Below are 70,220 nucleotides of genomic sequence, written 5' to 3'. Positions count from 1 at the left end.
CGGTCGTTGCTGTTTTCTCCGGGTCCGCCGCTCCGTCCGTGTTATTCTTCTATGCAGGTCCCTGTTCGGGCGCCAACTTGCGGAGCCGCGGACAAACGACACGCTGAGAAGGGTTCAATGTGGAAGATAGAGCATCAATCAACGTGTGTGTTTATTGGTCCAGGGTACATATATTTATACAGACAATGATAATTATTATGCCTACTAGTCACTAGCTGATTGGCTTAAGCTCTAAAGGTCGTATTCGCACGGTCCACCTACTTGCAGTTAGCTTACAGCACAAGCTTCTCATAACACTAAGTTTCTCATGCTACTATTTCTAATTCCTCTTGACTTGTTTTCGATACACGACAGTACCGTAACACAATGTTTCTCAGACCACCGTTACCATAACACTGGGTTTCTCAGACCAGTATTCCTAATTCCCCTTAACCTGTTTTCGACACACCACGGTACACAGGGCTGAAGCGTCCGTGACATTCCTCCTGTATCAGCAGCTGCGAGCAGCTGCAGGCAAACCCTAGTGGGGCCCAGCATCAGCGAGGCAGCATCAGCCCTTAGAACAGGCTCTGATCGTACAATTGCTCGGTGGGCTCAGGACCCTTGTCTCTGAGCCATTCTCCAACAAACGAGCACTTCAGGCTGAACCTCAGCAAGACATGAGCCACTGAAAACAGATTCTTCAGTGATGCCTCTTACCAGAGAGAGCTGCAGGAGTTTCAGCACATCTAGTGGAAAACGAACGCTCTGTGGGTGCAAGCATGCCGGTATCAGGAAGGAAAGGTGGGCTGTAATGGTTTAACGGTCTTTATTAAGTTAAAAAGGGGAAGCCTAGCAAGGCAGAGCAAAGCTTCGAGTCACCAGTGCCTGGGGAACTGCTTCAACAAGGAGGTGACGCCGAGCACACTCTCGGTGGTCTCAGTCCAGCCGGGATCAGGGCTACGCGCTGAATAATGACAAATTCTCTTCAGTTTGTGAAGGGGGAGCACTGCCAAGAGGCAATGCTGCCATCCTGTATGCAATCCCCCAACTTATTACCTCCTGTTTACATCTTTCACTTCTGTTTTCCCATCCTACTGACCTTCAGATCTAGCCTCTTTACTGACCACTCACTCATCCCACGCTCCACAGCTGCTGTTCCAACCTGCAGCTTCTCACGCTCACAACAGAGTGTTCCACACTCTTGCTGCATTTACCCACAACCATCCTTCTAGTCTGAGGGTCAGTTTACAATTTTGCTAACCACCAATATTTCATTCCAACATATCCCCCTTCTTTGTTTTAGAATTTCATTTTCAAGGTGATTACTGCCGTCCATCACAGTTTGGCCTTCCACACTGTGGACAGGAGGCTTCATGTTCATCACAGGATGGCAAGTTGGCTGATTTGGTTGAAATTGGGGCCAAATAAGTGAAAGAAGTCATTGAAATCTGTCACGGCTTGATGCAGAAGTCTCGGACACAACATACATGATCAATGTGATCAAGTTAATGCCACTTTATTAAAGGATACACAGCAATTTATACACTAGCACAAAGCGCACGCGTTACGTTCTGGTTGCTAATAGGTTAAAGCTGCTTGTTCACACGCCTTGCTCTGCCCTACCTACATTCTGTTTCTCCCTCTTGTTATCTTGTTTCTTACATTCCAACCTCCTTACCTCTTTGCAACATAGGCAGTTTCTCAAAACCCAACTTCCTTATCTTTTTTGACCTTGCATATGTCCTTCACAACAGCTGCAGTTGTGAGGCCCCTCGGTCTGCATCGCTCGTAATACGCCTATTTGCTTCCAGCCAAATTGCTTCCACAGAACTCTGTGCTTCCAGGGGACAATAAATGACCAAGAGAAACCTATTCCTGCAAGCACCATCTTGGGGCAGGCTGCTCTGTCACTGGAGAGGTGAGAAGAGCCGAGAAGTGCCAGGTTTGGGGTAGGAAGTGCCTGGGCGAGGGGAACCCCAAAGTTAGCTGAGCTGTGTGACCATGCAGGGTAAGGACTTAAACCAGGGGGGTTGTGGTGCACAGCCAGGGATCACGGATTGGAGCCGAGACATGCAGGCAATGCAGAGAGGAGGCTGGACTGGAACGGTGTTTGCAGCTCCGTTGCTTGGCCATCCAAGTGACAGGGTGATGATGGGACCACAAAGCAGCATCCAGAGGGTGACAGCAAAGACAACTACAAAGAAGGAATTCATGTTCATGGTCTTCATTGTGCAGGTATGATTTGGGGAAAGGCAAAGCTCACCTGGAGTTGGTTGCAAGGAAAGTCAAGAGCAAAATGAAGAGCTTCGGTTGCTCGTGAGAGACCAAGGCTGAACAAGGAAAATGCAGGGCTGCTGCTGAATGGGGAGGGCGAGTGAATAACAGCAGCCAGGGGTGGGGCTGAGGGACTCAGTTTGTCATTACTGAAAAGGTCTCCAGGCCTGCGTGCAAGATGGTCAGGGGTCAGAGCACCTGGCCTGTGAGCAGAGGCCAAGAGGCCATGAGGGAAGGCGGAGGACAATCTCATCACAGCTCACCTTTCCTCTGAGAATATTCCTATTCATGGAGAATAAAGAGCCAGGCTCACAGTGGTGCATGCTGGAAGCACAAAAACAATGGGCAGAAGGTGCAAGAGGAGAGGTTCAGCCTAGACATAAGGAAAAACTTCTTCCCCATCAGCTCCATCAAGTGTTGGAGCAGGTTACCCAGATAGGCTGTGCAGTCCCTGTCCTGGGAGGTTTTCAAAATCCAGATCGTTCAAGATCGAGCTGAAACACCTGGCTGTTTTTAATAAAATGGCAATGTTTTCCCACCATGGCAGAATGTGGAAACTTCCAGGAAGTGCATTAATCATAGGAGAGGAAATACTGATCTCCTTCTGCCCTTGCATTACCCCTCCTCTAGTACACTATGTGTTTAATCTCTGTCCCCTTTCAGGTGTTCCCACCTCTCTTGATTAAGTGACCATGGCTAAGGGCATCCTGTCAGCACACAAGGCCTCCCCTTGGCTCTCCAGATTTCCCCCTCACTCTCTGGTGATTCAGACACCTCTCAACTATTTAGTTGCTGCTTTGAGCTTCAGGGAATTAGACATTTGCCTTATCTCTGAGAATTCTAATCAGCTCTAGTCAGCTCCTTCATTATGTTTATATCTCTGCATTCCTAACCATCTGTCTAAAGCAGTTCATGTACAAACATGTCTTGTGAATGGTGGACCTCATTAGATACAACTTGGACTTGACATACAGTTAGGCAGAGTGTTTTAAAGCTTATTGAATCACATCAGGTGTAACTTCTGTTTACGGCAAGGAGGGGAATTCTTTCTGTGCCTGTGTGCAGCCAGTTTTCTGAGGAAAGCAGGTGGGAATTGGGGCCAAGGAGCTGTAACAGCCAGCTGTAGACGTCAGTGGAGAAGTCTGACGTAAGGAAAAGTGATGCAAGGCTCAGGGGGCTGATCAGAGAAATGAGGGGGCTGGGGAGGTGAGGAGCAAGGTTGTCCATAGAGAGCCTGGCCTCAAGGGACTGCTTTTCCTACCTGCCCATATCTGCCTAGTGACCGTCTGCATCACTATCACTTGGAGAACACTGCTATCACTTCTTCTGTAAACAAACATACAAAAATTTACAATATTACAAAAAAATACAATATTACCTTTTATCTGAAAGGCTCATCTGAACTCTTCCTCTTTAACTACTGTCCTGAAACCTCTCCAATTAGCTGCAGAAGTCTTGAAGACTTGAAGAAAATTGTGGACAGAGATAAGGCACCTGAGGGCTCTCTGCCTTTTAATGAGCCCCGTGGTGGTTTTAGTGCCGAGTGTGTGGATGTGCAAGGCTGAGAGGAGCTTGCTCAAACTGCTCAAAGAGTCAGAGTCAGCAGCAAACATTGAAGTTTCTTGGAGTATTACTGATCCCCCCTGATGGCCATTACCAACAGAGGCTCCCCATGGACTCGTTAGAGCAGGAAATTGCAGGCAGTGATGCCAGTCAAAGGCAACGTGCTGGTGGCTCTGATGCAGTGTAAAGCCTTGGTGTGTTTTATCAAGCCAAATGCCAAGCCCTGACCCCAGCCCCTCAGAAAAGAGATCCTGTCCATGGCATGAGTCTCAGGCCTCTTCCTGGGATGTGTTTCAGGGGGTGAGGCCAAGTGAGGGACAACAGTACGGCACCTCCTGTGCGAGGAGACAACGTGGCCTTGGTGCCATGAGGACAAGGTATCTCCTCGTAGGCCGTGGCGGCAGAGACATCAGCCACAGCCAGGGGCACAAAGACCTCTGTTCTGTCAGGGCCTTTCAGCCTTGCCAGTACCCTTGGCCACCTCCATGAGGGTCTGTCCTCCACTGTCCCAGGCCTGCGCCTCTTTCCCTGCGGGATGTAGACACCCAACACACTTCCTCACCGTGTTCTCACCCCCCTGGCATGTCCTTACCCTCACTGACAACTCCCCATCCCCACTGGCTGTTCCTTCAAACAGAAAATCATGGGCTAACCCAGAGTGACCTGTCGTGCCAAAGCACTACCCTTCAGGTGACTTCTCTTCCTCCTCATATCCATCTGGACATCCAAAACTGCGTTTTCCTGTAGTTTTCTTTTCTTGTGCTCCTTCCCACTACCAAAAAATCATGCAATCATCTCTGAAAGTACCCGTCAAGCTTTCTCACGATACTGCTACACTTCCCTGAGCCTCCATTTCACCAGGCCAATGAAGCCCCCCCTCCTCAGCCTTTCCACACATGGCCCCTAACCCCATCTTGGCAGACCTCCTATGGGCCCGCTCCACCCCCTCCCCACTCCTCCAGAGCAGGGAGCCCCACATGAGGACACACCATTCCAGATGTGGCCCCAGCAGTGCTGAGTCGGGGGGGTGGGGTGATAACTCCCACTGTCTGGGTGCCCACGCTCCTCCCAGTGCAGCCCAGTATGCACATGGCCATATTCACGGTTAGCACCACTGCCCCGTAGTGGCGTCCTTCGTAACGCCCAGGCCCTTCTCCTTAAGGTCGCTCCTCATCCCCTTCAGGTCCAAGCCTGCATTGATCTACAGGGTTGTTTTACCCCCTAATGCAGATGATCAGAAGATCAGAAGGAGAAGATCCCTTCTCCTTGGAAAACTTCTCGAGGTTTCTGTTGGCCAAATCCCTGAGTTTCTCAAGGTCCGCCTGGACTGATGCTCCACTGTGTCAGCTCTTGGTCTGTGCGTGCACGGGACTCACCTGACTGGTGGTGTCACTAGCAGCGTCACAGCACGGGGAATTGAAGTAAGGATATGAGAGATAATAAGGAGGAGATTCTATTTAAAGTAAATTGCATGCCAAGATAGGTATTACAGTGGTGACCATTCCAGAAATGCCAAATCAGGGTACAAAACAAGCACGGACATGCTGGAGAGAGTCCAACAAAGGGTCGTGAAGATGATGAAGGGACTGGAGCATGTCTCCTATGAGAAGGGGTTGCGAGACCTGTGACTGTCCAGCCTGGAGAGACATGTCCATTTCTGGAAAGGGGGGATGGAAAGCCCTGCTGGGCATATCTGTCCCCCTTGAATCCAGGTCCTTGTGCAAGGCTCAGGTGGTGGAGCTCGTCTGGTGCCCACATTTGTCTGAGGGATGGCTGGTCAGTGCCATTCCCAAGCAGGGAGTGAGAGATTTGGTGCCGGGACAAGTCCTGCCCAAGGCAGTTGCAGCTCACAGCTGTGGTGTCTCAAGTCACTGACCCATGGATGGGGTCTGTGAGAAATAAAAGCCCACAGATGTCAATCACCACAAGTAATGTGGCTGACATGATGCCAAGATGCCAACATGGAAATTTCCAGTCCATATAGTATGTTCAGGAGAAGAAATCCTGATCTTCCTCTGCATTGACCCTCACTAATCTTTCACATCGATCCACATGCCCTGCTTAAACTGACCCCTTCTCAACTTTCTGCAGCCTGCCAGATACTCCCCTTAGCCAAATCCTTGATTATGTTCCTACCTGTCCTTTCCCATGTATATCACTTGGGATTTTCCACTAAGGTTACTGACTGTGGGAAGTGGCTGGTGATAGGAATGGCACGGTGCGTGGGAACTGGGGAGGGGGTGGGACACGACGGACAACAGAGCTTACACACACAGTATCGTACAGAAAGGATCCTACTTTTCCCACATATTCAGACTTCATCAGGAGTCACTCTGGATCAAGAGGAATTGGGGGAGGCTGACTCTTGTTCTGGAAGCAGAAACAGACGGAAAACTGGTAAAAGCAGGTATCTTGTTCTATTGTTACTTCTTACAGAAATCTTCTGTTTGGCTACACTCCTGGAGTCTCCCAAATCAGCCACACAAGACCTGAAGAATTCAGGAGAATTATGCAGGGAGCCTTGGATTGTTAGGGCATTTTGCATGATAATGAGCTCTCTGGTGCCAAGTTCCTGAACTGCAGATACTGAGAGAATGAACCAGCTTATATTGGGCTAAAAAGACAATTATTTTTTTTTTGGGGGGGGGGTGGGGGTGTGGAGGACAGGGGGGATAGGGCAGGGGGGGACAGGAACAAAGGTGGCTTCTGTGAAAAGATGTCAGAAGCTGCCCCCATATCCATCAGAGCCAGTTCCAGCCGGCTCCAAGATGGACCCACAGCTGGCCAAACCTGAGCCCATCAATGACAGTGGTAGCACCTCTGTGATAACATCATTAAGCAAGGGGGGGGAAATGTTGTGCAATAGCAACTGGGGGATAAGAGTGAGAATATGTGAGAGGAACAACTCTGCAGCACCAAGGTCAGTGAAGAAGGAGGCGAAGGAGCTGCTCCAGGTGCCGGAGCAGAGATTCCCCTGCAGCCCATAGCGAAGACCATGGCGAGGCAGGTTGTTCCCCCACAGCCCCAAGAGGTCCACAGTGGAGCAGATACCCACCTGCAGCCCTTGGAAGACCCTATGCCAGACAAGATGAGTGTCCCCCAAACGAGACCTGTGGCAACGTGAAGAGCCCGCACCAGAGCAGGCTCCTGGCAGGACCTGTGGACCCATGGAGAGAGAGGAGCCCATGCTGGAACAGTTTTGCTGACAGGACTTGTGACCCCATGGGGACCCATGCTGGAGCAGCCTGTTCCAGAAGGTCTACAGACCATGGGAAGGAGCCCCGCTGGAGAATTTCATTCAGGACTGTCTGCCATGGGTGGGATTGCACACTGAAGCAGAGGAAGAGTGTGAGGAGGAAGGAGCAGCAAAGACAACGTGTGATGAACTGACCACAATGCCCATTCCCCATCCCCCTGTGCTGCTAAGAGAAACAATTCCCAGGATCTCAGTTTTACGTACGAGGTACGCAATGCATGCACCCAAGGGGCATTTTACACAGCAGTTCTGTATGTTCCCAGCACAGCCCCTGTGAACTTTCTGGAAAGCTGACAGTGTGCATCCCGGCCGCAAAGGCTCAGGCTGAGGAGCCAGAGAGGAACGTGGCCAGAGGAGGATGAACGAGAGCTCCTAAAGTCTGTCCAGAGGAACAGCACGGCCAAGGGACTGACAGGAGCCTTTCCACATCACCGTCACCTTCCTGAGTTTTCAGGCTGCCCCCTCCTCCCCCGGCGTGCATGTCCAGGCCCCTTACTGCACCGGAGATGAAAGCAGGGCTCCCAGGGACAGCCTTGCTTTTTGATACAGCCGACTCATTCTCAAACCAAGGGCAGGGGAGAAGCGGACCACAAAGATTCTTACGTGATGTACAGCCACTGGGGAAAGGAACCAAAAGCTTGTCTTCAGCATTTCCATGCTGCATAAGATAGCATTTTAGAAGGCGCTCAGAAACAATGTCTTTTAAAATTTTGGCTTGTAAGGCATCCACTACCATTATGAGTCTTTAACATGAACACTCTTACTGTAGAAGTTGCACAATTAATAGGGAAAGAGTTTACTTGCTCTTAGATTTTTTAATTTCCTCCTGATGCTTTAGTTTTTCGAAGAACAACTGAAAAAAATCCGAACTTTCTACATGTCTAGGAGCAACACAAACAGCACCTATGTCAGCACCTGCAGAGAGATTCCATTTCTTCTGTTATTGTTGGAAGTCACTTTCAAACATCAGAACTATGAGCAGACAATGAAAGTTCTACCTTGAGTGTGTACTCCAAGCCTGTAAGAACCAAAGGTAAATATTTTGACACCAACATTTGCTGCTGCTGAAGGGGGAAGATTCTGTGGGTAGAAGAGAAAGCGTTTACTTTAGAACAGAAGATACACATTGACCTGTGTGCAAGTTTAGGTAGCATGCAGGTTTCTTAGAAAGACTACAACAGCCTCCATAAACAGTGTCTTCTCACGCCCATACTGAGTTGTTAGTCTAACAGGTTGCTGCCGTTTTTCTGAAATGAGTGCCTGCAACTCAAAAAAAAAAAAAAAAAAACAAACCAAAACCAAACCAAATAGATGAGTAATGTAGCAGTCCTTTCATTAATTTACACAAATTAAGGACTATTATTAGTCTTCCCCACAGCAGATGCACATAAAGGAACACAATCTCTGCAAAAGGCAAGTCTGGTGTCATACTTTCAAACCAGACTGGGTGCTGCAGGCTGTTTGGGGAGAGATTAGTGCCCATTTCCCACCTAGCTCACCCCACAATACGATGTTTCAGCTGTGTTAGCTGCCAAAAGTCAACCCACAGAGCCACTTCACACATTTATTCAGTGCCCCAAAGACTTCAAGATTGTGAACGGTAGTATCTTTTATACCTTATTTCAATGGCAGTTGCTACAGCTCTACTCAATACTTAAGGAGAAAGTTAAAAGTTGAACTTTAGCATAAATCCTAGTAGTATGGCCTTTAAGAGAAATAAAAAGGCTTCAGCTGTTTTGGTAATAACATATAAAAAATCCTTACCTTGATGTCACCAAATTCTGAAATCCATTCTTGGAACAAGTTACTCAGTTTACCAAGAACCACCAGCTTGTAAAGGAAATTCATGTTGATACAGGGCCTAGATAGGAACAGGGGATGTAAGGGTTAATGTGGGAATAGCAAGAAGGGGATGAGGAGGGAAATAGTCGAGATAAGAGTTTGCCTAGCTTGTACGAGGTGTTTGTGTTGCTCGACCACTATCTCCTGTTCAAGTAAAAAGCCTCCTCCACCCCTGAGTAAGTGAAGATGTTTCTGTTGATGGACCACTATCTCCTGTTTAAGTAAAAAGCCTCCTCCACCCCTGAGTAAGCGAAGATTACCCCACAACGGCACAAACCTGCTCTGCGGGTCCAGGGGGGTGACAGAGACTGCGCAGACTCAACTGGGAGGAGATCATGGAAATGCTAATTTTAATACGAAGCGGGGATAGGTGTTGCATATGTATAGGCGTATTGCGAAATATTATGAATATGTAATCATTTGCTCTATAAATCTAAGGCAATGGTGCCACATGGGAGCACATATTTGGAGGAGTGATCCCCTATGTGCCCAGCGCTGAATAAACATACCTACTTTACAATCTACCAGATTGTGGAGTCTATTTCCGCACGTCAGTTTTGGCGAGCCAGGCAGGAGACTCTCTGCTCGACTACGGGATCGACTGCGGGGCGGACTCTCCCAGGCGCGCCCCGAGCACTTTCCTCGGAGGAGCCTCCGCTACCAGCCGCTCACCGTGGGGGGCAGACAAGGACTTCCTGAAGCCGCGGACCAAACGGTATGTTTAAGGATAGGAGCCTGTAAGTCGTACGCGTGGCTGGGGCAGCTGGTAAATCGCGCAGAGACGTCTGGCGTGCAGCTAAGCCGGGTAGGTGCACCGAAAAGGCGCGAATTCGTGCGGGTTAGGGGAGTCTAGAGGGCAATATTTTGCCGCAGACCGATACAGCGGTCGCTGGCTCCAAATTGAAAGGCCTTTGTTTTGTTGTGGTTTCTTCTGTTTTGTTGTGTTCTGTTTGTCGTGCGGGTGAGGGGAGTCTGGGGGCAATTACATCTTGCCACAGACCGATAGAGCGGTCGCTGGGGGGGGGGGGACCTGTTGGCCGATAGGGCGGCCACAGGCAAGAGTGATGGAAAAGGCGTTTTGTTTTGTTTTGTTTTGTTTTGTAGTGTTTTATTTTGTTGTGTTCTGTTTTAACTTCAGATGAAAGTGCTGTAAGTATGTGGACGTCCGTGAGAATGGGAGATTGTGAGTGACTGCTGTGTGGTGATCATAAGATTGTGAGTGACTGCTGTGTGGTGATCATAAGATTGTGAGTGCTTGCTGTGTGGTGATCATAAGATTGTGAGTGACTGCTGTGTGGTGATCGTGTTAAGCGAGTGTTTTACAGAAACAAGATGGGTAATACTCAGAAAGGGGTGTTAAAAAAGAGCCCTCTCGGCTGTATACTCGCCCATTGGCGGGATATTGCAGGGAGCGGAGGCACGGAAAGCAAAAGGACTCTTGTAAAATATTGCAATCAGTGGTGGCCGCTGTATAAGCTGGAGGATGGTGCTAAATGGCCGCTTAATGGAACACTGGACTATAACACTTTGTTACAACTTATGTTGTTTTTAAGGAGAGAAGGAAAATGGGATGAGGTATCATACGCGGATATGTTTTTCACTTTGCGGAATCACCCAGAATGGCAAAGGGACTGTGGGTTAGTACCCCCACAGGACCCTATGGTGCTCGCACTTGAACGAGAAAGTAAGGAAAGTAGGGGTAAGCTAAAGAGGTGCTGCTCATCATGTAGCATTGGACAGAGATGTACGAAGGTAGATAAGGTTCACCAAACCTCAGAACAAGATGATGATTTGTTTAAACCTCCCCCCCGATCACAGAATCAGGATGCCAACTCGGAAGGAACGGCGGACTCTCCCAATAGCCCGGTATCCGCCCACACTAGACAAAAAACAGCAACAAGTATTTTACAGGCACCCCTTCGGAAAGCCGTGGGGCCGGAAGGTGGTACAATGTTGGTTAGGGTACCCTTCACCACCGCTGATTTGGAAGCATGGAGAGGAATTGCGAAAAACTATAGATGTGATCCACATGATGTAGCTAAACACTTCCAATTTATTATAAAACAGCACAACCCCGATTGGAGTGATATACAGTTACTATTAGAATATATGACTGAAACAGAGAAACAATTGATTCTAAAAACAGCAGGAGACTTGGCGGAGGATCATTATAAGATTACCGGGGGAGACGTTAAGGAATATTTTCCCCTCCAAGACCCGAAATGGGAACCAAATAGATCGGCACATATGGAAATGTTACGGGCGTATCGGGAATGGATCGCAAAGGGGATAGAAAGAGCGATCCCTAAAACTATAAATTGGTCAGCGTTATATGCAGTGAAACAGGGTCCTTCCGAGTCCCCATCCGAATTCTTGGATCGACTGAGAGATGTAATGCGCCGTAATACATCATTGGACCCGGGGTCAGAGGTAGGAATACAGCAACTGGTTTCCTTGTTCATGGGCCAATCTACAGGAGACATAAGGCGAAAACTTCAGAAGCTGCGTCCTACGGAAAGTAGGAATCTGGAGGTATTGTTAGAGGAGGCGTGGAAAGTGTTTAGCAACAGGGAAGAAGAATGTCGACAAGGACAGATGAAGTTGATGGCCACTCTGGTTCAGAGACCGGCCAGGCAACGACCGCGGCTGGGGCGGGATCAGTGTGCTTTGTGTAAGGGCTTCGGGCATTGGAGAAAGGAATGTCCGAAGAATAGGAGGAAGAATGGGAAGGCTTCAATGAATGTAAAAATAGCAAATGTAACAGAGGACTGACGGGGACCTGGGGGATCTACCCTGGTGGATCCACTGGTTAAACTTAAGCTGGGGAGAGAACAAGAAGAAGTAGAATTTTTGGTAGACACAGGAGCAACGTACTTGGTTTTGAATCAAGCTTTAATACCACTGGGGGACGACTATGTTATGGTAAAGGGAGCGACCGGCCAATCTGAAAAGGCGTATTTTTGTAAACCTTTAGAATATAAATTGGGAAAGCAATGGGGAATTCATAAATTCCTTTATATGCCTAACTCCCCAAAAGCTCTCCTGGGGAGGGACTTGCTGGAACAACTGGAAGCAAAAATTGTCTTTAAAAAAGGGGAAGTCACCTTGGAGGTAAAAGATCAGCAGTACATTCAAGTGCTGAGTCTAATTCTAACTAGTTTTTCGTCAGGAGGAGAAATTAGTGAGGAAATTTTAGACCAAGTATATCCGGGAGTCTGGGCTACTGATGTACCTGGAAGGGCGAAAAATGCACTACCAATTGAGGTTAGGATCAAGGAAGGTCAACGACCGGTGAGAATTAAACAGTATCCTTTAAAAAGGGAGGATAGGGAAGGAATCCGACCAGTAATAGAAAAATTTTTGCAATTAGGGTTACTAAAAGAATGTGAGTCTGAGTTCAATACCCCTATACTGCCCGTTCGGAAACCTGATGGGTCGTATAGGGTGGTTCAGGACTTACGGGCTGTGAATAGAATAGTTGAAGATCTCCACCCAGTAGTAGCAAACCCTTATACCCTGTTAACTGTATTAACACCAGAGTTGATTTGGTTTACTGTCTTAGATTTGAAGGACGCCTTCTTTTGCCTTCCTCTCCATAAAGCCAGCCAAAAATTGTTTGCATTTGAATGGGAAAATCCTAAAACTGGTCGAAAGACCCAGCTCACCTGGACGGTGTTGCCACAAGGGTTCAAGAATAGCCCTACCCTTTTTGGCAACCAGCTTGCAAAGGACTTGGAATCCTGGGAAGCTCCATCCGAAAAAGGAAAACTATTGCAATACGTGGACGACATTTTGATCGCTACTGAGACAGAAGAGGACTGTGCAACGTGGACGGTGAGCTTGTTAAATTTTTTAGGACTACGGGGGTATCGGGTCTCTAAGAAGAAAGCCCAGGTGATACAATGCAAAGTAAACTACCTGGGCTATGAGATCACTGCGGGGCAAAGAACTTTGGGACAGTCCCGTAAGGAGGCCATATGTCAAACCCCGAAACCTCAGACAGTAAAAGAATTAAGAACCTTCTTGGGAATGACGGGGTGGTGCAGGTTATGGATCTATAATTATGGACTGCTTGTTAAGCCCCTGTATGCGCTAACGAACACCAAACAGACGCACCTCGAATGGGATAAGGAGGCTGAGCGAGCCTTCGATTCACTGAAGAAGGCTTTGATGTCGGCCCCGGCTCTAGGACTTCCAGATGTGAGTAAACCGTTTCTTCTCTTTTCTCATGAGAAGCAGGGCATTGCCCTGGGAATACTGGCACAAGACCTAGGTCCATACCGACGAGCTGTCGCCTACCTCTCTAAACAACTAGATGCGACTGCAAAAGGGTGGCCTGGGTGTCTGCGAGCGGTGGCTGCCCTGATACTGAACATACAGGAAGCTCGGAAGTTCACTCTGGGCCAGAAAATGACTGTCTATGTGTCACATACAGTAGTCGGCAGTCCTGGAAGCAAAGGGAGGGCATTGGCTCTCCCCACAAAGATTTCTGAGATACCAAGCTGCACTAGTAGAACAAGATGATGTACAGATAATAGTCACTAATATTGTCAACCCAGCTTCTTTCCTCAGCGGTAACGTGGGGGAACCAGTGCACCATGACTGTCTGGAAACAATTGAGGCAACATACTCAAGTCGCCCTGACCTGAAGGAAAGCCCCATGAAGGATGAGGAGAACTGGTTCACAGACGGAAGCAGTTACGTCCTGAACGGTAATCGACACGCGGGGTATGCCGTTACCACCAGTCAAAAGGTAATAGAATCAGGACCTCTGCCTGCAAATACTTCTGCACAAAAGGCAGAAATAATCGCTCTAACTCGAGCCCTGGAACTGGCCATGGGTAAGATCATAAACATATACACGGACTCCAAATACGCTTTCGGACTTGTGCACGCACATGGAGCAATTTGGAAAGAAAGAGGACTATTGAACTCCCAAGGGAAAAACATCAAACATGCGGAGGAAATTTTTAAACTATTAGAAGCTGTTCAACTTCCTGAGAAGGTGGTGATTATGCATATTAAAGCACACCAAAAGGTGAACTCTGAATTGGAAAAAGGAAACGAGCTGGCGGATAGGGAGGCAAAACGGGCTGCCAAAATAGAGATAAAGATGGAAGGAGCACTTATTCCCGATAGGCAAATTTCCCTGGAAAGTAAACCAGAATATACCAGGGAGGATCAGAAACTTATTGCAGATCTGGAAGGGACATATAACAAGGAAGGGTGGGCTTATACCCCACAGGGGAAGCTAATTATCCCCTCTCGTTTACTATGGCATTTCACACGAGAGGAGCATAGAAAGAGACACTGGGGAGCAGAAGCTTTGTATAGTCATTTGATAAAAGAGATTGTAGCCAGAAATTTGTACACCACGGTAAGGCAGGTGACTCGACAATGCGACATCTGCCTCCGGACTAATCCCAAAAACGCTCCCAAACTAGAAATGGGTCAAATTGGGAAGGGCAACGGGCCTGGGCAACAGTGGCAAGTAGATTTTACGGAATTACCAAGAAAAGGGGGGTATCGATATTTGTTGGTACTGACTGATACCTTTTCAGGCTGGCCAGAAGCATTCCCTACTAGAACAGCTAAGGCTCAGGAGGTAACTAAAGTACTGATACAAGAAATAATACCACGATTTGGGGTTCCGGCAATCATATCCTCAGATAGAGGACCACACTTTGTCTCAAAAGTAGTACAACAAATTAGCCACCATTTGGGTATAGATTGGCAGCTTCATACCCCGTACCGCCCTCAGTCAAGCGGTCAAGTGGAAAAGATGAACCACTTAATCAAACAGCAAATTGTAAAATTGGGGCAAGAAGCAAACCTGACATGGCCTCAGTCCTTGCCCTTGGCCCTTTTACGCATACGGACAAGGCCAAGGGCAAGGGAAGGGCTAAGCCCCTTTGAAATTTTATATGGACAACCATACGGGGTACAAAAAGGAATATCCACACAAATTGGAGATGAAATTATGAGCTCCTACATGGTGGCAGTTAGGGAAGCAACTCAATAAGATCAGAAAACATGTAATTGGTACTCAAGGTAGAGGGCTGGATGGACCTGTACATGATATACAACCTGGGGACTATGTGTATGTTAAGTCTCTTCCAGAAAAAATCTTGGAGCCACAGTGGGAAGGGCCATTCCAGGTGCTGCTCACGACGTTCACAGCCATCAAGATTAAGGAATACTCGGCCTGGATACATCACACCCGAGTGAAGAAAGCCCATAAATCCCCATGGAAAGTTACCCAAGTTCGGCCAGGAAGATTATGCTTCTCACGATAAGTCTGATAATCATTTTTCCTCTAATGCATAGTCGAAGGTTCAGTGAATGGCCATGGTCCCAGGCTTACATTGGGCATACTAATAAGACTAGAAATGTGAGCAACCACACGTTGGCTACTATAGTTATGCAGGGGACAAATGTGCTCACAAAAGAAGAATGGAATGCCTATCCAGGAGAACCACAATTGCAGGGAACATTGGGACAAGAAATTAAAATAGGATGCAGAGCATTTAATAGCTCTACTTACTGGGCAGGAAAACAAATTACGGTAAGACCATATAAAGCTGGAAGAACCCCTTTAGCAACCCAATCCTGTGACTGTGAAAAAACAAATTCAGACTGTTGGTATAATTCTACTCTTAACCAATCAATTTCCGTAGTATGTCTCTGGGTCAAGTGGCCAGTTGGATCCCAGCCGCTATTGGGATTATCCTTCAGATTTCATATAATAATAAACAACGCAACAACAACACCAACAACTGAGAAGACAACCAGCACAACAACAACAGCGCCAGACACAACTCAAACAACTCAACCCCAAACAAAACCAGGGCCTAAGATTTATGAAGTTGGCCCATATATGATTAGGAATGTGGGCCAACAACAATTATTATTTAACCCAGATTGGTCTCTTAAGCATGTCGAATTGATAATACAGACTAATATCTCCGAAATCCAACCAGCCTGTCTTCCTTTCGTAGAAACATCTTTCAAGGGCTGGACGAGGTGGTCACAAAAACAAATGCACCTTGGGAGCAGAACAAAAAGAGATTTAACTGGGGTATTAGGAACAGGATTGGGAGTTTTGAATGGAATCGATTCAGAAGTATTGATGAACAGGTTGGCCACTGCAACAAGTGATTTAACAAGGCTAAAGCAGCCTCTACAGTCATCTTTATTGGCATTGGGAACTAGTCAATGGCAAGTCTCAAAAGTATTGCCAATGTGGGAAAAGAATGAGGACCAAGATCACAGACTAATACTAGATGCACTTAGTATGGCCCAGAATAATGTGTCTTTAGCTTTTAGTTGTATACAAGCACAGTTATGGCTGCAGGCAACCGCTGCCTTGATTATAAGGGAAGGGAACGAAGGAATTTTTCCAGTTGAAATCCGAAAGGCTGTTTGGGACAAAGCTACCAATTTTGAAAGGAGATTCCAATCTTGGTGGACTATGGTGAATTTTACCTATGACCCCACTACTAACATGGCTACTGCCTTTGTGCTCACTATACGTAATGCCACAGTTTATGTAATCCATCCCATCATTGCATTAGGGTTGAATTATGAGGAAACAGTGCTCTATCCTTCAGAGCATAGAGCATGGGCCCGGAAGGTGAATGAGAAATGGCAGACTGTAAATGTGGAATCTTGTATTACCCGGGAACAACAGGGGTTCATCTGTGAAAGCAATACAATTGACGCCCGAGACATATGCCTTGACACTGAGCAAAGTATCTGCCACTTCGAAATTCACCCAGATAATAGTAAGAAAACTGTGATTGTATATGCTGGTCAAGGCTGTATATGTTTAAGAACCGCTTGTGTACTCGTAGAGATAGATCCTGACAATGTAACTTTGTCTACTGGGAATCATTCTAATTTCTGTATTTGTAACTTTGTTAAGATTACTGGGTGTGACTTTATATATTGGGCACCAGTGGTTTCTCACCAGTTGATAAAATCTAACGTTACAGGGTATCTCGAGCTATCACCTACACCTATTGGAATGAACCTTACATTAGTAAGGCAGTTAATTAAACACCAAGACCTGTTAGGGATCTTGAGAGAAATTCAGAAAAACGGAGAGAAAACTTTAATCACTATTCACCATGATACAAAAGAAATAAGCAGGGTCTTGCAAAGAGTAAAACAAGATGCAAGTCATAACTGGTGGGATACTCTTTTCGGCTGGTCGCCTTCTGCAACTGGGATCCTTAATATTATGATACACCCCATTGTGATCCTACTAGGTAGTATAGCAATTTTATTAGTATTAACCATCATGTTATATCTATGGGTCTGGAGAATGTTTAAAAGGATAACTGCTATACATGAGGCTTTATACTACTCAGGAAAATTGCTGAAGTAAAAGAATTTACTTAGTATGATAAGAAAGGGGGGATTGATACAGGGCCTAGATAGGAACAGGGGATGTAAGGGTTAATGTGGGAATAGCAAGAAGGGGATGAGGAGGGAAATAGTCGAGATAAGAGTTTGCCTAGCTTGTACAGAGGTGTTTGTGTTGCTCGACCACTATCTCCTGTTCAAGTAAAAAGCCTCCTCCACCCCTGAGTAAGTGTTTCTGTTGATGGACCACTATCTCCTGTTTAAGTAAAAAGCCTCCTCCACCCCTGAGTAAGCGAAGATTACCCCACAACGGCACAAACCTGCTCTGCGGGTCCAGGGGGGTGACAGAGACTGCGCAGACTCAACTGGGAGGAGATCATGGAAATGCTAATTTTAATACGAAGCGGGGATAGGTGATGCATATGTATAGGCGTATTGCGAAATATTATGAATATGTAATCATTTGCTCTATAAATCTAAGGCAATGGTGCCACATGGGAGCACATATTTGGAGGAGTGATCCCCTATGTGCCCAGCGCTGAATAAACATACCTACTTTACAATCTACCAGATTGTGGAGTCTGTTTTCCGCACGTCAATGTTAAGTTTTCCCTGAAAAACCCAAGAGGTTAACAAATTTTAGCCTTGTTATACTGGTGATTCAGTTCCTCCTGCTCTTCAAATACCCAAAATGGCTTCGTTGCTGCAACTGGCTTCTGAGTACGGATTCAATCTACATCCTTAGGAGGAGCCCAGCTAATGGGAGAAGTGATTCCATAGTGCCTGTGAGGCTGCTTCTGCAGCCTAGAAATACTGAGGGAGAAATAAAATACTGAACACTTCACAAAAGGGAAAAAAAAAAAAAAAAAAAAGAAAAAAGAAAAAAAGAGAACTCACTGGAAAACACCTTTCAGCTTACAGGTTTACCAAATCAACTTCTGCTTTTACGCGGCATTAATATAAACGAGAGAAAAAAAAAAAAAAAAAGAAAAAAAAAGTACTGCAAGTCCTGCTTATGATTTGTAGGTAACTTGACCTAACTTTGAAATCCAACTAGTTTTTTAAAACACATTTGTGGATCTAAGGAAAGAATCAAGTAGCTACCATCTTAATACAACTTGTCTGCGTTGCTCTAGACAGTTAGAGCTGATCACCAGGAAATGAAAGGGTTTGAAATCCACTAAGGGTGATACTACACACAGCAGACGTTTAGGACACATTTCTGTTTCATATCAGTTTTCATTTAAGGATATTCCCATCACCTTCCCGCTAACATTAAACAAGACAATTTAACATTGGCTTCTTTTAGTTAAATGTATTTATGCATGTCTTAAATCTAAAGAAAAGACATCACTGCGGCTTGGTTTCTCCTTCCTTGCCTCCATGGACAGCAACTAATCCAGGAAAACCAAAATCTGTTCACCCATGTAAATTAAAACTGCACAGCCCAAACACCATTCAATTTTCATATTATTCCTTAATTAAAGGCACAAAGGGGAAGGTCTGGGACTACTGAATTGCTGAGGTTCGTCTCTGCAAGCCCGCTGCCATCATCACAGCGACCAAAAACTCTTCAAACAAAAAACCACTTGCTCGAGTTCCGCAACAGGAATTTGAAGAAGGAGCACAACCCCAAGCAGCCCGGATGGAGCTGTGGGGCTCCTGGCTGCAATTGGGGAGCAGGAGCCGCCCCGGGCGCGGGGAAGCAGCCCCGACCCCCCCGAGCTGGGATTTTCAGCGCCAACTCCCAGCGCTGCGCAGGCCCCCGCTGCCTCTTGCCCCAAGAACGAGGCCCCAGCCGAGCAGCTCGGGGCTGCCCCCCCAGCCGTCCCTCGGGGCGGCCAAATCAGCTCCTCGAGGGGCTTCGGCCGGGACCCCGGGCTGGGGCCTGGGGCTGGCAGGGAAAGGGCCGGGACCCCCCCGGCTCGCAGCCCCCCCGGGCTCGGGGCTCCCCCAGCCCTTGCCGGCAGCTCCCAGCCCCCCCCGCCAGTCCCCCCAGCACCCACCGCCCCACTCCCCAGCCCCGGGGCCTCCCGCAGCCCCCCCCCGCCCCACTCCTCGGCCCCCCGAGGGGCTCCGAGCCTTTCCCCAGCCCCACTCCCCGGCACCACCGGGGCCCACCCCCCGCTCTCGGGCTCCCCGGGGGGCCACAGCTCCCCCCAGCCCCCCTCCCCAGATGCTCACAGCCCCCCCAAGGCATGGAGCCCCCCCCAGCCCCACTCCCCAGGCTCAGCATCTCCGCCCCCACCGCCCCCCACCGCTCCACCGCCAGGGGGCGGGCCCGCCGCACGTCCCGGCCCCGCCCCCTCAGCAGCCAATCAGTGTGCGGCTCCCCCGGCCTCCCGCGCGGGTCATGCTGGGAGTTGTAGTCCCGTCCCTGGGGTGCGCACATGCGCACGGCGCCCGGTGAGGGGGGCGGGGGTGCAGGGGGCCGCGTGCAACAGGGGTGCGTGTGCAGGGTCCTCGTGCAAGGCGGGGGTGTCACCTCCCTTCCCCGTGTGATTTTACGCCCCGTGTCGCCGCTCGGGGCACGCCGGGCAGTTCACCTCTGTGCTGAGCGGTGCTGGGGGGGAAGTTCATTAGAGCACATGGATTTGTAGGATGGAAATGACGGATCAGCTCAGCTCAGAAAATCAAGGGGAGCTGGAGGGAGCGGGGATATTCCTGGAAATCGTATCCAAGAAAACTCCCCAAGCCAAATGAGCGTTTAAAAATCCAACGCTTTTATTACAGTGCTGGGTGCGTGGGGGATCTTTCCTCCTAACATGCACACCCAGGGACAAAAGCACACTTATCATATGCATTAAAAAAATAAACATACATATAATCTCTAATATTTGTATAATTTCATTCCTCTAATTTCTAATACAAATTATAAAATTTAAAGACTACTGAAACTATCTCCACGCAAGCGTACTGAATTGGGGAAGGGTCTCGGGTGGTTGTTTTGAAGTACAGACCTTAACTCACTTCACCCACTGATGGTCACAGCTCACGGTTTGGGCTGCTGCTCGGCACGCAGACCTGCTGATCTTGTCTACAAAGTGCACACAAAGGAGCCTGCTTCCTTGTATCCTTTGTATACGAACGGAATTGTTCACGTCTCTGGTATCAACAGGTCTAGCTATAACCCTTACTATATGACTTTTTAATTTTCTGAAAAAATAGCAAGAATGCCCCCTATTTCCCCTATGAGGCCAGGAGAGGGAGTAGCAGGTTGTGTTGTTTCCCCAGAAAAATCAACACTCGGGATGGCAAGTGTTACATTCAGGTTTTCCAGCAGGCAAAAATGGCATCCTCTGTTCATTATTCTTTTTAAAAGACCATGGAGAGATTTTTTCTTTTTTTTTGGGGGACAGGAAAAACTGCACTTAAGAGCATCTGCCACAAGAAAGTTTCAGACAAGAACTATACACTTTGTAGAAAAATACAAATCTTACCTATTGATGAATGAAAAGATGTGCAGGTGTCTAATCAGGTTAATCTGTGTAAGCTCTGTGCTCACTGACCCTGCTGAAGGTACAACACAAACCCAGCTCACCTGCAGTCATTAACTGTGCAGATTCCGGCCAAAACATGGTATTACAGTCAAATAAAAATAGACCCTGGTCCTCTTCTGTTTACACAAAAAGTAGTGAGCAAAAGCCAAATGGGTGTTCCTCTAGATTGCCACCCAAATTTCGAGGCTTTTGTACTGATGCTGATGGACAGCAAAGACTGTTTGCATGCTTCGGGTTCACGTGCAGGGAAACCTGAAACATGCCTTGAAATTTGTCAAGAATTCTGAGAAATTCACCACCTGATCTTAAGCCATTTAAATTCCTGTGTTAGGAAGCTGGTTTCTGTGGGGTCTCTAGACACTGATGAATGACACGGTCTTCGAGAAGGTGACTCAGAGGAGGAACTAAAAACACCCCAAAGACTAAAAACTTACTTGTGTATTTTCCATCTCTTCCAGGGGGTGATTATCTCAGCCTGAAAACCAAGAGGGAAAAAAGCCCACAAATGAAATCACAGAATGCATCAGGTAAGGTACTTCCAAGAGGGAGAGCAATAACATGGTAGAAGGCACTGGTCAGATACAGTTCATGGTTCTGCTCGCCCACATCTCAGACAGCAGAACCAGAATCACAGAATCCCAGGGTGGAAGGGACCTCGAGGATCAGCTGGTCCAACCTTCCTTGGCAAAGGCCGGCCTAGACAAGGTGGCCCAGCACCCTGTCCAGCTGAATCTTAAAAGTGTCCTGCTGTTGGGGGATCCACCACTGCCCTGGGGAGATTATTCCAGCGGCTGATTGTTCTCGTGGTGAAACATGTTCCTCTTGTGTCCAACTGGAATGTCCCCAGCAGTAACTCGTGCCCACTCGCCCTTGGCTTTTCCACTGGGACTCCTTGTAACAAGGGAGTCTCCCTCTTCTTTGCAGCCCCCCTTGAGATGCTGGAAGCAGAAGAGCTGCCCAGGCTGGCACCAGAGGATCTGTCTCTGCTGAGCTCAGGGACTGCCGGCGGGACTGACAAGCTGAGAGCGGTGTCTGTGGGGCCAGTCACTGCCGAGAGCAGCGCCAGTCCCAGTCCCTCACCCTCACCCTGAGAATCAGCGCTGGCTAACGGGTGCGGGGTTTGGATCCCAGTCCACACTCCCGGGTTCTGTTTCTCTCGCTCGGCCAAGAGACAAGTCCCTGCACCCCTGTGATCCCGGGAAATGGAGATGGGTGTGCTCTTCTTGGTACTCGGGAAGAAGTCACCCTGACTATTAACCAAGTAGCATCTGAAATCATAGCCACCTCCTCCTCTGAGAGGCAAAGGTGCTGATGGTATTTAATTGCACTGGTGTTTAATTAACATACAATAGTGTTATGACAATTGCAAAGTATCTTATTCAGCTGAAAAGGCACAAATGTTAAGCAAGCAGCATGGAATGACAACTGAAATTACAGTCTGGGGAGAAATCTCAGGTCAAATCTAGGAGAAAAATTTTTCCCTGACCAAATAAGGAAGTTTGAAAACACTGAAGCCACACATATACAAAGTTAACCTACAGCTGTCAAAGAAGACCAAAAAATCCTGCTGTATTTTCCTGAAAAAAAAAACAACTCTCTCTCATGAAAGAAAGATTACTGCACTAGAGAGTGAAAAAGAATTGGGCTGATCTCTGATTTCAGGGTTTGGACCATCAGATAAATTTCCTCTAACAGCACTCAGTTACAGTTGCTCAGCTACCATACTTTGAAAGAGCTGCACGGGTATTTAGCCACATACCTCCCATTAAAGCTAAATCGTCTTAAATAAAAGAGTTGTTGTGTGTCTAACTACCCATGGAGCTCCTTGAGAAATTTTAAGAGACTACACTGACATTATATTCTCTCTTTTTCCGTGAAGCAGTGGAGGGTGTAATCACCCTTCTCAAGCAACATTGCTTGCAAACTAAATTTTCATGCATTGCAGTAGTGGCATTCGGTACTGGCAGAGGCCTTACCCATTTAAAAAACAGTCCTCACACTGCTACAGAGGTACTTGAGGTGGCTGCAGTTAAACTATGCAAATTTGATTACATATGCAGATTTTCACCAGCTGAGGATCTAGTCCATCATTTTTCAGTGACAAGATCTAGAAAACCAGCAACAGGAAGAACAGGAAACTAAGTGTTTTGTGAAGCCTGTCATTGAATATACTATTTGTGAACAGTCACACCGAACTCTTTGTGGTGCTTCATCACTCATTATTTAGTGTGATGTGACTTAGATCATATTGATATTTTTAAAATGTGTTTCACTCACTAAATTCCTTCACAAACATTCCAAAGCCCATTACATGTTACCTACAGGAGGGAGTATTCCAAAATAAACAAGGATCCCCTTACATCAAAACCAAAAAGCACCTTCAAGGAAATCTTTCCTATTGCTCCATCTTTTGCTTTTCCTTCCCAGTTGACAACAGATGAAGGAGAGCAGCAAGTTTTCTATCAGAATTTGAAGGTTCAGTGGGTACCACTTTGGTCTGAACTTGGCTCCAAATCAAATACTGTTCAAATTTAGGTAGGGTGCTCCCTTTCTTGGTGACTACCACCCAACGCTTATCTTTTACACTAAAGCTATAGTTTTAAAGTAGCCTTTCATCTTCCTTGTATTATCCAGACTTTTAGTGACCTACATAGTAGTCAGTCTGTATTGTTTCCACTCCTGTTTAGTATTACCAAGAGTTTTTTTCTTCTTTTGTAAGTGCAAAAGAAGTACACTGGACTTTGTTTCCAATTTCCTAAAATAGGGCTGTGATCAGAGATAATAATGACTTAAAGAAAGATTGAGAAAATTAATTTCTACTGCTTCAGCCTTTTTCTCTCACCTCCAAGGACATTCACTGCTACACTCCTCTGACCATCATTTTCATTATTAAGCAGCTTAGTGAGGATATTACTCTGATTTAGAAAATGCTTTACTGGAAGCAAGTTCTAAAGATCCTCTTTCCTACTACATCCAATGCATTAAGCATTCGCTGTCAGCTCTGGGATTTGCCAAGAACTCTGAAAAGTCTGTTCTCCCTTTCCATCAAAGATTAGAAAATTCAAGTGTTTCTGTAGTTACAAGGAACTGGTTTCAGGAAATCCCTTCCTCAAGAATGAACTCTTCTTCACTGAAATTAGATTCTCCTTATCGTTATTTTAGAAATTCTCAAGATTGTCTAGACAGCATTAGAGGGATTCCACTAGTGACTATGCAACCAACATTTTCTGTGCTCTGTCCTCTCCCAGGAAACTGAGGGCTTTCATCTGCTGCCAGCCAAAAAAAAAGTCACAAGACTGAAAATCTACTGCATAGTTTTTGGAAAGCTGCATGGCTGGAGGTAAAGGCTGAACAGCGCTGAGGTTTTTTTTCTAATATTTTTCAAGTTCTGCACTTCACATCAGGGGCACTGTTGTGGAAACTCTGAAATAAACAAATAACAATAAAAATAAATTTTTTTTTCCAGCACAATTATTCATCACTCTGGAAACATACAAAGAGCAGGTTCAGATGTCCATGAGAGGAGAACAAACTATCACTGTACAAACTCCTAGGGTTTAACGACAACCCAAAACACTCTCCAGGGTTTAACAGCAACCCAAAATGCTCTTCAGGGTTTTAAAGACAACCTAAAATGCTCAATCACTCACCTAATAAAAAAAGGGACTCTTAACCTTCGAGGAACTTCTTAGGGCAGCGTCCCAACCTGTAGGAACCCCAAGGAGTTTCCTTGGGCGGCGTCCCAACCCAAGGGGAGGATCCTTACCTGCAGCACGCTGCTCCGGGCAGGACGAGCCCCAAATGGCTCCCCCAGGGACCCCATTTCTACCCGAGCCGAATGTGACCTGTGGGCAGTACCAGCCCGTACTGGCCAAGGGCCGCGACTGCCGTAAAGCCCTGAGAGCAAGGGCACGGGAGAGGTTCAACAGCCAGGGAGCCACATTGTCATCGGGCGGGTGCACCTGCCACAGGCACGCTCGATTGCTGTTCTTTGCACTACAGCATGAAACCAGCAATATGGAAACCTATTTATTCTCCATCGCAGTTGTTGAAGGTAATTAATACTTTCATCTTCCTATGTGCTTCATTGATGGGGTACATAAAAGGAGAAATGGAATGAATTCACATGTAGTTTTAAAAAAATAATCAATCTATAAAGGTACAGTCCAGGAAAGAGGTAGGACAGCTTACACATTAGTCTCGTGCTTAGTGAAAAAAACAGAAGACTTTTGTATGAGTAAAAATAAACACCAAGTCACTGAGCTGCACGGTAATAGTTCCAGATCTGTGTGCATGTTATCACTTTAGACCCAGCCTTTAGGACAGGCCTTCACTCAGAAGTTACATTCTACCTCATATTATTCCATGATAACATGATTTGCACAGCATACTTATGAAGCAGGTACTTGGCAAGTAGGTTCTTCCCACTAACTAGGGGTGGAGAACACATACCACATAAACATCTAAAGGCCCAATCTCATTATTTATGCCTCAAAAAATTATTTTTACTTCCTGTTTTCTTTCCTCATGAAATTGTGGGCATTGAAGGAAATCCTAAAGCAAAACCAGACAATGCACAGATACAGTTGCACTCACGTGGAGGCCACATGGAGGACAATTCTCACAGCAGCAAGATCACTGTAGTTGTGATGGTAGAAGCTCTCAGCCCTGAGCTTCAAAGCAGAGTTCTTCTCTTATTATGCTTCTCAGGCAGGTGACCTGGAAATACACAGCATAGCCAGGAGGACCACATACAGAAAAAGTCAGGTTAGAGATCATAGAGAGTCACAGCAGAGTCCATTTCATACAGTACGGCACGTGGAGAAAGATTTCACACCCACTAAAACCCCCACATTAGCCTCTGGAGCCTAAAGTTTATGCAAGAATCATTCATTTTGGCAGCATCACACTCAAGTGACGCAGATCCAGTCTACCCATCACCAAAACCTAACTCAGGAATTAGGAAGGTGATTCACGAGCAAAAAGTCCTGCTTAACAGTACCCATTGCTTTCTAGGACCATTGCAACAAACTGTATTTATCCAGACTGCAGAGCATATTCAGTGTTATGATCCATATACATTATGTAACAGTCCCCAGAAACACTCAGAACCTGCTGGTCATCCATCAAGGGAAGGAACTAGCAGTTAAACTAAAAGGATACTTGCAAATATGTGGACTACTCATCAAATTTACAGGCACATGAAGAGCACAGTTACTCCCTTCACTTCCCCCCCAAGAGTTGTAACTGAACATTTTTTTCTTCCCAATTTTCAGCCATCTTAAAATGGCACACTATTTTCATGTCCATGTTGATGTAACCAGAATTATTTTATTTCTCAGGTTCTGTATGGTTTTAGCTGTGTAACTTGTTAATCTCTGTAAGTCCTGGCCGTTTGCACAGGTAATACAGCAAATCATGCAACGCTGAGCATTAAAGTATGACTTCTTGAGCTCACACTTGTGCTTGGTCTCACACTGGGGTAAAATATTCCCAAAGTTTGACGGATGGGAGCATAATTAAAAGCAACCTTGCAGAAATTACTATTATTCCCTAAATAGCTGAAATAATTAAATATTCCTGTACAGAATAGCGAAGTACACCTGGAGACTTCTCTGTGAAGAGTGAACTGAGCCATCCCCAAAAGGGGTTGCCATATCTAGTTATCCTCACTTAAATGAGAGCTGCTTAGGGAAAACAGAGTGCTTTAAAGGTGGAAAACATCTCTGACAACAAATTCCTACTGAACCAATTTTCAGTCATCTCAGAAAACAGAAACACAGTACATCTGAAATCTTCGCAGCCATCTTCCCTATGAACACTTCCCTTTTATTATATTGCTGCAAGCAGCAAGCAAAAGAAAGAAGATCTTTCGGACTAAAATGAAATTTGTTAATAGAAAAAGATCAAATACCCATTATTTAAGAGGAAGCAGGTGGATGAAAGTACAATAAGGATATAAATGTGACTGCTAGATATACAGTAAGAATTGTGAGCTCCCACAGACTGTGGGCTTATGTGTGCAACTCCCATTTTCTTCTTCTCTTACAGCAGAAAGAAAACTTAAAAAAGGAGTAAACTATATTTATGCCACCTGGAAACCTTTTGCCTTTTAGTACACTTGAGGTACCTGAGAATGAGCCCTGTATTCGGGAGCTCCAAATGTTTCAGTGTTTCCCCCACACACTGGAACACCCATTTTTCCCAAGAACAAAAATCCTCTGACTGACAATTTTAAGGGCCAGGAGTGGAGAAACGAAATATGGAAACAAGCACTGGCACTAGGAATTTCTAGAGCCATGATTCAGAGTTAACCTACCGGTGGTTCTTCTGAGTCTAATTCAAGCATTTCAAAAATGTAACACTCCAAATACTCCAACTCCTCCATCGCCAGCTCCCAGAGAGAGAAATAACCCTTTTCTCCCTCATGGGGATCAGTCCCAAAACACAAGACCAAAAAACTAATAGTGCCCGGACAGCCATTGGGCAATGGCTAAATGAGAATGGCCCTTACATTTTAATTCCTGTAGGTCCTTGGCAACAATTAACATAATTGATTGAATTAATTGATACTGGAGCACAAATTTCAGTAATTACACAACAGGATGCCGATAAGCTAGGCATCCAACATGGATGGCAAATAGTTCAAATTACTGGAGTTGCAGGAGCTTGCACTGTGTGCCAAAGAGCAAGAGTTAATTTATGGCTCCCTGATGAAAAGCATCTAACGTCTTTTGGCTTTGCAATCAAAGAGCATCATGAAAATATCCTGGGTTTCGATGTGTTGAGCAGCCAGACTTGGTGTTTGCTAGATGGTAGTTTGTGGTCTTTTGGCTCAAATGCCAACCCTAACCCTAATAAAAATCAACAGACTGCCACAGTGAGTGTACTCCGTGCAGCCCCAGTACTTCCCGAATCAAAAATCACTAACGTCTCACAGTATCCAATTTCTGCTGCAGAACATACTGGAATTTCTGAAGTAATTGTGGATTTAGAAACACTACAAATTATTTCCAGAACTCACTCCCCATGTAATTCTCCAGTTTGGCCAGTTCATAAGACGTATGGGAGATGGTGTTTAACAATTGATTATCGGTGCTTATATGTCAATACAGCCCCATTGACAGCTGCAGTCCCCAAAATTGCAACTTTGACAGCTACACTACAAGCTGCCGCACATCCTTGGATGGCAGAGCTAGATGGGAAAGATATGTTCTTCATGGTACCCTTGCAGGAGGAGGATAAAGAAAAATTTGCTTTTACATGGAAGGGTATCCAATATACCTTTAACAGACTCCCACAGTGATATAAACACTCACCCACAATTGCTCATGCTGCACTTGCTGAACTTCTACAGACAGTTTTACTTCCTGAAGAGATAAAACTATATCAGTATATAGATGATATTCTAATTGGGGGGAAATCTCCTAAAATGGTGAGAAAAGCAGTAGCAACAGTTTGGCAAACACTGCAAGAAGGAAAAATTGAAATTGCACCTGAAAAATGTGAGGGACCAAGCAAAGAAGTGAAATTTCTGGGCACTTGGTGGAGTTCTGGAAGTGCAGCAATTCCACCAGATGCTCTAAATAAAATAAAACAATCACAAATGCTGCAGACTAGGAAAGAATTACAACAATTAATGGAAATTTTAGGATACCAGAGAAAAAATGTACCTGGATTCTCCAACATTGCCCGTCCACTGTATTCACTTCTACGAAAGGGAAAACTGTGGAAATGGGACTCAGAACATGAAGAAACATTCAAAACCATAATACGGGAATTAAAAACATATCAATCCCTAGGACTTGTCCATCCTCATGACCCTATTAGAGCAGAATGGGGTTTTACAGAACATGGTACTTAATGTAATTTATTTCAAACTGGCCCTGATGGACTGAAAAGACCTTTACTGTTGATCAGGACTGCATTTAAAGAGACAGAACGCAGGTATTCTGAGTGGGGAAAAGGTCTTCTGTCTTTAGTCTGTGCAATTAAACAAGTTGAGAAAATATGACATAACAAGCTGTTCAGACTAGAGGACCATTTAATTTTTTTGACACAATTCTGAAAGAGATTGCTCCTCCAGAGGGAGTCACACCAAAACCTACAATCAGGAGATGGTATACCTCTTCAATGGGAATAGCAGATGAAATGCAATTGACTGAAGGACATACAAAAATCTCTGAATTACAAATGCTGTAGTAACACTGACCCACTGGCATTACAACAACCATTTAAAGCTTCACTAATTCTAGACACATCCCCCTTCACTGAAGATACCCCAGCTGAGGGCATTTGGTTTTCCAATGCCTCAGCAAAGAGAGTGGACCTTAAATGGCAATATAATCCTGTCGTATTAGAAATCCAAACTGGTAAACAAGTTATTGAAGTGGGGGAGGGCAGTGCTGAAGAGCGGTTGTTTTGGCAAGACAAAATGAAGTAAAAACCATATATGTGGACTCTTATGCTGTTTGGGCAGGTGCCACTGTCCTGGGATTGAGTGAGTGGTGGGGTTTTTGGTAGCAGGGGAAGGGGTTACAGCCGTGGCCTCCTGTGAGAAATTTCTCAAAGCTCCCCCATCTCCAAGTCAGCCCCACCTCTGCAACAAGGCCGAGCCAATTAGCTGCGCCTCTGAGATAAGGTATTTAAGAAGGGACCTGGGAAGAGGAGGAGTTGTGACATCTATGTGAACAGCGAGGTCAGTGGAAGAACGGGGGAGGAAAGGGCAGGGGAGGTGCGCCAGAGCAGAGCCCCCTGTATCACACGGTGAGATGGCAGGCCACCCCCCACTGCCACCCATGGAGCTCTGTGGTGGAGCAGATGCTGACATACAGTCTGATGGGTCCCCCTGATATTTAAGGTGATTATGCCTGAAGGAGGCCAGGACCTGGTGGGTAAAAGCAGCCCCTGCTGTTGTAGTTCGGTGCTGGGAGGACTGAAGCATATGGAAGTGTCCCATGCCAGAGCAGCTTGGGAAACACTATGGCTCGTGGGAGGGACTCAAATCAGAGAAAGTTTGTGGAGAACTGTCTCCTGTGAGAGGGGGACCACGCCGGAGCAGGGGGAACAAGTTCCAGAAGCTCCCCCCACCACAGATGGCAGAAGCAGCAGCACTGACTGCACCCCCCATTCCCTGCCCCTGTGACTCTGGGGGAGGAGGTAGAGATATCGGGAGCAGAGCTGAGCCCTGGAAAAAGGGAGGGGTGGGGGGAAGGTGTTCTCAAGATGTGGCAATGCTTCTCACTATTCTTCTCTGTCTGTTAAGTGTTGTTGTTAGTGTCTGTATTAAATTTATGTTCTTTTTATCTTCCCTGTTTTGCCAATTGACAGGGTTAACACAAAGGACAGAGACACCAAGATAAAGAAATAGGCTTATTTTACTTTAGTTTAAAGCAGCAGAAAGAATAAGCAAGGTAACGCACCTAGTCATTACTACATAAAGCTGGCTATCCATCACCAGTTGCCCTCCTACTTGACCATCCCCCCGCCCCGTGCACCAGCTGGGGAGCCCCGTCCCAGCGAAGGGTCGCAGAGCCTTTCCCGGCAGCTGGGAAGTCCCACGCAGGGCGTCCGCTCGTAGGTGAGGTCTGCGTCTGTGCTGTGAGAGGGCCCGGCTTTTGTACAGTTTAACAAACAAGTCTATACAAAATGCAGGGGAGATACCTGGTAGATTGACATGCCTCACTCAGGCATGTCCGGATCTGGCCAGGATCTGGGCACGTCTGAGAAGTTTCTGTTTTTCTTTACATTTGGGATTTATAGTTACTTCCTATTGTTTACTTATAGTTCCCAGGGATTGTTCCCAGGGTTGCATTTTCATGCTGATAAGATGCTGGTTGCTTCATTCTGATGATAAGATGCTGATTGCTGGTCAGGGAATTCACTCAGAAGTCAACCTTGGTTTGAGGCCTATTGTTTGGGCCTTTTCTGTTTCAATCAGTCCTTTGACTTATGAGTGAAAATCACGACCCTTTTGGAAGAGCCCAATATGTTCGCTCTATCCATTTGATATGATACCATACATAACAATTATATAAAGTAATAATAATAATGATAACTAACAATATTACAAGAGGATGTATTAAGAAATTCAACACTTGGGTTGCAGAGGATGAATATCCAGTAAAGATGTCCCACCAGTGGTGTGCAGTCTCCTTCTCCATCTGGCTAGCTAGCGACATTAGTTGATTCTTTGTGATTACAGTCTGTATCACAGAGTCTGACAGAATTTTATTTTGTCATTCTAGGTGTCGTCGCAAATGTTCTGATTGTTCCATGATGGTTTTCAGTGGAGTCAGGGATAAGCTGATTCTATTAAGTCCTAAGCTTTGGGGATGCCAGTACATGTTTCGTTGTTTTTCATGCATTGAATAAAAAGTATACATCTGTCCGTGCCAGATGAGATAGAATACATTTCTGAGGCATCCCAAAAATGGAGTGGTTAGATTATAAATTTCTATAATATTTTTATCATTTGTTACTGTACAAACATGCTTAGCACTAATTTCTACAAACATATCAAAGCTTTTGGGCAAAATTGTCCATTTACACAGATTCACTGAATGTTCCAATAAACTGAGTACTGAAAGTAAGATTGGCTATGATACAGGCAGAACTGGCTTTGCATTGGAAACCATCCTGTTGTCTTGTCTTGGTTGCATTTTTCCATTGCCACCTAAGCGGTGTCTCTCGTGGACCTTCCAATGGCCATCCCGGGGTAAAAGCCTTTCCCAAATGGACCATGACGATACACAGGCAAATCCATCTTAGCAGGATCTAAAAGATAGAATCTTAAGACATCTAGTTATTCTCGCAGATAACATTTAGTCGCAGGAACATATTCCCATTTTTCCTGTCCAGGTTTCATGATTAAAACAGTATTGTCTTTTCCTGTAGCTGTTACTTCAGCTGGTTCAGGAGGTCCGCTTGAACTCTGGACCCATACTTTAGCTCCATTATTGAAATTAGTTGATCCAAACCCTTTATCTCCACGAACAGCGGTGACTTGAGGTGGAACCCCTTTTCTCACAATTGCTTTCAAAACTGGCAATATCAATAGTTGTGCGGGTTTTGGGTAATATTTTCTGATGCCCACAATGCCATTGAATTCCTAAAAATTTTACAGTTTGGGATGGTTCTTGAATCTTGTTAGGATTAATTTCCCAGCCTTGCTGTCTCATATGATCTACCACCTGTTCAAGTATTTGTTGCACTTCTTTCTCGTCGTTTCCCTGAATTAGGATATCATCAATATAATGCATTATTTGCATATGAAGAGGCAATTTTATCTCATCCAGATACTCAGCCACTGTCCGATGCCAAATGGTTGGACTGTGCAGCCATCCCTCTGGCAATCTGGTAAAGGTACACTGTCGTCCCTGCCAGGTGAAGGCAAATTGGTCCCAGTGCTCCTCTGCAATTGGGATGGTGAAAAAGACATTAGCTAAATCTATTACAGCATACCAAGTCCCTGAATGCTTTTGAACCTTTTCTATTAAAGTAATAGTATCTGGTACAGCTGCTGTAAGCGGTGGGGTGTGTTTATTTAATTCCCTAAAATCTACTGTCATTCTCCATGACCCATCACTTTTCTTGACAGGCCATACCGGATTGTTCCCAGCTGTGGTAACTGGTTTCAATACTCCTGCATCCAATAAATCTTTAATTGTCTGTGATAACTCCTCATGCCCTCCTGGAATTCTATATTTTTCATAGTCACTAATTTAGTAGCAGCAGGAATCTGTACAGGAGGCATTTTCACTTTTCCTACTAAAATTGTTCTAATACTGATATGATTTTTCACCCCAAACTGGTACTGACCATCTGGGAGATTCAAAGTTAGTCCCTTCAAAATGTCTATTCCTATTATGTATTCAGGAATGGGGACAATCATGACTGAATACAGTCGTTTTGGGAGGTTTCCTATTTTCATTTCAACTTGAGTTTGTACAGCTTCAATTTGTTTCCTCCCAGACCTGTAATAATTACAGGTTGTCCTTTAAATTTCGTTGGGTTCCCATATATCAAGGAGGCCTCCGCTCCTGTGTCAATTAAGGCTTTTACTGTTTGTGAGGACCAGTTTTTCCAAAATATTTGGACCTCCACATGAGGCCATCGGTCCTTCCGTGCCCATTGCACTGGAGCTTGGCCATAATTTCATTCCTGTTTACTACACTGGACAATTTCCCTAGTCTCCTTCCATGGGTATAAATTAGAATACTGCTCCAAATCCCCCCTTTCCCCCGGAACAATTGATCTGCCTGCGGAGGGCCCACCGTGTGCAGATGAGAAGTCCCATTGGGGCTCAGGAGGAGGTGCTGTAGGCTGAGTTACCCCTGGCTTCTTAGTTTCAGAACTCTGCACTCTCCTGCTAGGCTTATTCAGCCCTCTTTGTTTGTATATTCGCCACAGCTCGTTAGTTGGAACACCATCAATCTTTTCACGAGATAGGCCATCCTTCAATAAAGCTGTAAACATTTCCTTGCGAGAAACTCTGTTCTCACTTCCTTTAGGGCTGTCCCGAGTATCTCGGTTTCCTGCACTTCCTCGGGGGCCCCATTCTCCAAGATCACCTAGCTGCTGTATTTTTTCAATTATTTCATCAGTGGGATTTCCGGTCTCATTAATTAAGAGAGTTATTATTACATTTTTATATGCTGGTGGGGCAGTTTTAATCAATCGGTTTCTATGAGTGACAGACAAGGCAGCTTGCATCATTCTGTCAGGGTCTCCTATATTATAAATAATTTTTTCAATTATTTCATCAGTGGGATTTCCAGTCTCATTAATTAAGAGAGATATTATTACATTTTTATATGCTGGTGGGGCAGTTTTAATCAATCGGTTTCTATGAGTGACAGACAAGGCAGCTTGCATCATTCTGTCAGGGTCTCCTATAAAGATTGCCAATTTCACCCCTTCCTCCTCCACCCGCTGTATACAATCTCACAAAGTATACCAGGGATGTTCCCCACCTGGCCAATCATTCTCTGTGGGGTATTCATTATTACATCCCTGGGTGGCCAAGATTAACAAATTTGTATCCTGAGGATTATTTTGGAATGCATCTTGCACAAAGGAGTCAGAACTCAAAACTAAAAACTTCCTAGAGTCCCCTGGATCTAGGGTTACCCCTGCTGCTCCCTGATCATGCAAAGGCACCATCCAAGAGAGCAGGGGTTCCCCCGGTCTCTGCTTAAATCTTTCAATTATATCATTTATTTCATGCTGAATATAATCCTCAATCACATCCTTCCTTACTTGTTGCCCATTAGTACCCAATTCTGTTTTCCGTCTCCACACTGGTTTTACATCCACAGGTTCATCTGAGGAACCAGCCTCATCAGAACCCGTAGAATCCCAAATATCTCCATCCCATCTGTCAGGATCCCACTGTACCCCTGCTTCTGCAATCACAGCATGCACTTTCCTACGGCTTTCTCGTCCCTTTCTTTTCTTATACTTATTCTGTGCGACTCTTACTGCAGCTCTTTCAGCTACAGTCTGATAAGTATCCAACTTACCAGCAAGCAACTTGTCTTGACACTGTAACATTACAATTTGATTCTGCCAATCACACATCTGTCACTCCATGTGGGAGTGCTCTAACAACAGTTTTTCTTTCTGTCGGTGCTGTTTCCGATATGCTGTTAACAAAACCCATCCCCGTCTTCCCGAACACACAATTTCTTTTCCTTTTTCGATAGATAATTTTTGGATACATTTTAATACATCCAGTGGTTCAGCTTCTTTTAGCCGACTTTCCCACGGTTCACATGGTCCTCTGACTTTAGCCCACTCAAGAGCCAGTGAACTATAAGGAAGGTCTTCCCATCCAGGAATTTCAGATGGAGCTGATTCATTTCGTTTAGGTTTTAAAAATGACATTTTGTTCTTATCCTGTCTGTGACGCCAAATTTATTTTGCCAATTGACGGGGTTAACACAAAGAACACAGACACCAAGCTAAAGAAGTAGGCTTATTTTACTTTAGTTTAAAGCAGCAGAAAGAATAAGCAAGGTAATGCACCTAGTCATTACTACATAAAGCTAGCTATAGTGATTAAGAAAGATCCATCACCAGTTGCCCTCCTACTTTACCATCCCCCCGCCCCGTGCACCAGCTGGGGAGCCCCGTCCCAGCGAAGGGTCGCAGAGCCTTTCCCGGCAGCTGGGAAGTCCCACGCAGGGCGTCCGCTCGTAGGGGAGGTCTGCGTCTGTGCTGTGAGAGGGCCCGGCTTTTGTACAGTTTAACAAACAAGTCTATACAGAACGCACAGGGAGATATCTGGTAGATTGATATGCCTCAGTCAGGCATGTCTGGATCTGGCCAGGATCCGGGCACGTCTGAGGAGTTTCTGTTTTTCTTTACATTTGGGATTTATAGTTACTTCCTATTGTTTACTTATAGTTCCCAGGGATTGTTCCCAGGGTTGCAGCATTTTCACGCTGATAAGATGCTGGTTGCTTCATTCTGATGATAAGATGCTGATTGCTGGTCGGGGAATTCACTCAGAAGTCAACCTTGGTTTGAGGCCTATTGTTTGGGCCTTTTCTGTTTCATTCCCCTAATGAGTCTGTCTTTTGCCCATGACTGTAATGGGTGAGTCATCCCTCCCTGTCCTTATCTCAGTTCCTAAATCTTTTTGGCTTTATTTTCCCCTTCCCAGAGCTAGAGGAGATGAGGGGACTGAGTGCCTGTGTGGTGTTTGGTTGCCCTCTGATCTCAAACCAGGACAGCCACACAGTGGCTTTGTCAGTGAGAAGCCCTAAATTGGGAGATGAATAGATGCCCAATCTGGAGAACTGAAGACTGGTGATTACGATTAGACGTAGCCAGAAAAACATCCTTGCAAATGGGATGGGTGAAAGCTCATGCATATGACATTCAACCAGCCACAAACTGGAATCAAAAAGTGGACAAATTGACAGAAGTTAGGAAAATAGACATCAAAAATTCTTTAGACCCCACATGGTATCTATTGGGAGAATGGTTACATCAAAAAAGAAAAGAGCTCAGGCCTGCTGCTTTTGCCTGTATATATCTGGGATTTTCACAGGTCTACTTTTCCATTGTGCTTTGATCTTTCCCACAGCAGGGCAGGAATCTCAAGGATGTTCGATAAGGTGCCTCTGTGTTTCTCACAGGCCTCTGTTATCTAAGCACAGACATTCTAACTGTCAAGCACACAGAGGTAAACCACAATTAGTGTCATATATGTGGGTTTTGGCACCTCAGCTGCAAGTCACTTGAGCATGTTCACAATCCTCTGAGTGTATCTTCCATTATATTCCCACAACAGGGCAACCTAATAAAAGCCAACAGCTACCTGGAGAGATGGTGGAGCCAAGCTCTCTTCTGCACTGGCCAATGATGACAGAGGCACCAGCTACAAACTATCTCTTGGGAGCTCTAGGCTGAGCCTCAGGAAAAATATAATGGACTAGGAGGAGCATTGCTGTGATCTCCACCTTTGGAGTGCTTCGGGTTTCAGCTCTACTAAGTTGCAGCCAGCCTGGAGGCTGGACTAGAGACCCCTCAAAGTCTCTTCCCCACCAATCCTTCCATGAGCCTGTGCCTTGCAACATGCCCTACAAGAAGAGACTAAGATGGAGGTGAGGGCCTCTATGTCATAGGACAATTCAGGGTAAAAGGGAGCTCAGGAAGCCTTGAGTCCAATGCCCAGCTCAAAGCAGGGCCAGCTCTGAGGTCAGACCAGGTAGCTCAGTAAATGTCAGCATTCACATAGAGAGTTTACACATGAGCCAGGCATCTAAGCCACCATTACAGAATTGAAGATGAGACATTTGACCAGCTCCCTGAACACAGCTATCAGTATGCCATCCCTCCTGAGATTCCTGGGAACATCCACCTTCTTGTGCAGAAGATTCTTCTGTAAGATTCCTGGCACATCTCCAGACCACGGGGTGCTCTAGGCCATAAAAAAGTAAGAAAGTCTGACTTGGGTACTATCAACTTAATTACTAAAAAAGAGGGAGATGGAGGGATCTCAGAGCTTCCATGTTGCTGCTGAAGATTTAAGCCTCTGAGAAAGGAGCTCAGAATGAAAGTTTTGAACTAACATAGCTTTTTGATTATTTCACTTGTGAAGGCTCTGCTCTCCATATTCAGTCATTGGTACCCAGAAACCTGTCCTACTTTTCCTTCTTCTCCTCCCAAAGCCTGACCAAGTGATGGGAAGAAAGGAAGCAGAAAAGCCCTAGGCCTCTGTGAATCAGCGGGGGTGTGGCACTTGGAGGCCACAGTGTCATTTCATTGTACACCCCATAAAGAACTAAGCTGAGAAGTGAGACTGAAAGCCCAAATCAACAGGGTTCATTGACAGGCAAGGCTGTGTCCTGTGGCTGGTCTGGAAACCAGTACACCTACTGCGTAGATCAAGCTGGTGTTGAAACTCTGGCTTGGGCTTCAATGGTCTCCTGGGCCCAGGGACAGAGGTGTGGGCCCAGACCCGAGGTTGGGCTGGCCAGGGTCGATGGAGGCCTATGGATGCTCTCAGTGCCCTGACACTGCGCCCATGGGATCCCCCCTGGCAGTGCCCTCGAGAGGCCAAGTTCTCCTGCCCTGAAGTCCAGGGCCTGTGCTCTGCTCCTCTCCTTCCCCACGTCCCTGGGGATCTGGGAGACCAGGATTTCATGGGCACACCCTGACAATGGTATTCACATCCCTGACCAGCTCTTTTGGGAATACCAGGTCCAGGTGAGCAGACTGAAAGGACTGTTCGCCATCTGTGCTAAGAATATTTCCACAAACACCACAAGAAATGTCCTGGGTGGTTTGCATGCTGCTGTCCCACATGACCAGTGAATACCAAGGAAACCATGTCCTTTAGAAGAGCCAGGTTGTGTGATCCACTGATTTCCTGCAATCATTCAATTAAGACATTGTTCACTCCTCACCCTGGCTGTATGACCTGTAAATGGCTAGGATAGAGTTGATTTTCTTCATAGCAGCCCATAGAGTGATGTGCTTTGGATTTGTTACTAAACTAGCACTGATAACACAACAGTGTTTTGGCTGTTGCTGAACAGTCCTTGCAGAGCATGAAGGCTTTCTCTTTTTCCCACTCTTCCCCTGCAGCAAGTAGGCTGAGGGTACACAAGAAGTTGGCAGGGGCACATCTGAGACAGCTGGCCCCAAAGGAACAAAGAGATTTTCCATTCCATATGATGTCAGGCTCAGAAAAAAAAAAAAAAAAAAAAAAAAAAAAAAAAAACCAAAAAACCAAACTCAAACTCAATGAAAGAGGAAAAAGGGGAGATTTTCGTAGTCATGGCATTTGTATTCCCAAGCCCTGCTTTCCTAGCAATGACTAAACTGCTGCTGATGGGACGTAGTGCATGAACTCCCCATTTTGCTTTGCTTGCACACGCAGATATTGCTTCACCTATTAAACTCTCTTTGTCTTGACCCATGAGTTTTCCTGCTTTTGCACTTCCAATTCCCTCCCATGCCCTGCTGGGGTGGTGGGAGGCAAGGGGGAGTGAGCAAATTACTCTGTGGGTGCTTAGCTACTGGATGGGGTAAACCAAACTGAACACCTACCACAGTCTCATTGTTTCTGGTTTCTCCTTTGACCCACACACATCTTGATCAATGAGCTTCTCTGGTTTATTTTTTCCTCTTGTCCTGTTGAGTTGTCTGAGTGAGCAGCTGGGTAGCTGTCTGGCTGCTGGTCAAAGTTAACCCATCACAGGACCACATCAGGACTGCTGTGACCAGTACAGGGTTCCCCAGCACAAGAAAGATCCTGACAGACTAGAGTGAGTCCTGCAGAGGCCAGAAGGATGGTTGGGGCCTGGAGCATATTATGGACAAGGAGTGGCTGAGAGAGCTGGGGTTCTGAGAAATCCCTCAGAGCCAAACACTGCAGCAAGGACCCAGGCCAGTTGGTGGGATCTCACTCAATGAATATTTTCAGTATTTGTCAAGACAAGCCCATGAGCACCTGATCTAGCTGGAGCTGTCTGAGACAGGGCTTGGCTGAGAGACCAGCTGTGGCAAGAGCTATGGGACTTGGTGCGTAATGAGTGTCAGTAGGAAACTGGTTTCCTTTTTATTAATAATGGTGGTAAAGTTGGGTATCACTGGTGTTTCCTCTTCCAGGACTTTTCCAGCCCAGCCCAGCTCTCCCCACCTGCCCTGGCCCTAGGGCAGTGCCCACCACAGGGTGCTGTAGCACTCTGGGCACTCAACCATAGCTCCAGCTCCTCGGAAGGGCAAAGCAGCTCCTGGAGGTCAGACAGGGGGGTCAGATTTCCCACAAGCACCAGGGCTGATGCTGGCCAAAAGGGCAGGAGGAAGCAGAGGCCAGTCAGTCTCTAGCTCTGCTGCATTCATCTGGTAGGTTGTCTCTAACCTCGACTGCATTTACACCCTTCCCTTCCCCCACCAGCCCTGCTCCCCAGCACAGCACAAGAGTCCTGGGCCTGGGCCTCCTCAGGCAGCTCCTGCACTTCTCCAGTCTCCCCTTCCCATGCCCACTGGGTTCACACTGACCCCCAGGGCACTGCAGAGTCCTTGCTTGCATGTACCTTGATTTAGTGCTTTGCTTTTGGGGGACGTCAACTTCAAGGGTGTTTCACTCTGTGTGTGTCCATTCATTCCCACCCCAGGGCATGTGGTGACTCATCATCCTCTCCTGACCAAATTAATTTCCATAAAGACAGCTATATGCCATGAGTCCTGGCATAGGTAAATGTCGTGGTTTGAGCCTGGTCAGCAACCAACCACCGCCCTCCCTTCCCCCTCCCCACATGGGAATGGGGGAAGGAATTAGAGGGGTGAAGGGAGACTCGCAGGCTGAGATAGGAACAGTTTAATAATGGCAATAAAATGAGAACAATGATGATAAAAGGAAAAAAAGGAAATACATAAACAGGCACACATAAATTGCTCACCACCCGCTAACCAATATCCAGCCTGTTCCTGGCTAGCGACCCCAAGATACCAAGATACCACAATCGCAATCCCAGAAGCGAGAGAGCGAGCTCCTTCCCAACCACCCCTCCTCTACATAGTGACCATGACGTGCCATGATATGGAATATTTCATTGGCCAGTTTGGGTCTGGTGCTCGGGCCGTGCTCCCTCCCTGCTCCCTGTGCCCTTGCGCACGGGCAGAACATGAGGAGTCGGAGAGTCCTTGAAATCTCAGCAGCAGCTGAAAACATCAGTGTGCTATCAGTATTCTTCTCATACCAAACCCAAAGCTAAATCCAAAACACAGCACTCATCTAGTCCCTGAAAAGGAATATTAATTCTATTTCAGCCCAAGCCAGGACAGTATCCACCCCTTATTCCATATCATTTACGTTATGCTCAAGTTCCATATTACCCAGTACAGTCTAATTGATCGTTGTCCTTTCTCCTGGGTTTTAGGCATGTGCACACAGACATCATTCCCTCAGTCACTGGACCACCACTGCCGAATGTATCATAAGTTCATTTGGTTCATAACTTTGATTTCCATCTGTCATAATAGTCTTTTAAGGCAGGAAGGGTGATGCTTGGTCAGTAGGGCACAGGTGATTAGGTGACCTTGCAGAAGGAAGGCATGCAGTCCCTGTTACAGTTGGAGCTGGTGGCTGATGCATCTGATGCTGTCTGTATTCACAGTCTATGGAAGTTGCTGGGCATCAGTTGCTGAAGCCAACCCTGACTTTATTTGAGTTCATGTGTTCCTTCATGAATGTGATGACATTATATAATATGTGTCAATCATAGCGATGCACTGATAGGGTTGTTTGGTGATTGACCTAATACAGTTCAATTTATTGGCTATTTTCACCTAACATTAAGTCCCCTTGAGGCACACATCGGACTTCCCCATCCTTCTGCATTACAAACCAAGTGCACCCAGGTCCTTGTGCAAAGGTAATTCCCACATATGGGCTTACCTTTACCTGAAGTGGGAATAACCCAGACAGTCTTCCCCAGCATGTTGTTAAGGTGCACTACTGGGATTTTATCTCCATCTACAGTACGCAGAAGGTTGGACTGGGCAGGGCCAGCCTGGTTGGCAGATCCTCTTCTATTGACTAACCAGGTGGCCTTTGCTAAATGTGTGTCCCGGTGTTTAAAAGTTCCACCTCCCATTGCTCTCAGCATGGTCTTTAGTAGCCCATTGTACCGCTCAATTTTCCCAGAGGCTGGCGCATGATAGGGAATGTGATATACCCACTCAATGCCATGTTCTTTTTTCCCAGGTGTTAATGAGATTATTTCCAAAGTGAGTGCCATTATCTGACTCAATTCTTTCTGGGGTACCATGTCGCCACAGGACTTGTTTTTCAAGGCCCAGAATAGTGGCCTTTCCAAACAGAACCCCTGCACATCACCCACAGCAACCTTGTGGAAAACATAGGCATGATTTGTGTCAAGATAGAGTATGGTGTGATAAGTGTAATTGTTGTACTCTATGTGGATCTGAAATGATTTGTGATCACTATAACCTGTATAATAATTGTGGTGAATGTTGGAATCAAATGGAGACTGTGTAGGAATATAGAGTGTGCTTCTGGCTTGGAACAATGTAACCGCCTTTTAGAAACACTCCCTAGGGCAAATGTAAACTCTCCTTAGAAAACCTTCCCCTAGAGCTGATGCAATAGCTGCTTAGAAAAGGCCCACGGAAAGATGAGACCCCGGGACTTTCAAAAGACCCAATAGGAGGAAAGCACGCCAAGAGGTGGAAACCTTCAAACCTTCAAAAGATCCAATGAGAGGAGGAAACTACTCCAACAATTCAAATGACCCAATGGAAGAAGTGCAGGACGACTATCTGATGGAAAGGGATTGGTCGAGACGCTGGTGAAAGAGTATAAAAGACATTGCTTTTAGAACTGAGTGTGCATTGTGGCAGAGTTGAGGCTCTCCACGCACCCAGCGCGGCTTTGCCTATTGCTTCTCACCCTGAATTGATTGAACCCAAATAAAATTATATGCTTTTTATAAAGATTGGCTTCATTCATTTGTATCAGCGGGACTTCCTGTGTGCCAGGGTGGGGCTTCCTGTTTCAGCAGGCTTGGGGGGGTGGGACTTCCTGGTACTGAGTCTGTCTGGGTGGGACTTCCTGGGGCTATAGTGGGGCGGGATTCTCCATTCACAGGGCTTGGGGGAGGAACTTCCTGTTTGGCCTGGAAATAGGGGCGGGGCTTCCTGTTATGCCTGTGGAAGGGGGTGGGTCTTCCTGTTCCGCTTGGGAGCAGGGGCGGTACTCCCCATTCTGCCTGGAGATGGGGGCGGGGCTTCCTGTCATGCCTGGACAGGGAGGTGGGGCTTCCCATTCCCTGGCAGGGCGGGGTGTGGGGGTGTGGTGTGTGGCTCCGCCCCCTGAGGGGTGTGTCCTGGCACAGGCAGGAGGCGGGGGTGGAGCTGTCGGGAATGGCCATGGCCGAGATGTCCCTGCTCAGCGGCTTCAGGCCCCATCGGCTCGACCTCGACATGGTACGGGCGGGGGGGGTTGGGGTGTGGGGGGTTGGGGTGTTCGAGGGTGTTGGGAGTTGGGGGGTGTTGGGGGTGTTGAGGTGTGTTGGGGGGTTGGTGTTTGTTGGGGTTTCTTGGGGTGCGTTGGGGAGTGTTGGGGTGTTGGGGGTGTTGGGGGTTTTGGGGAGTGTTGGGAGTTTTGGGGTGTTGGGGGTGTTGGGGGTGTTAGGGGGTGTTGGGGTGTTGGGGTGTTGGAGTGTTCAGGGGTGTTGAGGGTGTTGGGGGTGTTAGGGGGTGTTGGGGGTGTTGGAGTGTTCAGGGGTGTTGAGGGTGTTGGGGTGTTGGGGGTGTTGGGGGATGTGGTGGTGTTGGAGTGTTGGGGGGTGTTGTGGGGGGGGTGTTGGGGTGTAGGGGTGTTGGGGGTTCTTGGGAGGTGTTGGGGTGTTGGGGGTGTTGGGGGTGTTGGGGGTGTTGGGGGGCTGAGGTTTGTTGGGGTTTCTTGGGGTTTCTTGGGGGGTGTTGGGGAGTGTTAGAGTGTTGGGGGTGTTGGGGGTTGGGGTTTCTTGGGGTTTGTTGGGGGGTGTTGGGTGTTATTGGGGTATTAGGGGGTGTCTGGGTTGTTGGGGGTACTGGGGGTGTTGAGGGGGTTTGGGGATTTTGGGGTGCTGGGGGGGTGTTGGGGTCTTGGGGTGTTGGGGGTGTTCAGGGGTGTTGAGGGTGTTGGGGTGTTGGGGTGCGGGGGGTGTCAGGTGTTGGAGTGTCGGGGTGTCAGGGTGCGAGGGCACAGGGGGTGTCAGGCATCGGGGTGCACTGTTGGAGTGTCACCATGTTCCCCCCCGGCTGCGGGACGTGGTCGATCGCTGGATCAGCCACTACGAGCTCAGCAGGACGCGGCTGGTCATCTACCTTGACGAGGTGGGGCACCCCCAGCCCCTGTCCCCTCTGTCCCCCTGTGTCCCCCCGTGTCCCCCCCCGTGTCCACCCCCCTGTGTCCCCCCACATCCCCTGTGTCCCCCCAGGTCCCCACGCGGCGCCAGTGCATCAGCTTCGGGGCCACCCAGGAGGTGGTCCTGGGGCAGATCCAGCCGGCCATGGCGGCTATCTACGACTACTATGAGCTGGGTGGGTGTGGCCAGAAAGGGGTGGGCGTGGCCATATTGAATTGGCGTGGCCAGAATGGGTGGGCGTGACCAGAAGGATGAGGTGTATTTGTGGGTGGGCTCTGGGTGGGGGGCAGAGCTCTGCTGTGGGTGGAGCACTAGTGGGTGGGTCCTGGGGCAGGGTGGGGACATGTCTCCCCACTGACTCCATCCCCTCCAGCTCAGCACTGCACTGTGTCCTACAGCGACCCCCACAGGAGCAGTGTGCCACCCACCCTCTGCTCCTCCCAGCTCTACCTCTGCGCCCAAGGTGGGACCACGGCAGGGGGGACCCCGAAATCTGGGGGGACACCCCGATATCTTGTTGGGGGGAGAATTGGGGGGGGTGCAGGGGTTTCAGCCTGCGATGCACCTCCCCGCCCCTCCAGGCGTGTGCCCCCGCCTCTGGCGGGCATTGCCGGCCCTGATGCTGGGCGATCACCTGGACTTTGCCTGCTACAGCCCCCACATCAACTATGGTGACCCTTGACCCCGACCTTGACCCCTGACCCCAGCGCCCCAGTAACCCCTTTGACCCCAGCGAAGCCTGACCCCTGACCCTCATGACTCCTCCAAACCTCAGGAGCCTCCTTGACCCTCCAACCTCTGTGACCCACTGTCCTGGTTCAGGCTGGACGAGAGTTCCTGTTCGTTTTAGTAGCGGGAGGAGCTGCAGCCCCCTGAGACCCCAGGGGCTCCCCAGGCCCCAGTGCCCTCACCTGTGTGCGGGGGTGGGGGGAGCACAGCTGGAGGGCTGGGCCGGGATTGGCCGATAGTCCATGTCACGTGACATTATGCTCACCATATAAAGGCAGGAGAGGGCTGGGAGAGGGGCCACTTCTGGGAGTGGGGCTGTGGGGCCTGTGTGTTTGGGATTGCTGGCTGGGAGCAGGCGGGTGTGGGTCGGCGGGTGGTGAGCAGCTGTATTGTACATTACCTGCTGATACTGCTGTCAGTGTATTATTCTGTTACTATTATTAAACTGTTTTTTATCTCAACCCACGAGTCTCCCTTTGCCCCTCCGATTCCCTCCCCATTCCCAAGTGGGGGGAGGGTGGGTGAGCGGCTGTGTGGCGTTTAGCTGCTGAGTAGGCTCAAACCACAACAGTCCTTTTTGGCGCCCAACGTGGGGCACGAAGGGTTGAGATAATAACAGATTTGATCTGTGGGTACTATCAAGTTTGTTATAATGCCGACTGCCCATCCTGTTATAATGTCATTTGCTTGGCTCCTAAAATCGTGGGATTTGTTGCTGCAGTTGTGTTATACATCACATTACTTAACATATGTAGTCCCCATGTCGTTGCTTATTACCCGTGGGAATTGGATTAAGATTTTTGCCTTGCTGTATTATGTAACTCTAATTTATGGCATGATAAAATCTTCGGTCCTGGGAGTTATGGGGCACCTACTGGAGTGGGTTAGTAACTATACCCTCCACCTTTTCTCCTCAGAAAGCCCACCCAAGGGGGAGATACCTTTTTCCATCTTCCCCTTCTCCAAGCTACTTGCAAGTATACTTGAGAATGCTGAGAACTCTGAATATCCATGGAATGCTCATATTAATGTTGTTGTCTTGTTTCTGGAAGCTGTAGTGTTCCTGACTGTGGTTCAGGTTCTGTTTCGGGTTAAGCAACTGTTTCTGAATACCAACCAGAGGTCTACCCCAGGGTTGCAGAGTTATGAGTGGTTGGGAGTGTGGGGTAGCATGGGCAAGTACCTAGGACAGTGGGGACCTCCAATGTTTTGGAATTTCACCCCTGAACAAGTGCGGGATCCTGAGAAATTAGTAAAATATTCAGAAAAGGTGTGCTGTCATCCTGACACCTCAAGAGAGACGTAGATCATTGCAACATGCTGGGGCCTGGCCCGTGGCTACCGAACCCTGCTTGCCACCATGCAGTACCCTCAAAAGGAAGACGTCTCTGCATCTGCGAGCAAAACAACCGGCACTGCAACCACTCTGACACCCCCACCAGGCACTGCAGCCACTCTAACTCAGGCGACCGACGCTGCAGCCAATCCGACCCCTACGATAAGTACTGCGGGTGAACTGGAGCATCATTCCACAACAGTATCAGTTGCTCCCATACAGAAGAAGAAATACACTAAAAAATCCCCTCGCATTATAAAAGATGATGATGAACCAGGGCCCTCACAAGAACAGGAGGAGGAGGCAGAGCCAGTGGTAATCACCCGATCTCTATCCCTGAGTGAACTACGAGACATGAGAAAGGATTTCAGCTGCCATCCAGGCGAACACCTCCTTACCTGGCTGCTCCGATGCTGGGATAGCGGGGCCAACAGTGTGGAATTAGAAGGTAGAGAAGCCAGGCAACTGGGATCCCTGTCCAGGGATGCAGGCATTGACAAGATTATTGGAAGAAAGACACAAACGCTCAGCCTTTGGAGATGACTACTGTCAGGTGTGAGGGACAGATATCCCTTCAAGAAGATCTTACATGTCATCTAAGTAAGTGGACTGCCATGGAGAGAGGTATCCAATACCTGAGGGAACTGGCTGTGCGGGAGATGGTTTATTATGATCCAGACGATGCGCGGCTACCCACAGACCCAGATGGAGTCCAATGCAGCCGGCCCATGTGGCAGAAGTTTATACGGAGTGCTCCATCTTCACATTCGAATGCACTAGCAGTATTTGACTGGAGAGACGAAGAGGGACCAGCTACGGATGACTTGGCTCGCCGACTCCGGCACTACGAAGAAAGTCTCTCTTCTTCCATCGTCGCGGCTGTGGAGGAACTGTCACAAGAAGTCCGACAACTCAAAGAGGACATGTCCTACTCTCCACCTCCACAGACTAAGGTCTCAGCTATCAGGAGCAAACGACTCCCTACTCAAGCGAGACGGTATACACCACGGGGGAACCTATGGTATTACCTGCGTGACCATGGAGAAGATATGAGGAAATGGGACGGGAAACCCACCTACGTTCTAAGAGAGCTGGTCCGAGAGTTGGAAGGAAGAATGGCTACAAATCAAGGTTCTTCCAGGATAAGTGCTGCTCCAGTCTCAGCTAATCAGTTACCCAAACAGCGTAGAAGAATTGACTTTGCTCCTGATCCTATGAGGAGAACTTCTGAGTCGTACTTACAAGAAGTGAGTAACCAGGATGAGACCAAGGTTCGCACAGACTGCACTAACCCCTTCATCAACAATGGATACTATGAGCAGCATTAGAGAGGCCCTGCCTCCAGCCAGGTGGAGGAGAGGGACAATCGTGTTTACTGGACTGTGTGGATTCGATGGCCTGGCACATCGGATCCCCAGGAGTATAAGGCTTTGGTAGACGCTGGTGCCCAGTGCACCCTGATGCCGTCGAATTTCCAAGGGACAGAGGCTATCTGTATCTCAGGAGTGACAGGAGGTTCTCAACAGCTGACTGTGTTGGAGGCTGAGGTGAGCCTAACTGGAAATGAGTGGCAAAAGCAACCTGCTGTAACTGGCCCGGAAGCTCCCTGTATTCTTGGAATAGATTATCTCCGGAGAGGGTATTTTAAGGACCCAAAAGGGTACCGGTGGGCTTTTGGTATAGCTGCCTTGGAGACAGAAGAAATTAAACAGCTGTCCACTCTGCCAGGGCTCTCAGAGGATCCTTCTGCTGTGGGACTGCTGAAGGTTGAAGAGCAACAGGTGCCGATCGCTACCACGACTGTGCACTGACGGCAATATTGCACCAACAGAGACTCTGTAGTTCCCATCCACCAACTGATTCGTCAACTCGAGAGCCAAGGGGTGATCAGCAAGACTCGCTCACCCTTCAACAGCCCCATATGGCCAGTGCAGAAGTCTAATGGAGAGTGGAGACTGACAGTGGACTATCGGGGCCTGAATGAAGTCACACCACCATTAAGTGCTGCTGTGCCAGACATGCTGCAGCTTCAGTATGAATTGGAGTCAAAGGCAGCCGAGTGGTACGCCACAACTGATATCGCCAATGCCTTTTTCTCCATCCCTCTGGCAGCAGAATGCAGGCCACAGTTTGCTTTCACCTGGAGGGGTGTCCAATACACCTGGAACAGACTGCCCCAGGGGTGGAAACACAGTCCCACTATTTGCCATGGACTGATCCACACTGCACTGGAACAGGGTGAAGCTCCAGAACATTTACAATACATTGATGACATCATTATATGGGGGAATACAGCAGAAGAGGTTTTTGAGATGGGAGAGAAAATAGTTAAAATTCTTTTGAGAGCTGGCTTCGCCATAAAACGAGGTAAAGTCAAGGGCCCTGCACAGGAGATTCAGTTTTTAGGAATCAAATGGCAAGATGGACGTCGTCAGATTCCAATGGATGTGATTAATAAAATAACAGCTATGTCTCCACCAACCAGCAGAAAGGAAGTACAAGCTTTCTTAGGTGTGATAGGCTTCTGGAGAATGCATATTCCAAATTACAGTCAGATTGTAAGCCCTCTTTATCAAGTGACCCGAAAGAAAAATTACTTTTTATGGGGCCCTGAACAAAAGCAAGCTTTTGAACAAATTAAACAAGAAATCGTCATGCTGTAGCCCTTGGGCCAGTTCGGGCAGGACATGATGTTAAAAATGTGCTCTACACTGCAGCCGGGGAGAATGGCCCTACCTGGAGTCTTTGGCAGAGGGCACCAGGCGAGACTCGGGGTCGACCCCTGGGATTCTGGAGTCGAGGATATAGAGGATCTGAAGCCCGTTATACTCCAACTGAAAAAGAGATACTGACAGCATATGAAGGGGTTCGAGCTGCTTCAGAAGTGATTGGTACAGAAGCACAGCTCCTCTTGGCACCCCGACTGCCGGTACTGGGCTGGATGTTCAAAGGGAGGGTCCCCTCGACACATCATGCAACTGATGCTACGTGGAGTAAGTGGGTCGCGCTCATCACACAACGGGCTCGAATAGGAAGCGCCAACTGCCCAGGAATACTAGAAGTAATTACAAATTGGCCAGAGACCAAAGACTTTGGAATGTCACCAGAGGAAGAAGTGACCCGAGCTGAAGAGGCACCGCCATATAATGAGCTACCGGATAATGAGAAGCAATATGCCTTATTTACCGATGGGTCCTGCCGCATTGTAGGGAAACATCGGAAGTGGAAGGATGCTGTATGGAGCCCCACACGATCAGGTCGCAGAAGCTGTTGAAGGAGAGGGTGAATCCAGTCAATTTGCAGAAGTGAAAGCCATCCAGCTGGCCTTAAGTATCGCCGAGCAAGAAAAATGGCCAGTCCTTTATCTCTACACTGATTCATGGATGGTGGCAAATGCCCTGTGGGGGTGGTTGCGACAGTGGAAACAGAGTGGCTGGCAGCATAGAGGCAAACCCATCTGGGCTGCTGATTTGTGGCAAGATATTGCTGCTCGAATAGAGAACTTGGTTGTGAAAGTACGCCACGTAGATGCTCATATACCCAAAAATCAAGCAACGGAAGAACATCAAAACAACCACCAGGTGGACCAGGCTGCAAAGATTAAGGTGGCCCAAGTAGATCTGGACTGGCAGCATAAGGGCGAAAAATTTATGGCTCGTTGGGCCCATGACTCCTCGGGCCATCAAGGAAGAGACGCAACATATAGATGGGCTCGTGACCGAGGGGTGGACCTAACTATGGACATTATATCACAGGTTATCCATGAATGTGAGACATGTGCTGCAATCAGGCAGGCCAAGCGGTTAAAACCTCTTTGGTATGGAGGGAGATGGTTAAAGTATAGATATGGGGAGGCCTGGCAGATTGATTACATCACGCTCCCACAAACTCGGCATGGTAAAGTGTTATGTGCTCACAATGGTAGAAGCAACTACCGGATGGCTGGAAACATATGCTGTGCCCCATGCCACTGCTCGGAACACTATTCTGGGCCTTGAAAAACAAGTCCTGTGGCGGCATGGCACCCCAGATAGAATTGAGTCAGATAATGGTACTCATTTTCGAAATAATCTTATAAACACCTGGGCAAAAGAACATGGCATTGAGTGGATATATCATATCCCCTGTCATGCCCCGGCCTCCGGGAAAATTGAGCGGTATAATGGGTTACTAAAGACCATGCTGAGAGCAATGGGAGGCGGAACTTTTAAGCATTGGGACACACATTTAACAAAGGCCACCTGGTTAGTCAATAGCAAGAGGATCTGCCAACCAGGCTGGCCCTGCCCAGTCAAACATTCTGCATATTGTAGATGGAGACAGAGTCCCGGTAGTGCACCCTAAAAACATGCTGGGGAAGACCGTCTGGGTTATACCTCCTTCAGGTAAAGGTAAGCCCATCCGTGGGATTACCTTTGCCCAAGGACCCGGGTGCACTTGGTGGGTAATGCAGAAGGACGGGGAAGTCTGATGTGTACCTCAAGGGGACTTAATGTTAGGTGAAAATAGCCAATAAGCTGTATTAGATTAGTAACCACACCACCCTACCAATGCTTTGTTATGGCAAACATGAACGTGGATGAAAATAGGACTGGTTCCAGCAACTGATGCCCAGCGACAGCCGCAGACTGTGAATACAGACAGCATCAGATGCATCAGCTCCAGCTGCAACAGAGACTGCATGCCATCCTCCTGTCAAGTCCAAGGACACCTCTGCCCTACGGACTGAGCATCGCTCCTCCTGCCTGAAGGGACTGTTATGACAGATGGAACCTGAAGCTATGGACCAAGTCAACTCATGATACATCCTGCAGTGATGGACCATGGACTGAGGGAATGACATCTGTATGCGTATGTCTTTGACCAAGGAAGAGGATTGTAAATAACAATAATGTATTAGAAATATGGAACATGAGCATAATGTAAAATGATATGGAATAAGGGGTGGATACTGTCCTGGTTGGGGCTGGACTAGAGTTCCTGTTCGTTTTAGCAGCGGGAGGAGCTGCAGCCCCCTGAGACCCCAGGGGCTCCCCAGGCCCCAGTGCCCTCACCTGTGTGCGGGGGCGGGGGGAGCACAGCTGGAGGGCTGGGCCGGGATTGGCCGATAGTCCATGTCACGTGACATTATGCTCACCATATAAAGGCAGGAGAGGGCTGGGAGAGGGGCCACTTCTGGGAGTGGGGCTGTGGGGCCTGTGTGTTTGGGATTGCTGGCTGGGAGCAGGCGGGTGTGGGTCGGCGGGTGGTGAGCAGCTGTATTGTACATTACCCGCTGATACTGCTGTCAGGGTATTATTCTGTTACTATTATTAAACTGTTTTTATCTCAACCCGTGAGTCTCCCTTTGCCCCTCCGATTCCCTCCCCATTCCCAAGTGGGGGGAGGGTGGGTGAGCGGCTGTGTGGCATTTAGCTGCTGAGTAGGTTCAAACCACAACACCCCTGTGACCCCTGTGACCATGACCCCTGTGACCTTGACCCCATGACTGCTGTGACCCTAACCCCTGTGACCCCCGTGACCCTGACCCCCATGACCTTGACCCCAGGATCCCCATGACTCTGACCCCTATGCCCTTGACCCCTGTGACCCCCATGACCCCTGACCCCCATGACCTTGTCCCCTGACCCCAGCACTGGTGGTTCAAGCACTGGCCCAGAGTGAGGTTGGGCCCTTCCTGGCCTTTGAGATCGAAATCCTGGAGGTTCTACTGGGAGGTGGGACTGGGGGGACTGGGAGGGACTGGGAGGTGCTCAGGGGGAAACTGGGGGTGGGGGTTGAGAGGACTGGGGGAAGAATGGGGGCATTGGGAGGGACTGGGTGGACTGAGAAAGGAGACTGGGGGGATTGTGAGGGAGTGGGAGTGGAAACTGGGTGGACTGGGATGGAAACTGGGGAGACTGGGAGGACTGGAGGGGCACACTGGGAGAGGGTGAGAGGACTGGGAGAGGAGCCTGGGGGCACTGGGAGGGGCTGAAGGGCCACTAGAGGGCGCTGTGGGACAATACTGGTCTATATTGGGATGTACAGAGAGGTGCTGGTGGAGCACTGGAGGGGCATAAGAGCACCATGGGGGTCCCTGGGCCATACTGGGAGGGGGGTTGGGCCATACTAGGGGGAACTGGGATATGCTGGACCATACTGGGGTGAAGCTAGAGGGGGCCCTGAGTTATACTGGGGAGCACTGGGATGTACTGGGCCATACTGGGGTGGCACAGTGGGGACCCTGAGTCACACTGGGAGAGCCTGAGACTGAACTGGGCCGGACTGGGAAAGCTGGGGGGTGTGTGTGTGGGGGTGTGAGCTGCGCTGGAGGCGTTACTGGTGTGTACTGGTTGTTACTGGTGCTGACTGGTCCCAACTGGGCGGCAGAGGTGGCCCCGGGGGGCGTGGCCAGGTGCTAGGGCGGGGCAGCTGCCCGCTGAGGGTCCGCCCCCCTCAGAGGATCCTGCTGATGGGGCGGGGATGGACACCAATGGATGGTGAGAAGGGACCCAAATGTCCCCAAAGGTCCCCGAAGGTCCCCATGTCCCCCCCATCCCCATGTCCCCAAGTGTCCCCCGTGTCCCCCCATGTCCTGAAAAGTCCTCAAGTATCCCCAAATGCCCCCCATGTCCCCAACTGTCCTCAATTGTCCCCAAATGTCCCCATGTGCCACATGACCCCAAGTGTCCCCAAATATCCCTCATGTCCCCCATGTTCCCCCATGTCCTCAGCTGTCCCCAAATAACCCCGTGTCCCCAAATGTCCCCCATGTCCCCCATGTCCCCATGTCCCCCCATTTCCCCAACTGTCCCCCATGTCCCCCCATGTCCCCATGTCCCCCCATTTCCCCAACTGTCCCCCATGTCCCCCTGTCCCCCCAAATATCCCCAAATATCCCCAAATGTCCCTCATGTCCACCCATGTCCCCAAATATCCCCAAATGTCCCCCATGTGTCTTCATGTGTCCCCATGTCCTCAACTGTCCCCAAGTCTCCCCAAATGTCCCCCCATGTCCCCCATATTCCCAAGTGTCCCCAAATGTCCCCAAATGTCCCCTGTGTCCCCATGTCCCCAAATGTCCCCCATGTGTCCCTCATGTCCCCCCCGTCATCAACTGTCCCCAAATGTCCCCCAATGTCCCTGTGTCCCCAAGTGTCCCCAACTGACCCCAACTGTCCCCCCGTGTCCCCCCGTCCCCGTGTCACCGTCCCCCCCAGCCCCCAGTTCCTGCTGGGTCCCCACCCCTGGGTGGAGGAGGTGCCGCCCCGCCCCCGCTGCGCCCCAGCCACGCCCTGCCGCCCCCTGCTGGACTTCCTGCACACCCTGCGCCCCCTCGGCTGCCCCGCCTGACCCCGCCACCGGGAGCCACTGGGAACATACCACGAGCCACTGGGACCACGCTGGGGGGGCCAACTGGGAGCCACTGGGAGCAACTGGGACCATGCTGGAAGAAACTGGGACCATACTGGGAGGAAGTGGGATTATGGGGAGGGGGGGTAACTGGGACCATGCTGGTGCAACTGGGAGTTACTGGGAGCAAGTAGTACCACACTGGAAGTGACTTGGACCATACTGGGGGGAAGTGAGATCATGCTGGGGGGCAACTGGGAGTGACTGGGAGTGTGCTGGGGGCGCACTAGGAGCAACTGGTATCAGACTGGGAGGAACTGGGAGCAGTGTGGACCAAACTGGAAGCAACTGGGAGTGACTGGAGGTGCCTGTGACCGTGCTGGGGGAGACTGGGATATACTGGGAGAAACTGGAACTATGCTGTGGGCAACTGAGTTCATACTGGGAGCCACTGGGAGCACACTGGGAGGAACTGGGACCATGCTGGGGGTAACTGGGATCATACTGGGAGCCCCTGGGATCATACCGGGAGCACACTGCGGGTGAACGGGAGTGACTGGGAGAAAGTGGGATCACCCTGAGGGTGACTGGGAGTGAGTGGGAACATGCTGGGGGCAACTGGGATATACTGGGAAGTACCCAGTGGGTGACTGGGATCATACTGGGAGTGACTGGGAGCATGTTGGGGGCAACTGGCAGCATGCTGGGGGCAACTGGAAGCAACTGGGAATGTGCTGGGGGGCATATTGGGATCACACTGAGAGAAACTGGGAATACACTGAGGGCAACTGGGATCATATTGGGAATATACAGGGGATATAATAGGAGTGACTGGGATCGTACTGGAGGTGACTGGGAGCAACTGGGAGTGATTAGGAACATGTTGGGTGAGACTGGGATCACACTGGGAGCAACTGGGACTATACTGTGGGCAACTGAGGTCATACTGGGAGCAACTGGAATCATACTGGTAGGGATGGAAGCAACTGGGACCACGCTGAGAGCAAATGGGATCATACTGGGAGCAGCTGGGCTCATGCTGGGAGCAACTGGGGGTGACTGGGATCATACTGGGAGTGACTGGGACTATGCTGTGAGCATCTGGGGTCATGGTGGGGGCAACTGGGAACGACTGGGAGTGATTTGGAACATGCTGAGGGCAACTGGGATATACTGGGAGCAACTGGAACTACATTACAGGCAATTGGGATCATACTGAGAGCAATGAGAATCGTACTGGTAAGTAATGGGAGTGACTGAGGTCATGTTGGAGGCAACTGGGATATAGTGGGAACAACTGGGACCGTGCTGGGGGCAACTGGGAGTGACTAGGCTCACTCTGGGGGCAACTGGGATCATAGTGGGTTGACAGGAAGCATGCTGGGGGCAACTGGGAGTGATTAGGAGCATGCTGGGGGCAACTGGGATCACACGGGGAGCAGCTGGGCTCATGCTAGGGTCAACTGGAAGTGACTGGAACCATACCGGGAGTGACTGGGATCATATTGGGAGTGACTGGGAGTGACTAGGAGCACACTGGGGGCAACTGGAACTGGTGTGGGCAACTGAGATCATACTGGGAGCAACTGGAGTAATATTTAGAGGGACTGGGAATGACTGGGAGCATGCTAGGAGTAACTGGGAGTGTTTGAGGGCATGCTGAGGGCAACTGGGATATACTGGGAGCAACTGGAACTACGCTATGGGCAACTGGGATCATACTGGGAGTGACTTGAATCATACTGAGAGTGACTTGAATCATACTGGGAGTGACTGGAACCATGTTGGGTGTGACTGGGAGCAACTGTGGTGATGGTAGGGGCAAATGGGAGTGACTGGGAGTGACTGGGAGCATGTTGGAGGCAGCTGGGACCATACTGGGAGTGACTGGGATCATGCTGGAAGTGGGATCATACTGGGAGGGATTGGGAGTATGCTGGGGGAAACTGGGATCATACTGTGAATATACAAGGGTCAACCTAGGAGTGACTGGGATCATACTGGGGGTGACTGGGAGAAACTGGGAATGATTAGGAGCATGTTGGGTGTAACTGAGATCATACTGGTTGTGACTGGGACTATGCTGTGGGCAACTGGGGTCATACTTGAAACAACTGAAGTCATACTGTGAGGGACTGGGAGCACGCTGGGGGCAGCTGGGATCATATTGGGAGCAACGGGAATCATATTGGGGACAACTGGGAGGGACTGGAAATGGCTGGGAGCATGCTGGGGGTGACTGGTATGTACTGGGAGCAACTGGAACTACTCTGGGAGCAACTGGGATCATACTGGGAGCAACTGGAATCATACTGGAAGTAGCTGGGACCATTCTGGGAGCAACTGGGAGTGATTGGGGGGCATGCTGGGGCAACTGGGATATACTAGGAGCAACTGGAACTGCGCTATGGGCAACTGAGATCATGCTGGGGCAACTGAAATCATACTGGGAGTGAGTGGAAGTGCTTAGGAGCATGTTAGGTGTAACTGGAATCATATTGGGAGCAACTGGGACTATGCTGGGGGCAACTGTGGTCACACTGGGAGCAGCTGGGCTCATGCTGGGAGCAACTGGAATTACATGGAACCAGACTGGGGGGAACTGGGATCACACTGAGGGAACTGGGAGCGACTAGGAGCACACTGGGGGCAACTGGGATACAGTGGGAGGAGCTGGGAGCACACTGCTGGCTGCCAGGATCGTACTGGGAGTGACTGGGAGCAACTGGGGTCACACTGGGGGCAAGTAGGAGTGACTGGAAGCACGCTAGGGGTGACTGAGAGCAACTGGGGTCACACCGGGAGCAACTGGGAGTGAGCAGGACCATGCTGGGAGCAACTGGGAGTGACTGGGGAAGAGTGAGTCCATTCAGGAGGTGACTGGGATCGTACTGGGAGCAAGTGGGACCACAGCGGGGGCAAACAGATGCGGCTGGGGAATCACACTGGTAATGACTGGGAGCATGTTGGGTGTAACTGGGGTCATACTGGGAACAAGTGCCTCCCCCCTTCCCCCGGGAAACGCTGAGCCAGCGCTCACCGTGGTGGGGGCGCGGATATGCAAATTTATGCTAATGTCCCCTCTGTCTCTTCCCGCTCCGCGGCCGCCGAGTCACCATCGAGACGCGGCCTCCGACAGCGCAGAACGGCCGAGCGGCCGCCTATTGGTCGGGCCGTGGGAGCGGCGGGCGGAAGTGGCGTCAGGGGCCGGGAAGTTTGAATCCATCCGAGCGGCAGCGACAGGTTTAGGGGGAGGCTCGGGGGGGGGGCTCGGCCGTGACGTCACGGCGCGGGGATGTCATAGAGGGGGCAGGAAGGGGGAGCGGTGGGGAGTGACGTAGGCTGGGGGGGGGGGGCTTAGGGGCGGTTGGGAGGGGGGCACCGCGGGCCGGACCCCTCATTCTCCCCACCCCTCCCCCCCAAGGTGGGTGGAGCCTCGCCATGCCCCGCTCCAAGCCCGCCGCGCCCCGGCGCCGCCGCGTCCCCGAGACCCCGCCTCCGGCCCCGCCTCCGGCCCCGACCCCGGCCCGCCGGCCCCGTCGTGAGTGGAAGGGGAGGGGTTGGGACCCCCCCTATGGAACCCCCCTGTAGATCGCCCTGATCCTTCCCTGACCCCCTCCCCGGCCCTATAGAACCCCCCCAACCCCTATAGAACCCCCCTGACCCTATAGACCCTTCCCTGACATCCCCCCCAGCCCTATAGAGCCCCCCCGACCCTATAGACCCTTTCCTGACCACCCCCCCCGGCCCTATAGAACCGCCCCCCCACCCGGCCAATAAACCCTTCCCTGACCGCCCACCCACCCCAGCCCTATAGAACCTTCCCTGATCACACCCCCCCGCCCTATAGACTCCCTCTGGACCCTATAGATCCTTCCCTAACCCCCCCCACCCTCCGGGCCCTATAGACCCCCCCCTGGACCTTATACATCCCTCTCTAAATCCCCCCTGGACACTACAGACCCTTCCCTGACCCCCCTCCACGGCCTTATAGACCCCTCTTGGACCCAATGGATCACTCCCTACCACCAGACCCTATAGATCTCCACACACCCTATAGATCCCTCCCCCTATAGATCCCCCCAACCCTATAAATTCCCCGATCCCCAGCCCTATAGATCCCTCCTACACCCTATGGGTCCCTCCCTACCACCCTGCATCCTATAGACTCCCCCAAACCCTATAGGTCCCTCCCAGACCCTATAGGTCCCTCCCTTTCCACCCTGGACCCTGTAGGTTCCCCCCCAGACCTTATAGTTCTCTCTCTTTCCCCAAACCCAGCCCCTATAGATTCCCCCGGGCCCCGTTGATCCCACCACCCCCTCCAGACCCTATAGATCTCTCCCAGCCCCTATAGAACTCCCGGGGAGAGGGACCCTATGGATCCCTGCCTCCCCCCAACCCTGGACTGGATGGATCCCTCTGTTATTCCCTGCCCTGGGCCATATAGATCTCTTTGGATCCTATAGTTCCCCCTGTCATCCTCCCTGGCCCTATGGATCCCTCCCAGACCCTATAGGTTCCCCCGTCCTCCCCCCCCAGCCCCTACAGATCCCTCTGTATCCCCCATGCAGCCCCTATAGATCCCTCCCAGCCGCGTCCCCTCACGCTGAGACCTAGAGATCCCCCGGCCCTGTGCCCTGAGTCCCCCCTGCCCCCCCCCTCCGTGTCCCCTTGGTGTCACCCCCTGTCATAGCCCTCCCCCAGTGCCAGCCCCACTGACGCTGTCCCTGTCCCCCCCCCATACCCCATTGGTGTCCCCCCCAACACTGTCCCTGTCACACCTGTCCCCCTCCATGTCCCACTGTTGTGACCCCCCCAACACTGTCCCTGTCCCCCCCCGTCCCACCCGCCCTGTCACCCCCCAATGCTGTCCCTGTTCCCCCGTGTCCCCCCTGTCCCCCCCGACGCTGTCCCTGTCTCCCCCTGTCCCCCCCGTCCCCCCTCCATCCCCCCCCGCCCCCCCCGAAGCTGTCCCTGTCCCCCCATGTCCTCCCCCCTCCCCCCCGACACTGTCCCTGTCCACCCATGTCCCCCCATTTCCCCTCCCCATCCCCCCTGACCCTGTCCCTGTCCCCTCCCCCCATTTCCCCATTCCCCTCCCCATCCCCCCTGACCCTGTCCCTGTCCCCCATGTCCCGAGGGTTTCGCCCCAGCCAGCGGGTGCTGCAGGAGATCCGCAGGTACCAGAGCAGCACCCACCTGCTCCTGCGCCCCGGGCCCTTCGCCCGCCTGGTGAGCCCCAACACCCACCCCGGGGGGACACCAAAACCTCCCTGGGGGTCCCCAAAACTCATCTGCCCGCCTGAGCACCCCAGAACCACCCTGGGGGAACCCCAAAATCAATTCCCAGCGGAACCCAAAACCCACCCCAGGGGGGACCCCAAAACCAACCACCTTCCTGGGTGCCCCAAAACAACCCCGGGGGCACCCCAAAAGCACCACTAGGGACCCCCAAAACCCACCCACCTGCCTGGGCACCCCAAAACCACCCTGGGGAACCCTAAAACCCACCCTGGGGGCACCCCAAAACCCGCTCCCCCCTCAGGCGACACCCAACCCGCACCCACTTCCCTGGGCACCCCAAAACCCATCCCTGCGGAGACACCCCCAAACCCCCGTGGGGGACACCCCAAACCAACCCCCCCACACCCCCTTGGCACCCCTAAACCCCCCCCAGATCCCCTCCAGGACCCCCAACCCCCCCCCCAGCACCCCCAAACCTCCCAAAACCCCCCCCGGAATCCCCCAGGCACCCCCAAACACCCCCCGGGTCCCCCACCTCCCCCAGCCCCCCAATGTCCTTGGCCCCTGCGATGACGTGGGTCCCCTCCCTCTGGCCTTGTCCCCTCCCCCTCTCCTCGGTGACGCAGTGGCCTTGTCCGCCTCCCAATGTCCTTGGGGTGTCCCCGTCCCCCCACCACCACAGTCCCTGGGGGGTACGGGCTGTCCCCTGTGCCCCTCCCCCCAGAGGGGCACTGTCCCCATGCCCAGGGGGTCCGCAAAATGTCCCCAAGGTGCCCCCCACATCCCTGCTGTCCCTCGCCCTGGGGTGGGGGGCCCCAACATGTCCCCAACGTGTCCCCAAAATGTCCCCAAGGTGCCCCCCACATCTCTGGTGTCCCTTGCCCTGGCGTGGGGGGGTCCCCAAAATGTCCCCAAGGTGCCCCCCACATCCCTGCTGTCCCTCGCCCTGGGGTGGGGGGCCCCAACGTGTCCCCAGCGTGTCCCCAAAATGTCCCCAAGGTGCCCCCCACATCTCTGGTGTCCCTTGCCCTGGCGTGGGGGGGTCCCCAAAATGTCCCTAAAGGTGTCCCCCACATCCCTGCTGTCCCTCGCCCTGGGGTGGGGTGTCCCCAGGTGTCCCTAAGGTGACACCCCAGGGTGTCCCCATGCTCGGGCTGTCCCCAGGGTACTCCCTCCCTCCCCCCCTCCCCCCACCATGGGGTTGTCCCCCCACCTGGGGTATCCCCACGGTGTCACTTGGGGTGTCCCCGTGTCCCCAGGTGCGGGAGATCTGCCTCATGTTTACCCGGGGGGTGGATTATCGGTGGCAGCGGATGGCGCTGGTGGCCCTGCAGGAGGTGGGTGCTGGGGGGGCCCGTGGGTGCTGGGGGGGGGTCCTGTGGGTGCTGGGGGAGGCTCATGGGTGCTGGGGGTTCATTTGGGGGGGGTCCTATGGGTGCTGGGAGGGATCTGGGAGGGTCCTATGGGTGCTGGGGGAGGTATTGGGTGCTGGGAGGGGTCTGGGAGGGTTCTATGGGTGCTGAGGGAGGGGAGGCCTCGGATGCTGGGGGTTGATCTGAGGGGGCTTATGGGTGCTGGGAGGGTCCTATGGGTGCTGGGGGGAGCCCATGGGTGCTGGGGGGGCGGGTCTGGGGGGTTCTATGGGAGATAGGAAGGGTGTGGGGGAATTCTGTGGGTGCTGGGGGGGAACATCTGGGGGTGCTTACTGGGGGTGCTTATGGGTGCTGGGGGGGCCCATGGGTGCTGGGGGTTCATTTGGGGGGGTCCTATGTGTGCAGGGGGGGTCCTATGGGTGCTGGAGGGGGCCTGGGGGGTCCTATGGGTGCTTGGGGGGGGGAGTCTGGTGGGGGCGTCCCATATGGGTGCTGGAGGGATCATTTGAGGGGGTGTGGGGGTGTCTGCAGGGTGCTGGGGGGGCCCATGGGTGCTGGGATGGGTTTGAGGGGGTTCTGTGGGTGATAGGAGGAGATTGGGGAGGTTCTATGGGTGCCGAGGGGAGGCGCATCTGTGGGTTCATCTGGGGGGCTTATGGGTGCTGGGAGGGGCATCCTATGGGTGATGAGGGTGTCCTATGGGTGCTGGGAGGGGCATCCTATGGGTGATGAGGGTGTCCTGTGGGTGCTGGGGGGGGGTCCCATAGGTGCTCAGATGGGTTTGAGGGTGTCCTATGGGTGTTTGGGGGGGTGTCTGGTGGGGGGGGATCCCTTATGGGAGCTGGGAGGAACATCTGTGTGTCTCCAGGGTGCTGGGGGGGCCATGGGTGCTGGGATGGGTTTGGGGGGGGGTTCTATGGGTGCTGGGGGGGGTGGGTATTAGAGGGGGGTTCCTCTGGGTGCTGAGGGGGGTTCCGTGGGTGGTGAGAGGGGTCTGGCTTTGGAGGGAGGTATCCCTGCCCCCCAGGGGTGTCCCCAAAGGGAGGGGGGGGGTGTTGGATTTTGGGGGGGGGGGGGGGGGGCCCTGAGTTGTTTGTTGTTTTTTTTGGGGGGGTGGGCGCAGGCAGCAGAGGCGTTCATGGTGCGGCTGCTGGAGGACGCCTCGCTCTGCTCACTGCATGCCCGGCGCGTCACCCTCTACCCCAAGGACCTGCAGCTGGCCCGGCGCCTGCGCGGCTTCGAGGGGGGCCTGGCCTGAGGGGCGCCCCCCAAAAAAAAGATAAACCTCTTGGGGGGGTCACCTCCCCCACCCAGTCACCGAAACCCCCCCTTGAACAACACCCCCCCCCCCCAATCCCTTCCCCTGGGGCACATGCCCGCTACAGAAACACCCTGCAGAGTGTGTGTGTGTGTGTGTGTGTGTGTGTGTGTGTGTGTCCCTCTTTATTAGGGATTCCCCCACCCCAAACATTGAGGACCCTATTGGGGACCCCCCCCCCGGGATTCCACCCCAAAACCCCCAGCCATGGGGACCCTGCACCCCAATATCACCCCCAGAGACCCTCACGGGTCCCCACCCTTTTAGGGACACACACCCCCCTCCAACTCTTGGGGATCCCCCACCTTAATGGGAACCCCCTCCTAACCCTTGAGGACCCTATTGGGGATCCCCCCCCGGGATCCCACCCCAAAACCCCCAGCCATGGGGACCCTGCACCCCAATATCGCTCTCAGGGTCCCACCCCAAAACCACCTATGATGGGGACCCTGCACCCCAATATCGACCCCAGAGACCCCCACGGGTCCCCACCCTTTTAGGGACTCCCCCAGCCTTGAGGACCCCCCAGCATAATGGGGACCCCCCCCAAATGTTGAGGACCTTATTAGGTCCCCTTCTTTTGGGGACCCCCCCACCTTAATGGGGACCCCTGCAAGGTCCTGCCCCCCAATTACCCCCAGCCATGGTGATTTCCCCCTCCCCCCAATGAGGGGCCCCCCAAGGTCCCCCCATTTATTGGGGACCCCCCCAGCCACTGCAGCCCCCCAATAAACGTGTGTTCCCAGCACCCCCAGCTGCCGCCTATGGGGGGGACGTGGCTTCATTGGGGCGGGGCTTGGGGTGCCCCCCCAATATAGGGGCTCCTCCGGGGTGCACACACCCACCCCCCCTCCCAGCGATGGCGGCCGCGCTGGTGCTGGCGGGGCTGGGGGCGGGGCGAGGCGCGGGAGGCGGGGCCGAGGGGCAGGGCCGGCGCATGGGGCTGCTGCACCTCGCGCTCCAGCGCGGGCCCGTCCTGCGCATGCGCATGGGGGGCGCGGTGAGGTTGGGGGGGGGGGGGGACACGACGACACCACCCCAAAACGGCCCCCCACCCCCCTGCCAGACCCTGACACCTCCCCCGAACCCCCAAAACCTCCCGTTGGGAGACCCCAAAATCCGCCCCCAGACCCTTCAAGAAACACTCCATCCATCCGCTTCCCTCCATCCATCCACCCACTGAGCCAGCCAACCAGTCAAACCTCTGCCCATCCATCCGCAGCTCCATTCGTTCAACCAAAGAGTCCCTTGATCAAACCCTCCTGCCACCAATCTGTCCTTCCAATCCTCCAAACGCTCCCACGCAAACATCTGGCCAGCCCCCACTCAGCACACAAGAGGAACCCATTTCACAACCGTCCCAAGCACCAGCACAGGCCCGGTCCCAGCTCCTGCCGTGACCCAAACCCAGAGCCCAAAGGGGACGGGGATGGGATGGGACCTGCAGGTGCCCCCTCACCTGTGACGGCGTCAGTGGAGACGGGGCCCAGACGTTTCCGACCCCACGCCCCGTACAGGTTGAACTTGTAGCGGCGCGACGGGGACAGCCCCGGCACGGTCACCGTGCGGGAACCCCCATCCACGGGCAGCACCTGCGGCTGGCCTTGGGCATCCCGGTACTGCACCGTGAAGGAGTCAAAGGTGCCCTTGGGGATGCTCCACTCCAGCTCCACGGACTCAGGGGGGACGTGGGAGGCCTTGAGCTCACCCAGGGTTGGCTGCAATGGTGGTTCCTCTGGCTCGGCTGGAGCTGTAATAGAGAGGTGACAAAGCAGGAGATAAACATCCATCCATCCATCCCTCCGTCCATCCACCCATCCATCTGTCCAACCATCCATCCGTCCATCTGTCCAACCATCCATCAATCCAGCCAGTCACCAAGTCACCCAGCCTTCAACCAATCCAACCAACCATCAAATCACACATCCATCTCTCCGGCTCTTTCTCCACTCATCCACGCAGGCCAACATCCCTTCACCATACATTTTGCATGAACAATCTTCCACCCCTGAGGCAACGCATTCAGCCAGCCAACCAACCATTAAGAAGGCCAGATCCCAGCACAACATTCTGTCCAGTCATCCATGTATTTATCAACCCATTCATCCCTCCACCAAATTCTCTAGTCATTCATGTGTCTGTCTGTCTGTCCATCCATCCATCCATCCATCCATCCATCCATCCATCCATCCATCCATCCATCCATCCATCCATCCATCCATCCATCCATCCATCCATCCATCCATCCATCCATCCATCCATCCATCCATCCACCTCATCATCCCTCTTTCCACATTTCTGGACCATTCATTCCTGCACCCTCCACCCAGTCATCTCTCCATCACTCTGCGAAAGCAGTCATCTGCCCATTTCACCATCGTCTATCCAGCATTCCATTCTTTCGGTGAGAAGTTTTTGCTGTGGGCCTAAAAGTGCTATTCTGGCTCTGCTGAAGATTTGTGTGTTCCCAGTGAAAGGAAGCAGCTAGACAGGGATTGCCATGTGCAGCATGGTAGTTTGGAGGAAACAGTGCTGCACAGCGACGATCGTCCATGTAGGTGCTTTCTGTGAGAAGTTTTCGCTGTGGGCCTAAAAACGCTTATTCTGGCTCTGATTAGTGTTTTTGTGTTCCCAGTGAAAGGAAGCAGAGATAGGCGGATTGATATACCAGTGGAAAGGTAATATTTTTATTGAAACCCTTTCTGCTGCTTTTGGGGGGAATTTGGAAGGGAGTATTAGAAGGAAAAGTAGCCTTTTTTTTTTTTTTTTTTTTGTATTTCAAATGAGAGATTGTTATCTATGCAGGTAACATTTTTAAAGAACTTTTTGTTTAAAAGAAAGCTATTAATAAAGAGGACTTTTCTTCCTCTTGGAAGACAAAAGAAATAAAAGGTTTATTATTTCATAGCGCCCAGACATCTGGAGAGGAATGTGAATAGCGTTAAAAGTACCTGGTGCAGTCTGCAGTGTGCGTAGTGTTTCTTTATACAGTATTAGGCCTGGCAGGATGAGAAACTGCTAATTGTCCTGGGCATATGACCTGTGTTTTGATATATTTTCAAAAGCAGACACATCAGGAAGCACACACCTTTTTATACTTGAAAAGGTGGCATGAACTGGAACTTGAAGCACTGGAGTTTCATGGGCTTTTTAGGTATGTGATGGGGTAATGAGATGGTTATTATGTGACAGAAATTACTGCTGAAGAGTTAAGTAAAAAGCAAGATTTTGTGCAGAATTTTTTTAAAAATAAGAATGGATGAAGAACAGTTTTCTCTGGTGCATCGAAATATTTTTTGTCCTCTTCTAGAAGAGAGTGTCTTTGGGTGCGGAATTACGAACAATCCCCCAGGAAGAAGCATTCAATTGAAGAGCTAAAATAGCCTTTCCACACATGTTAATTCCCTCTTCGGTAGGGAATGCAGGACAGGGATCACTTTAGAAGAAACTTCTATTTACAAGCTCTAACAGCTTTGTACATGATGATTTCTTTCATGAGATATCTCAACCACTTATAATGTATTCTTACATTTTCAAATATCAAACAAACGTAGTGACAGATGCTGCAGAGCAGCTGAGGAGATAGCTCTCTCCCTGTGATTGAGTTATTACGTATTCCATTAGATAGTGCTGCTCAGCTGAGCTTTTGAAGGCGGAAGGTATGATTAACAGAGGAGGAAAGGCTTCTTATTAGTTACAGTAATGCACTGCCAATTGTAGGGGTGATCAAATATTGGTTCAGTCTTACCGCTGTTGCTTACTTTTAATTGGTATGAGTATATTTGATAAAGATGACGGAACTGCCCAGCAGAACAGAGGCCGTATGCAAAGTCACAGCCTCACTGCTCCTCTCGTTTAAGATCAGATTTATGCAGACGGACAAGACAAAGACGTATGAGAAAAACAGTTCAACAAGTGCCACGAGGTCATGATATTGAACCTGAAAAATGAATCTGTTCATTACTTGAACAATGTAACAAGGCAGTTTATAAGGAATATGCTTATTTATTGTAAATGCTACAGCTAAGCAAATGATTTTTGGTTTAGCTGGATTTCAAATTCTCACTTTCATCAGCATTATCTTGCCAAATATGCTCCCAAGCATATTTTAAATTAGGATTTCACACTAGTGATTGCCTTTTTTTTCCCCTCAAAGGATGAATTAGTTCACAATAAAAGATGCATATTAAGCAATTTATTATGCTAATGACTGTCCTGGGTTGAATGAGTGGTGGAGTTTTTTGGTGGCAGGGGAGGGGGCTATCGGGGCAGCCCCCTGTGAGAAGCTTCTTGAAGCTCCCCCAGCTCCACGTCAGCTCCACTTCTGTTTGGGAAATTGAGCCCATCAGCTGCGCCTCTGCGATAACGTATTTAAGAAGGAATGTGGTGACGGGCAGTCAGACTTGTGAGGAGGAGTTGCTGCAGCTGCATGAACACCAAGGTCAGTGGAGGAACGGAGGAAGAAAGGAGGGGGGAGGTGTGCCGGAGCAGAGACCCCCCTGTATCCTGTGGTGAGACGGCAGGGTGGCCCCCCCCGCCACCCATGGAGATCTACGGTGGAGCAGACACTGATTTATGGCCTGTGGCTTCTGCTTGGTATAATCAAGGTGCTGTGCCCGAAGAAGGCCGGGGTCTCATGGGAAAAGGCAGCCCCGCTGCTGTAATTCAGTGCTGGGAGGATTGCAGCATGCGGGGGAGTCCCACACTGGAGCAGCTCGGGAAGGGCTGCAGCCGTGGGAGGGAATCCAGTCGGAGGTAGTTAGTGACCCATGATGGAGCAGTGTGGGGAACGCTGCGGCCCATGGGAGGAGCTCATGTTGGAGAAAGTTTGTGGAGGACTGTCTCCTGTGAGAGGGGGGGACCACGATGGAGCAGGAGGAACAAGTTTCGGACACTCCCCTCACTGAAGTGGCATCCCTGCCTGCACCCCCCATTCCCTGCCCCTGAGCCACTGGGGGAGGACGTAGAGATATTGGGAGCAGAGCTGAGCCCGGGGAGAAGGGAGGGGTGGGGGGAAGGTGTTCTCAAGATGTGGCAATGCTTCTACTATCCTACTCTGTTATGTGTTGTTAGTGTCTGTAATAAATGTCTGTTCTTTTTTTCCTCTCCTAACGAGTCTGCCTTTTGCTCGTGATCATAAAGGGGAATTTTCCCCCATCCCAGTCCTATCTCGAACCCCAAGCCTGGCTCTCTGCCCCTTCCCATTGCTGGAGGAGAAGGGAGAGAGAGCTGTTGCGTTGTGGTTGGCTGCCAACCAGGCCCAAACCACGACAATGACTTGCAGAAAAAAAGCCAAATTACCTTGATGGTAGATTATATTGAACAATCGAAAAACACACTCATCGGAATTCTCAGTGAATGCATAGTTTAGCTGTAGTTTGCTACAGGAAGTTTCCTGTTAATAGTATCCACATTATAGACAAATAGTCGTGCATTAGCAGTAACCACCTTCATAGTGAAACAGTGCAGACAGCTCTCACTCAGATTTGTAATTATGTCTCATTATCCTTCAGCAGTCATTTTTAGCTCAGTTTGGAAGCAAAGCTTGTGTGATCATGGCGTATGGTGCATGCCCTGGCATTTCCTACCTGCTTATCTTAAAATCTGTCATCTGATTCCAACCAGACTGAAAGAGAAGTTGAGACTCAAATGATGCTAAAGTTTGTACAAATTTTACACTAACAGGGAGTCAGGTAGAAGAAAAAGCTGACAATAATGGATACAGAAGCTTTGCCTAAAAATATGAATTCATAGGAAACAAAGTGTCCTGACTTGCTCCCAGAACGGTTTCTCCCTCTGAGCTGTGAAACATTTCCTATGGCATGCTGTGTGCCCGGCCACTTTTGCTGACCTCCCTGGCACCTGGGGACATCCGCAGTTTGGGGCACGGGGCTATTAGTCAACTGGAAAAGTAGGAGAGAGAGTTGCTGCAGTGTAGTAGCTACACATCATTAAGGTTACATAGGGATAAGGATATAGGTGGAGAGAAACACTTTCAATGCAATCTTGAAATGACACATGGATTAACATTCCTAACTTCAGTCAAAGAAAGATTATACAAAATACATAGACTATCAAAATTATTCTTTCAAGTTGGATCAATAACAAGATTCAGTCAGAGAAAAAGCTGTTCTGTGATAATGGCAGGAGATAAAATAATCAGTCTTAAGTGAGCAAGAAAATAACGAAATCAGTGTAATTGGAGGAGAAACAGTTGCCTGAACACTCATCCTGCACCAACTCTATCAAACATCTTGTTATAATTGACTGAAGTCCAATCTCATAACAAGCATACAATTTTATTTGGGTTCAATCAACTTAGGGTGAGAAGCAATAAGCAAAGCAGCGCTGGGCGCGTGGGGAGTCTCAGCTCTGCCACACGCACCCCGAGTTCTAACAGCAGTGCCTTTTATACTCCTGTACCTGCGTCTTGACCAATCCCCATTTACCAGACAGTCGTCCTGCTCTTCCTCCGTTGGATCATTCGAGTTGCTGGGGTACATGTCCGTCCCTTGTTGGGTCCTTTGAAAGTCTGGAGGTCTCTGCCTCTTGGCGCGCTGTTGTACTATTGGATCTTTTGGAAGTGGCGGGATTTTGTCTTTCAGCGGGCTGTTCTCAGCAGAGGTTGCATCAGCTCAAGGCGGAGTTTCTAAGAAGTGGTTACATTGTTCCGAGCAAGAAGCACACTCATCTATATTTTATTCTTGCATATTCTCGATTTGATTCCAACATTCATCACAATTATTATACAGGTTATAGTGATCACACATCATTTCAGACCCACACAGGGTACAATAATTACATTTATCACACCGTATTTTATTTTGGCACGAATCATGCCTATGTTTTCCACAATCTGAACAACCTAAATCAGAGGGAAGCAGCTCAAACACAGAGAATCTTCCAGATTCTCCAGCTCTAAGAAAAGTCAGCAGTAGTGTCAAAAAGCTACAGTGTAATGAGTTTTGACCACACACAAAATGAAAACAAGTCATTTTTAGCAGATGATTATTACCAATACGAATAAAAGCAAATGCCACTTCAGAATCTGGTCAGTTGAGACTTCTCAGTGCACATAATCATGGATTTTTCTTCTCCAATCACTGCAACTGTTACCTAGTACCTCTGAGTTAATGGCCCTGGCATAAACATTGTGCTTATTTTCAAGTGCCTAATTACAACTCACTTTGTCTTTGCACTTAAGTAATCTGCACAACTGAAATTAAGCTTTTATATATTTAATTGGTATTCATTTCCCTTTTTGTGAAAAAAAAACAAAACAAAACAAAACAAACCCAAAAGATTGGTTAAAGCCTGCAACTTCCTCCACTGGTTATCGTGCACACACAGACCTTATATCTATGAGTGGAAAGGCAATGCCATCACGCAAAAACCAAGGACAGTGCCCTGGAGTTGAGTTAGTGACAAAGGTTTGTGTTAGCAGTGAAAGTTCAGCATCACTGTAATAACATCAAAAGATGGAGCTGCAACTTATTGGTTCTGAATTATCATATTATGAAAATGAGCATTTTCAATGTGTTCTGTAGCAGGAAATATTTTATCTGCTATAAACCCAACAGCTTTTGTAAATGATTAAACTCTCAAGCTTCTTTTCAGCATTTAACAAGCTGTGAAAGTTGTTTGCAGTGTTGGACATACAGCACCACTGCTTTTATCCTCCAAAGTAGTGACAAAGGTACAACATAAATGAAACACTATCTGCTTTTCCTCTGTATCATTGTTCTGTGCTTTGTTAAAGCATGCCATATGAAAAAAACCCTGTTATATAAATAACTACTCAGGACCAATTTAGTGTTCAACATCAGTTTGTAGGAAGAACTACCTCTTGCTTTCACGACTATCATTAGTTGAAGCTGAAACCACTTAGAAAGCAGCTGCAGCACCAGAGCGAGCAGCATCTGGGGAAAGCTGCTCCAAAATGCAGTCTCTGTATAAAGCTAAGGCCCGGCCTGCACGGGGTAGGTGCATTTTCCAACACAGCATATGAGTTAAGAGGGATGACTTTTTCGCTGCCTGAACATGAGTACGAACCTTTTGACACCAACACAGCAGCGCTGGCGTGGAAGGAACCTGCCCAGCTAGCACACGTACTCCGTATTAGCAAAGTACTCTTTGGCCATGTGAGGGATTTATGCATGGAGATTTTGCCTTTATGGGCAAACACATCCAGTTTGCGTACACTCAAAGAAATATTTTCCAGTCCAGAAAGGATGACATCGTTGAAAAAACTTCGTTTTCTGCTTCATGATAAAAAACAGCAACTGATAAATTCCTGATTTCCCTAAATCCTATTCCATCCCCCTGTTTCAATACCTGATCTAGTTACTTATGAAACGATGAGTAATTTTATTATTCATGGATGTGTGCATATCATTCACATGAAAAACCACAACATAGGCTGAAGCAATACTGCAAAGAAAAAAACCACTAATGTTTAAAAAATTCAAACAAAACCCACAAAATTACTAAGAAGCTGTGACTAAGACAACAGGCATAGATTCAAGTCCTCAGCTTCCTGCTATTAATACTGCATGACACCAAGCATGTCATTTGAGCATGCTGTGCCTGGTTTCCGATCTCTAAAACAAACACAACAGGCACTAAGATGCTGCAAGTGTATGTGGAGAGATTATTTTGAACCCAACTTCATTTTCCACTCGTTTCCATGGAAAATTAGCATCTCCCCCTGCTCATGGTGCTCATTTTGGTTAGAGCAGGCAAGCCCAGTGAAAAACACAAGGAAGTTTAGGCAATGGTCATTTTTCTGTGTACAAAAATCATAGTGTGTGGGGTACAGAGGAAAAAGGCAACAGTAAGTTTGACAGGGCAGCCTAGGGGAGGGGAAAGACATTTGGCTGCGGCCTGCGAGGGGTGGAAAGCCTCTCTCACGCTTCCCTGCTCATCTGCATTTCAACACTGGCACTCAGCTCTTCCTCACCTTGGGTGAGCTGCTTGCTGCCCACAGCTCCGACCACTGCCATGCACCCCTGCGCCCAGCAGTGGAGGAGGAGGAGGTTCTGTTTCCATGCTGAAGTGATGCCAGTGGGACTTTCCTTTTTTTACTGGTTCCTGAAACAGAAAAGGCCCAAACAATAGGCCTCAAACCAAGGTTGACTTCTGAGTGAATTCCCCGACCAGCAATCAGCATCTTATCATCAGAATGAAGCAACCAGCATCTTACCAGCATGAAAATGCTGCAACCCTGGGAACAATCCCTGGGAACTATAAGTAAACAATAGGAAGTAACTATAAATCCCAAATGTAAAGAAAAACAGAAACTCCTCAGACGTGCCCGGATCCTGGCCAGATCCGGACATGCCTGACTGAGGCATATCAATCTACCAGCTATCTCCCGTGCGTTTTGTTTAGACTTGTTAGTTAAACTGTACAAAAGCCAGGCCCCCTCTCAGCACAGACGCAGACCTCCCCTACGAGCAGACGCCCTGCGTGGGACTTCCCAGCTGCCGGGAAAGGCTCTGCGACCCTTCGCTGGGACGGGGCTCCCCAGCTGGTGCACAGGGCGGGGGGATGGTAAAGTAGGAGGGCAACTGGTGATGGATCTTTCTTAATCACTATAGCTAGCTTTATGCAGTAATGACGAGGTGCGTTACCTTGCTTATTCTTTCTGCTGCTTTAAACTAAAGTAAAATAAGCCCATTTCTTTAGCTTGGTGTCTGTGTCCT

The 70,220-nt window shown here is 49.6% G+C and overlaps 4 protein-coding genes across 5 annotated transcripts; 3 read left to right on the top strand and 1 right to left on the bottom strand.

Annotated features, from left to right (window-relative positions):
* Positions 1–7,870: 7,870 nt before the first annotated feature.
* On the bottom strand, positions 7,871–8,930 carry LOC122153882 (poly(A) polymerase type 3-like). The gene is made up of 3 exons (XM_042797412.1): positions 8,840–8,930; positions 8,074–8,155; positions 7,871–7,990 (listed from the first exon to the last, which is right to left on the bottom strand). Exons 1-3 carry the CDS (start codon positions 8,921–8,923, stop codon positions 7,872–7,874), a joined length of 285 nt encoding a protein of 94 aa, XP_042653346.1. The 5' UTR covers positions 8,924–8,930; the 3' UTR covers position 7,871.
* A 1,577-nt stretch (positions 8,931–10,507) lies between these two features.
* On the top strand, positions 10,508–14,939 carry LOC122153867. Its single transcript, XM_042797317.1, has 4 exons — positions 10,508–10,601; positions 11,394–11,588; positions 11,955–13,361; positions 13,477–14,939. Exons 1-4 carry the CDS (start codon positions 10,508–10,510, stop codon positions 14,937–14,939), a joined length of 3,159 nt encoding a protein of 1,052 aa, XP_042653251.1.
* A 27,231-nt stretch (positions 14,940–42,170) lies between these two features.
* On the top strand, positions 42,171–51,973 carry LOC116960677 (complement C4-like). Its single transcript, XM_042797316.1, has 7 exons — positions 42,171–42,252; positions 43,072–43,146; positions 43,251–43,353; positions 43,552–43,641; positions 43,760–43,849; positions 50,877–50,960; positions 51,960–51,973. Exons 1-7 carry the CDS (start codon positions 42,190–42,192, stop codon positions 51,971–51,973), a joined length of 519 nt encoding a protein of 172 aa, XP_042653250.1. The 5' UTR covers positions 42,171–42,189.
* Positions 51,974–57,688: 5,715 nt separating this feature from the next.
* On the top strand, positions 57,689–61,264 carry LOC122153881 (histone H3-like centromeric protein A). Of its 2 annotated transcripts, XR_006165727.1 has the most exons (4): positions 57,689–57,813; positions 59,085–59,162; positions 60,322–60,933; positions 61,036–61,264. XR_006165727.1 is itself a non-coding variant. In XM_042797411.1 (3 exons), the coding sequence occupies exons 1-3, from the start codon at positions 57,712–57,714 to the stop codon at positions 60,454–60,456; spliced, it is 315 nt and encodes a 104-aa protein (XP_042653345.1). In that variant the 5' UTR covers positions 57,689–57,711; the 3' UTR covers positions 60,457–61,264. The 2 variants fall into 2 exon arrangements, 1 of the variants encoding a protein (XP_042653345.1); XM_042797411.1 differs by having other exon boundaries at positions 60,322–61,264.
* Positions 61,265–70,220: the final 8,956 nt, after the last annotated feature.

The sequence above is a fragment of the Tyto alba genome, unplaced genomic scaffold, assembly GCF_018691265.1.
Source record: "Tyto alba isolate M040663 unplaced genomic scaffold, T.alba_DEE_v4.0 Super-Scaffold_26, whole genome shotgun sequence".
NCBI classification, from domain to species: domain Eukaryota; kingdom Metazoa; phylum Chordata; class Aves; order Strigiformes; family Tytonidae; genus Tyto; species Tyto alba.
This window is presented reverse-complemented; position numbering and strand designations above follow the sequence as displayed.

Bases quoted from the DNA above. Each gene is read 5' to 3' on its own strand.
- LOC122153882 (XM_042797412.1), bottom strand. From the start codon at position 8,923: ATGAATTTCCTTTACAAGCTGGTGGTTCTTGGTAAACTGAGTAACTTG. The intron at 8,156-8,839 runs GTAAGGATTTTT...TTCTACCCACAG, and splicing joins CAGAATTTGGTGACATCAAG to AATCTTCCCCCTTCAGCAGC. The intron at 7,991-8,073 runs GTAGAACTTTCA...ATCTCTCTGCAG, and splicing joins GCTTGGAGTACACACTCAAG to GTGCTGACATAGGTGCTGTT.
- LOC122153881 (XM_042797411.1), top strand. From the start codon at position 57,712: ATGTCCCGAGGGTTTCGCCCCAGCCAGCGGGTGCTGCAGGAGATCCGC. The intron at 57,814-59,084 runs GTGAGCCCCAAC...CCGTGTCCCCAG, and splicing joins CCGGGCCCTTCGCCCGCCTG to GTGCGGGAGATCTGCCTCAT. The intron at 59,163-60,321 runs GTGGGTGCTGGG...GGGTGGGCGCAG, and splicing joins CGCTGGTGGCCCTGCAGGAG to GCAGCAGAGGCGTTCATGGT.
- LOC122153867 (XM_042797317.1), top strand. From the start codon at position 10,508: ATGTTTTTCACTTTGCGGAATCACCCAGAATGGCAAAGGGACTGTGGG. The intron at 10,602-11,393 runs GTAAGGAAAGTA...GCCAATCTACAG, and splicing joins GCTCGCACTTGAACGAGAAA to GAGACATAAGGCGAAAACTT. The intron at 11,589-11,954 runs GTAAGGGCTTCG...ACTCCCCAAAAG, and splicing joins GCGGGATCAGTGTGCTTTGT to CTCTCCTGGGGAGGGACTTG.
- LOC116960677 (XM_042797316.1), top strand. From the start codon at position 42,190: ATGGCCATGGCCGAGATGTCCCTGCTCAGCGGCTTCAGGCCCCATCGG. The intron at 43,354-43,551 runs GTGGGTGTGGCC...CATCCCCTCCAG, and splicing joins CTACGACTACTATGAGCTGG to CTCAGCACTGCACTGTGTCC. The intron at 43,642-43,759 runs GTGGGACCACGG...CCGCCCCTCCAG, and splicing joins GCTCTACCTCTGCGCCCAAG to GCGTGTGCCCCCGCCTCTGG.